The sequence below is a fragment of the Nelumbo lutea genome, chromosome 4 (genome assembly GCF_056320005.1).
Source record: "Nelumbo lutea isolate HS-2025 chromosome 4, American lotus-T2T, whole genome shotgun sequence".
In the NCBI taxonomy this organism is placed as follows: Eukaryota; Viridiplantae; Streptophyta; class Magnoliopsida; order Proteales; family Nelumbonaceae; genus Nelumbo; species Nelumbo lutea.
In genome coordinates this window covers 96,809,207-96,881,295 of record NC_142687.1, presented here as the reverse complement: position 1 = coordinate 96,881,295, position 72,089 = coordinate 96,809,207, and the positions used below count along the sequence as shown (strand labels likewise).

At 40.0% G+C, this 72,089-nt stretch overlaps 1 protein-coding gene, 2 long non-coding RNA genes and 1 pseudogene across 11 annotated transcripts; 2 read left to right on the top strand and 2 right to left on the bottom strand.

Moving 5' to 3' along the window:
• The first annotated feature begins 20,619 nt into the window (after nt 1–20,619).
• LOC148862044 (uncharacterized) lies at nt 20,620–30,133 on the top strand. Of its 8 annotated transcripts, none has more exons than XR_016095030.1 (6): nt 20,620–20,753; nt 22,492–22,713; nt 23,162–23,221; nt 28,855–28,924; nt 29,012–29,044; nt 29,121–30,133. XR_016095030.1 is itself a non-coding variant. In XM_088941731.1 (6 exons), the coding sequence occupies exons 1-5, from the start codon at nt 22,278–22,280 to the stop codon at nt 29,013–29,015; spliced, it is 408 nt and encodes a 135-aa protein (XP_088797857.1). In that variant the 5' UTR covers nt 22,196–22,277; the 3' UTR covers nt 29,016–29,044; nt 29,121–30,133. The 8 variants fall into 8 exon arrangements, 5 of the variants coding, with proteins under 5 accessions (XP_088797857.1, XP_088797852.1, XP_088797855.1 ...); XM_088941731.1 differs by lacking the exon at nt 20,620–20,753 and adding an exon at nt 22,196–22,329; XR_016095029.1 differs by lacking the exon at nt 20,620–20,753 and adding an exon at nt 22,217–22,325.
• A 3,951-nt stretch (nt 30,134–34,084) lies between these two features.
• LOC148862043 (lycopene epsilon cyclase, chloroplastic-like) lies at nt 34,085–58,675 on the bottom strand (annotated as a pseudogene). Its single transcript, XR_016095028.1, has 8 exons — nt 58,407–58,675; nt 58,269–58,310; nt 53,686–53,829; nt 53,481–53,588; nt 38,454–38,550; nt 38,233–38,364; nt 36,931–37,064; nt 34,085–34,387 (listed from the first exon to the last, which is right to left on the bottom strand). The product of XR_016095028.1 is annotated as a lycopene epsilon cyclase, chloroplastic-like (transcript).
• Nucleotides 58,676–59,246: 571 nt separating this feature from the next.
• On the top strand, nt 59,247–66,804 carry LOC148862042 (uncharacterized). Its single transcript, XR_016112326.1, has 4 exons — nt 59,247–59,705; nt 65,521–65,593; nt 65,727–65,972; nt 66,269–66,804. It is a non-coding gene; the product is annotated as an uncharacterized LOC148862042 (long non-coding RNA).
• A 3,485-nt stretch (nt 66,805–70,289) lies between these two features.
• On the bottom strand, nt 70,290–70,876 carry LOC148862041 (uncharacterized). Its single transcript, XR_016112327.1, has 3 exons — nt 70,755–70,876; nt 70,588–70,667; nt 70,290–70,424 (listed from the first exon to the last, which is right to left on the bottom strand). It is a non-coding gene; the product is annotated as an uncharacterized LOC148862041 (long non-coding RNA).
• Nucleotides 70,877–72,089: the final 1,213 nt, after the last annotated feature.

Genomic DNA, 72,089 nt, shown 5'->3' with positions numbered 1-72,089 from the left:
CTATCTATCTTTCTATATATATACTAAAGTGATGTGGTTTATTGGATCGGGTATGGTTTGGCTTTCATTTATCTATTATAATTAGTAAATTCATTTTAATTTATTATAACTCATACCAAATTTAATTAATTATTTTCAAGGCTAACTAAAAAATACCAAAATTCACTTAAAATGTACTATTCATACCATGATTAATTAAAAATTACCAAAATATATTACTGTTTTTAGTGAAATATTAGTGATATATTAATAATTCATGATCAATTAATTAGTGATATATTACCAACAAATTAATTAATTAACAACAATACAAAATTATTTTATTAACATTAAAATTTAAAATTTAATAATGATCTTGATTAAGAATTAAATTCATTATTTTATTACTATTGTAGTATCATGATTAATTAAAACTTCCAAAACTCAATTAAAAATCTATTATTTATATATTCATTATTAAAGAAAAATTACCAAAATATATTATTTTTTTAGTAATTAATACTAGTAATACATAACCAACAAACTAATTAATTAATTTATTAATATTAAAATAAAAATAATAATAATAATTTTCATGAATATTTAAATTAATTATTTTATTACTATTTTTAATAATTAATAATATTAGTTTTATTAATTAATAATATTACTGTTAATAACAGTAGTATTTTTTTGAAATAAGAATTACAAAATTTAACAGTTATATTCATGGGTCCTCGCCTCCTCGGGTAGTTCAAGCTTCACTACTAAAGCATCATCACACGAGTACTGCCTGCGCGCATCGTCCTCCATGAAGTAGATCGGTTCTTCGATCCGAGGTTACTTTGGTGGGTTTCTGCCTTCGTTCTCCAATTCACGGACCAAGGTCCTCCCAGTTGCTGATGTGCATCCGGCAATGATGGACCCTCCGATGATCATATTGATCACTCTGCGAACTGACCTTTCCTCTATCAGCTGTCGAAATGGCTGCTCATTCTACCTACTGGTCTCGGGGGCATTCCTCCTCTGGTCCCCCTGTCGGTCTGCTTGCCCCCTCTCTTCTTGCAAGATGTAATTCTTTAGGTACCCACGACGGATAAGTTCCTCAATCTCATCACGGAGATTCCTGCAATTTTTTGTATTGTGTCCATGAATTCGGTGGAAATGGCAGTAAACATTTAGGTTTCTCGTTGTCGGGTCTCTCTTTAGCTTGGTGGCCATTTGACGAAGGAGGACTTCTTAATAGCCATCAAGATCTCTCCTCGCTTAGCATTCAAAGGTGTATAATTTATTCTCTCCACGGGCAGGGTCCTGGAATGCCAACCCGACTTGTGCCCGCACAAAGGAGACCAGCTTCTTCACTTGCTTCTTCCCTTGTTCGATGACTTGCTTTTCTTTCTTTTCTACCCACCGTTACTCATCCCTTCATTCTCTCTCTTCCTCTTTTCCACCGGTAGATTGTCAATCTTTTGGTTGATCTCCTCCTTGGTACCAATGAACTGGTCTACCAACTTAAGGAACTCAGCTATATCTTTTTGTTTATTGGCTACCACGTGCCACTTGAACTTTTTATGGGTGATTCCTTTCTTTACCGCAGTGACTCGCATTGCTGGATCGAGATCTGGTATTTGTAGGCAAGTATCGCTGAAGTGCTTTATGTAGCTTCTGATTAATTCTCCTTCCCTCTGAACCATGTTCAGTAGGCTTTCTTGTGACCTTGGATATTTCTTGCTAGTAATGAAATGCGCAGTGAACAGATCGGCAAACTGTGCCCAGCTTTTGATGGAGCCCGATGTGAGGTTCCGATACCAGGTTCGGACAACCCTCTGAATGTGGTGGAGAAGGCCACACATATGTAGGATTCGTCAGCCCCAGCTAGGTGCATCTGAGACTAGAAAGAATCCACATGATCATTGGGGTCAAATGACCTGTCATACTTATCTAACGGGGGTACCTTGAAGTCTTTCAGCACTGGGATTGCTAGGAGCTCGGGGGACAGAGGAGATGACCGACAAAGCAAGGGAGACACGGTCTTCGTTGCCACCGAGCTCACTTCTTCCTTTTCTTTAGCTCACTCTGCTTGTTGGCTTGGCTTCACTGGCGGACAATTTCTAGCCGAGGAGTGACGTGTCTTGTGGCATCGTCATTGTTGCTTCTTTTCCAACTCAGTGTTGGTGTTGCTGACCTCGGTCTGATCCGGTATCTCGGCATCATTAGAACATTGTCGTGAGGTGGATCCTAGATCCTTCTTGCCAAGTTCTCCTAATTGTGGAGCTCGCATCGGCTATCACGAGGCACCAAGGGGTCCTGCCTCAAGTTCACACCTCAAACTCCAGGCCGGTTGTTATCTCCTCACGATCCGTTGTTTTCCTGCTGGGAGTGCTACACCGGGTTGGTCCTATTGAGTTGACTATCCTCAAGCCTATTTCCAAAATTTCCTTGTGAGACTGGGGGAGTGTGTTGACCGTCTCTCCTCCCACGGGGTGAAACCTGACCCCTGGGAGGAATAGACACCTATGAGGTCCCCTCACCCTGATGGGGGGATCGGTGGACGTTCTGGCTAGTTCTAGGTATTCTAGTTCTGGCCCTAGCGCAACCCTGGGTGTCGGGGTGGAATTGGCTACTATTCCAGCTGTAGTGGTGGGAATTGTTGTTGATACTGTTGGAACTGTTGGACCTACTGCATCTGGATCTGTATCATTTAGACGCATTGAACGAGGTTAAGGAATTGGGAGTGCTCGATTCCAAGGGGGACCACAGATGGCTCAGAGAAAGTTATGCCCACTGAGTGAAGCAAGACGCTCACTTGCATAGTGCCATGTGGTACAGACAGTGATGGGAACCCTGAAGCTGTAAGAGGAATAATAAACTGGTCGATGCATACCGTGAGACCTTGGGGGAAGGTTGAGTGGTGATCTTACCCCCCGATGACGTTCATCTCGATGCTTTTCCCAGTGTTGCTGGAATAATCCATTAAGAAAAATCGAAAGATAGAATTGCAACTGAAATTGGGATGACCTTTTGATCGGTTCCCACAGATGGCGCCAATTGATGGTGCGCGATCTGGATACTCCTAGCTGGAAGATGACCTGAACACCAGTTGCGTGGTGAGCCAGACCAAGCTGCAAGATAATAGATCAGAGAACCCGAGGTGGCTAACCCGGCGGGGTCGCTCTGATGCTTAAGTCAATACTATATTATGGATGCAAGCTGAATGCTTGAATGCTAGAATGATAGCGAGCAAATAATCGCAAATACCTTTGCCTTGAGGATTGACGCCCTTATATAGTTGAGTATTCGTGAATCCTACAAAAAGGCTCCAAGATGTCCGGGCTGTGTGGATAAGATCCGTTCCATTCCCGAAGGAAAGCAATGCACTAGTTGATAAGGTTTGTTAGTTCCCTCCAATTCGGGCAAAGTGAGGATGAGCCTTGTTAATGAATGCCGTGAACCCAGGGAATTCGGAGTCCGTTGGAGAAGCTTCTAAAGTCGATTACGTGGTACTTCGGTTCTTTGGCCCCGATCTTGCACCTCAGTCCTTTGGCTCCAAATTGGATTTGGTACCGAGGTGCCTTTATGGCGAGGTGCTCAAGGTCCTGAGCTGCTGGCAAGGCTCCCTTGCTGAGTCGTCATCTTGGTGGCTGATCGCATCCATGTGTACCTTTGTTGCTAGGTCGGGCCAACTTACCCCTCATTAGTACTCATGGAGAATAGATGGTATATTGGGATTCAGCCATTGTTTCCATGTAAATGAACATTTAGATTGCTTTGGGTGGTCATTGGAGATATTATTGTTGCCCTTGGTTTCCAGAGATGGGTGGTGGTGGATGAATAAACTCTCTTCTATCTTGTAATGAAAGAAAATATTAGATAAAATGGAAATAGGGGTGGCAATTTTCCCCATCTCCAGTGGGCACCCGAGCTCCTCGACCCAATGGGGTTGGGGATGGGGGGTACCTTGACAGGGTTGGGGTTGGGGATGGGTCTACCCATGAATCCTTGATCAGGGACGAGGACGACAAATGCAATCCCTGCCCCGACCCGTCCCCGATTAATATTATATATATATCATATATAACATTATATAATATATTATATAAGTATAATAATTATTAATTTATTCATAAAACAGTAAAAAACTATAACAGAATTCGAAGAAAAGTTAGAAAACCTTAACCCTCAATTAATCAAATCTTTGTTCTTCGATAGAGTCAAGACTCAAGAGAGGCGTGAGGCGACTGAACCACAGAACCAGTAAACCCTAGCTTCATCTTCATTCCCGATTCACCGACCACAGATCGTCATCTCTGATTGTCACCACTGCCCACTCGCCTGTCGAACATCAAATAGAGGAGAGGAAGAGATACTCGAGTCTCGAGTCTCGACAGAGGCTAGAGAATTGAGGAAGAGACTTTGTCTTCGTCGTCGACTTGATTCGCCGACCTCCAACCTTCATCATTGTCACCGACCGCCATCACCATTGCTGTCACCCTTTGGACTCTCTCTCATCAGTCATCATCGACATAAACTCTCCCAAGTCTCAACGGTCCTCTCTCTCTCTCTCTCTCTTAGTTTCAGTCTTTCATACTCTTAGTCTTAGTCTTTCTCTCAACTTTTATTGATTTCCAATTTTCCATTATATTCTAGACTCTAGAAAATAAATCCTAATTATCTAATATAGTTCTTAGTTTAGACTTTAGAGTTCGAATTCAAATGCAATTTTCAGCTGAACCCAAATGAAATGTTGAGAGTATGAGCCAAACCCAAATGAAATGCTCAAATGCAGTTTCAAGCTTTCAGCTGAACCCTGGCTAAAATGCAGTAGTATGAGGCTATGAGCCGAACCCAAATAAAATCAAACTCAAATGAATAATCACCCTTCAGAGTTCAATCTTTGAATCTCCCTGAAATGCAGAATGAGTCAAACTCTAAAATGTAGTATGAGGCTATGAGCTGAACCCTGAAATGCAATAAGGGTCAAACTCAAATCGCTCTTCAAATCTCCCTATCCCTGTTAGGCTGTTAGCCTATTACCAACTTACTATATGTCATTTTATCAAAAAATTAATTTTATTGTTTATTATTTTTATAATTTGAATAATCACTGAATTGTTTATGTCATCATTATAATTTTTAGTTTTATCATATTCTGGAATTTTTTAATTCACATTGGGTTTGCACTTTTGCATTTGATATTTTGATATAAGTTGGTATCGATAATTTGGTATTCATTAATTGAAGGTCACCATATTTAGATATACTTATTATTTAATTCATGTTTGGTGTTAGTTTTTTTATTTTTAGATTTATAATTGATGGTAGTTTTTGCTTTCTAATTTTTTCTCCAATTTTAAAATATGAAAATTCAAGCTAAAAGTTCTAAATCAGGGACACCTATTGGTAGCAATCAATCTCCAATTGGGGTTGAACTTGAACACTCTCAAACTCTAGCTTTATCAACTCCAATTGGTTCTCCAAGTGAGTCACCCGTTGAATCTCCTGCTCAAAATTCTAATGAAAATTTGGTTGATAATTTAGACTCACCTAGTCAAGCCCCCAATGCTACTATTGGTGTAAAAAGGAAATTAACATCTATTGTTTGGAATCATTTCAAAAAGATAAAAGTGAATGGGGTGGATAAGGCGGAGTATAATTATTGTCACTAAAACCTTGGAGGTAGTAGTAAAAATGAGACACCTCATTGCATGGCCATTATAAGACTTGTCCAAGAAGATCTTATGAAGATATAAGGCAACATGTTCTAGTAAAATAACAGAGAAAGGCTGATAGGAAAGTTTGTGTTAGTAATTATATTTTGATCAAGATGCTTCAAGGAAAGACCTAGCATCCATGATAATTTTACATGAATACCCACTTTCAATGGTTGAACATTGTGGATTTAGGAAATACACAATTGGCCTTCAACCTCTGTTTAAGGTTCCTTCTTGGAATATTATCAAAAGTGACATTTTGAAGATATATGACAGTGAGAAATAAAAAACATTGCACTTTTTGGAGAAGAATACTAGTAGGGTTGCAATAATTACTAATATGTGGATGGCTAGCAACCAAAAGAAAGGCTTTATGGCTATCATGGCGCGTTTCATTGATGATAGACAGGAAATGCAAAGCCGGATTATGAGGTATTTAGTTCATGTTACTTTAAAATTTAATTTTCTTAATACATAGTCAAAATTCTTTTTGTATTATTAGTAATTTGATTTTAAAACAAATATTTGAGACTTGTTCTTACTAGTAAATTAATATTGCATTTGTAGGTTTGTTTATGTGCCTTGTCCACACACTTCGGAAGCAGTTTCTAATGTTTTAGTCGATTGCATGATGGATTGGAATATTGATAGGAAGTTGTTGACAATAATAGTTGATAATTGCTCCACTTATGATTCTCTCGTTGAGATTATCTTGAATAAGCTTAACACTAATGCACTTATGTTATATGAAAATTTGTTTCACATTTGTTGTTGTGCTCATATTCTAAATTTGATTATCCAAGATGGTTTAGGGATCATTGGAGAAGGCATCGAAAGGGTTAGAAATAGTGTGGCTTTTTGGGTAGCATCACCCAAAAGAGAGCAAGTTTTTAGAGAAGTAGCACGTCAGTTGCAAATATCAAGCTCAAAAAAATTGGTTTTTGATTGTAAGACCCGATGGAACTCGACATATTTGATGCTTAGTGTTGCTTTAATTTATAAAGATATGTTTCATCGATTGAAACAACGAGAGCATTTGTATAAATGCATGCCAACTGATAAGGATTGGAATTTAGCTAAAGAGATTTGTGAGAGGTTGTGAGTATTTTATAATGTGATTGAAATATTTTCTAGGACTAAATATGCAACGGCAAACAAATTCTTTCCATTGATTTGTGAGATTAGACTTTCATTATCCCAATGGCTCTCATGTTCTAATGAGATTATTAGAACAATGGCATCAAGTATGTTTGCTAAATTTAATAAGTATTGGTGCATCATTCATGGAGCAATGGCCGTAGCATGTGTTTTGGATCCAAGGTTCAAGTTGAAGCTATTAGAGCATTTTTTTCCTAAACTCTATGGAAGCTTTGCTTCAAATGAAATTATGATGATTCGTCAACTTGGTTGTGATTTACTCAATGAGTATCAATAAAGATCAAACTCTAGCAAGAATACTCACCAGCAGAAGGGAATTTTTTCATCTTCATTTCATTGTCCAACAATGAATGATTCTATTGATTCCAATTTTCTCTATGTGTATGATTCATTTATTGATGATTCTGATGATACGATGATGGAATCTGAGTTGAATCACTATTTGGAGGAGAAAGTCTTGCCAAGAGATCCAGATTTTCATATATTGACTTGGTGGAAGTCCAATGGAATCAAGTATCCAACATTGCAAAAGATTTCTAGGGACATTTTAGCTATTCCCATTTCAACTGTGGCTTCCGGTGGTAGATTGATGAGTCCTCATCGCAATAGACTTCATGTTCAAACTTTGGAAGTGTTACTGTGTGCCCAAAATTGGTTATTGAAGCAAGTACAAGGTATTAGAATTAATATTATAAATTATGTTTTCTTTGATGTATATCTAATTTGATGCCTTTAATTTTATTTTATTGTCTTTTCTTTTTAGGTGTTCATTCGAAAGTTACAGATGCATATTACCGCACAATTGAATATGATTCTGATGTTGATGAGGTATTAAATATGCTTTTTAATTTTATTATTGATGTTCATGAATTTTGTGATTCTTTGTATTTGTAATCGATAATTACTTTAATTTTTGTAGGAAAGTCTCTTGACAAGTCAATGTCAATCAAATCAAACTACTTGAATGTTTTATGATGTCATAATAAACCATGAAAGGGTTGTTTTAAAGTTAAACTATTTTTTTTTAATTTAGTACATTTTACTTGGTGTTGAATGTCAGACAAATTTTAATTTCAATGTTGGTGGTGTTGAATGGTGTTGAATCTCCCTCTCTCTCTCTCTTTCTCTCTCTCCATTAACGCAACAAACACCAATTGTAGATTGGTCAGTCAGTCTTTTTTTCCTATTTTTTTCATGATTGGTGTATTCAGATTTTAGAAACCAAACTATTGTTCAACATTCTCTTCATTTCTTTTACTTTGTTTAGCATTCTCTTCGTTTCTCGTGTCAAGTAATCACCACCCTTATGTTCTATCTTTATTTCAATGTAAGAGGAAATTTTAGTGACTATTAATGGTGGTTTGGATGTAGTTTTGCAACTCAAACAGGTTGGAGTTTGTCATTGCTCAAAGCGAAGGTATTATTCCTCATATATTTACCTTCTGCTTTTGACTTGTGTGCATGTGTAAGATCGATTAATGTTGCTAAACATGTTTCTGGTAGAGGTTTTCTTCTTGAATTGCTTAATTTCGTATGCTGCCATTAGGGGTGGCAACGATCCGAACTTTTCACGAGCTGCTCGAGCTCGGATTGTGAAAAGCTTGGCTCGACTCGATTTCAGCCGAGATCAAGCTCGAGCTCAAGCCTAATTCAATGGCTTGATTATTAAATGAGTCGAACTCGAGCCTACTAGAACTTGGCTCGTGAAGCTCGCGAGCCAGCTTGAATATATATATATATATATATTATAAAATATTTTTTCTAAATATTTTTATAAAATATAAAATGAGTCGAGCTCGAGCTTATGAACTCTTGACTTGAGCCGAGCTTGAGCCTAGTACTATTCGGCTCGGCTCGGCTCAAATCCACCCCTAGCTGCCATTTAATTTCTTCATAGTGTTTTCCTAGAATTGCTTATTTTCTTCACTACTTCATCTTCTTTCATTGGTGGTAGGAAGCTGAGGATAAAGAAAGCAATCAAAGTTCTTGTTGTAATTAGCAAGCTAACAGATATACGTCAAGATGATTTCTCATGGAGAAAATACGGACAAAAGCCCATTAAAGGGTCTCCATATCCAAGGTATGTCAATATTTCTCATCAATCCTCCCTTAATTGAATTCCTCTATGACAAAAGGGATTGTTGGGAGTAGAGGGTTGAACCAAAGTGAAAACTAGAAGCCCCGCATCCCCCTTAGGCACCGGGAGTTGAGAAAGTCCTCTCAATTTAAGTTAGTTGCTACACTTGGATTGAGCAATTCCCCAAACTATACTCTTATTTCTTGTCTTTGGTTTATCTAATTCGTCCTTGTAACTTCTTATTTATCATCAAGAAACCCATTTGGATGTATTTATGTTGGTTGAACTTATCTTGTTTCGCTTGGTCATGTTTTTCATCTTTTTTTTTTTTTTATCTTGGTCAAAGTTTACTGATGAAGGAAGATTTGACCCGACCTCTTTATTATGAGACACATGGCAGAAACGACAGCTCGGCAAAAGGGGTGAAGCCTAGGCGGGAACAAGGGGACACACTTCGCCGAACTAACCCACCTTGTAACAGCTTGGGATGGACTTCGCCGAACTGCACCTTGTAACAGCTCGGGGTGGACTTCGCCAAACTGACCACCTTGTAACAGCTCGGGATAGACTTCGCCGAACTGACCACCTTGTAACAGCTTAGGATAGACTTCACTGAACTGCCACCTTGTAACAGCTCGGGACACACTTCGCCGAACTGACCCACCTTGTTACAGTTCGGGATACCTCCGAGCTCAAGACTGTCTCGCTCAGCACTTCGCATCATCTTCTAGGCACCAAAGCCAAACAAGTCGTACCATGCCTGGCACCAGGGAAGTCCGTGCCCGAGGGCGCCACGCCTGACTGACTTGGGATCTGACATTTTGGCAGCAGCACTCTAAACGGCCACCTGCCACCGCCACTGACGCCGCCATCTCCAGTTAGACGGTTAGGTAGTGACGGTTTTGTCTCAGCAGAAGGGACGACGGCCGAGTTGACAAGCGCAAGGGTAATCATACCCGATCTGACAAGGGCCTCGGGACGAGTACGCGAAGCGACTATAAGAGCCCCCTGCCCCCCGACAATGGAGGTATGCAAAAACTTTGCGCTATCTGGTATTACCTTGCTTTTGAAAGATTCTAACTTGAGCTTCGGAGCCTCTACACCGGGTTCCCCCCGGAGCTTTCCCATCTCTCCCGTTTCAGGATCCCTGCTATCTCGTTCGAAAGCAAGGCAGCGGACAGATAAGACCATCCAGATCGCGCTCCATCAATTGGCGTCGTCTGTGGGAACACGCTTCAAAAAGCCTCCCTCCAAACTTCGATACCCCCTTTCTTCTTCAAAAATCCCAACACTCATGGCCTCCTCCAGCAACATCGGACGCGGCACGGAGACAAACGCCATCGGAGAGCAACTTCAGGTCCCCGTAGTGTGCGCTGGATAGTTCACCATCCCCCTATCGGCGGATGGGATCCCCATCCTGAACATGCCACAAGCAGTGGCACCCGTAAACCCTCCTACCACAAACGTCCCCTTTCCTCTCCCCATTGAGACAACTTTCACTGAACCAACTGTTGTCCCCCTGGCAGCTAGCCAAGACCAGTTGGAGGACCTGGTGCAGTGGATGCGGGCAATGCAAGCCCAAATGCAACAGTTCCAGCAACACCAGCTTCACCAGCACCAAGTGCTGCACAACATCTCCCAGTATCACTACCAACAGCAGTTCCCCCAACTGCCACTGAACCAACCACTACTTCCACCTCGCCACCCCGCTCCGAGGCCGGTCAAGGCCTCCCCGCAGGATGGGCGCCCCCGCCAGGCGAAGGCCTCCCGGCCCCAAAACCACCCCAACAGCCAGGCCTCGTCCCCAGGCCAAAGAGAGAGAAATGTCATCCCCGCCTCGCAACTCGCGGGTGGGTCGGGAACCTCGCCCGCGAGGTCTGCACCCCGGCGCTCCAAGCCCGAGCTCCCGCTCACCGAAAATCGATTCAGCGCCCTGGCGGCGGACTACCAGCACTCCGGGCCCATCGAGGTCGGTAACACGGAGGCCAGCAGCGCCAGCACAAGGCCCGCTCAACGGCGAAGGCGCCGGCGAAGCCGCCAGACCGCCACCCGCGCCTTGTCGGAAGTCAGAGGCAAAGCCACGAGCTCGGACGAGGTAGGGGCTACCCCGGCTCTCTCCGTTCCTTCCCCCCTCGCATCGGAACTCCTGGCGGTCCCCTTACCCAGAGACTTCAAACTCCCACCTCTGGACAAGTACGACGGGTCCTTCGACCCCAACGACCACGTTGACGCCTTTCAGTCGCAAATGCACCTCGCCAGGGCTAGCGAATCGTGCATGTGCGTGGCCTTTACCACCATCCTTAGGGGGGTAGCCCGCACTTGGTACAGGAACCTGGCCCCCGGGTCAATAAAGTGCTGGGCCCAGTTCGTGCAAGTCTTCACCACGCACTTCGTCACCAGCCGACGGTGCCCCAGAACAGAGGAAAGCATCTTCGGAGTGGTCCAAAGAGAAGGAGAGTCTATTCGGGGCTACATCAAGCGGTTCAACGAGGCATGCTTGCAAATACCACGGTTGGACCCCATAGTGCAGCTCGCGGCGGCCAAAAGAGGGGTGACGCACAAAGAGTTCAAATGGCACATGGTGGCCAACCAGCTCGCGACCGTGGCCGAATTCCTCAAACTCGCGGATAAGTTCATGAGGACTGAGGAAGAGATCAACCAACGAACCGAAGGCGGGAACGAGAAAAGAAAGAGAGAAGGCGAGCTCCCCAACCCGGTGAGTAGAAAAAACCCGATCCGAGAGCCGAAGCCGAACCAGTCCTTCCGGGCCCCCTTAGCAGTTCGGACAGACTACACGCCGTTGAACACAAGGCGGGCAGAGATCTTAATGACGATCAAAGATGCTCCGTACGTTAAGTGGCCACCTCGCCTGAAGGGAAATCCGAACGATAGAAACAAGAATTTGTATTGTAGTTTCCATAGAGACCATGGTCATAGCACCGAACAGTGTAATAACCTCCGGGACGAGATAGAGGGACTCATCCGTCGCGGATACTTGAGAAATTTTGTACAACACAACAATAACAATAAAGCAGGTCGGCAAGGTGAGCAAGAAAAGGATGCACCCGAGTCTAGCAACAGACCTGCCGAACCGTTGCAGAAGCAGCCTCCGGAAGAGAGGCCAGTTCGGGGAACCATCCATGTAATAGTGGGAGGATCCGTAGTAGCGGGGTGTACCTCGGCAACAGCCCGGACTTCAGTTCGCGAAGTGGCCCTCGAAGAAAGGAACCCCCCAAAGAGGCCAAAGACCGAAGAGCCAATCTTTTTCACGGAGGACGACACGCGAGGAGTCCACTACCCCATGATGACGCGCTTGTCATTAAGCTAAGGATTAGCGATTTCGAGGTCAGGCACGTGCTCGTAGATTCGGGCAGCTCAGCGGACATCCTCTTCAAATCGGCATTTGACCAGCTACAGTTAAAGAGGAGCGAGCTGAAGCCCGCGAACACTCCCCTGGTAGGTTTCAGCGGAGAGGAAGTTAGGCCCCTCGGGAAAATAACTGTCCCTGTGGAAGTCGGCACATGGCCTTGTGCGGTTAGACTCAACCATGATTTCCTGGTAGTCGCAACCCCCTCCCCATACAATGCCATAATAGGGCGGCCGATCACGCATGTCCTACGGGCGGTGGTCTACACCTACTATTTGGCCATGAAGTTCCCTACGGACTTCGGCGTAGGGGTAGCGCGGGGCGACCAGCTCGAGTCCCGCAAGTGCTACATTGCCGCCCTAAAGGGAAAAACCAAGGCGGCTGACGACCTCGAGCTGGAGCGGCCGGCGGAGCAAGGTGAGGAGCGAGCTTTGCCCACGGAGGAAACAGTCGCAATCCAGGCTTCAGCTACGGACCTAGCTCGCACACTAAGCATCGGAGCTTCCATTGAAGATCCCCTAGGAGCCGAACTGGTAAGTTTTTTACTCCAAAATTTAGATGTTTTTGCCTGGTCCGCGGCCGACATGCCCGGCATTAGCCCTGGACTGATAACTCACAAGCTTAATATTGACCCTGTAGTTAGACCCGTTAGACAGAAGAAACGCAACTTAGCCCCAGAACGCTGGAGAGCGGTCGACGAGGAGGTTGAGAAGCTCCTCGCAGCAAACTTCATAAGGGAAGTCCACTACCCAAGCTGGGTGGCCAACCCGGTGTTGGTAAAAAAGGCAAGCGGCAAGTGGCGCATGTGCGTCGACTATACCGACCTGAACCGAGCTTGCCCAAAAGACTGCTTCCCCCTCCCCAGAATTGACCGCCTAGTGGACGCGACCTCGGGAAACGAGTTGCTAAGCTTCCTGGACACCTACTCGGGCTACAACCAAGTTAGGATGGACCCATCCGACGAGGAAAAAACCAGCTTCATTACCGAGTTCGGCCTGTATTGCTACAAAGTCATGCCCTTCGGACTAAAAAACGCTGCGGCAACTTTCCAAAGACTTGTAAATAAGCTATTTCGGCCCCTGATTGGTACGAAGATAGAGTGCTATGTAGACGACATGGTCGTCAAAACTCAGTTTTCACAAGAGTTAATACAAGACTTAGATTCTGTTTTCCAAATCCTGCGACACTTTAGCATGAAGTTGAATCCCAACAAGTGTGTCTTCGGCGTCACCTCGGGCAAGTTCCTAGGCTACATTGTCAATCGGCGCGGTATAGAGGCCAACCAGGACAAAATAAAAGCCATTCTAGATATGAAACCACCTCGGAAAGTAAAAGAGGTCCAGAGGCTAAACGGCCGCATAGCCGCTCTAAGCCGCTTCTTATCTAAGTCAGCAGACCGCTACCTACCCTTCTTCAAGGCAGTCAAAGGCAAAGGGTTCGAATGGACCCAGGACTGCCAGTTCGCGTTCGACGAACTAAAAGGTTACCTCGCCAGTATACCAACCTTAGCCCGGCCCGAGGTGGGCGAGGTCTTACAACTGTACCTCTCGGCGAGCGACGAGGCGGTCAGTTCGGTACTAATAAAGGAAACAGACCCGGTCCAACGACCCATATATTATGTTAGTAAAATTTTGCAGGGAGCAGAGGCAAGGTACCCGGAGATAGAAAAACTAGCATACGCCCTAGTAATAGCAGCTCGGAAACTCCGCCCGTACTTCCAGGCTCATACAGTCATCGTCCTAACTGACAGACCTCTCAGACAAGTTTTACTCAAACCCGAAGTCTCCGGTTGACTGACGAAATGGGCCATCGAACTCAGTGAGTACGATCTCCAGTACAAACCGAGAACCGCTATCAAGGCCCAAGCTTTGGTAGATTTTATCGCCGAATGCACTTTCAGCCACGAAGCCCCACAGGTCGAGCCCGAGGTCCCCATTTGCGGCGAACCCGGAGCTCCTGAGCCCATAGAGTTTGAACCCCGTGAAGTAGCATCCAGTGTGGCATCTCTCCTGACCAGGCGGAGAGCGAATTGGGATGAGGAGCCCGGGATCCTTCACGTGGATGGTTCCTCGAACCGGCAGGGCAGCGGAGCTAGAATAGTCTTGTGCGGCCCGAGCGGCACAAAAGTACAGTACGCGCTACGCTTTGAGTTCGCAGCATCCAACAACGAGGCAGAGTACGAAGCGCTAATCGCCGGGCTGGACCTAGCGCGAAAGTTTAAGGCAAAACACTTGGTCATCTGCAGCGATTCTCAGCTCGTGGTAAACCAAGTTACCGGCGAGTACGAAGCACGCGATCTCTCCATGATCGCATATTTGGCCAAAGTAAAAGCCCTGCTCAACTTCTGGTCACTCATCATTAGGCAAATCCCGAGGTCCGAAAACACTGAGGCCGACGCCCTGTCCCGGTTAGCCAGCACGAGTCCCAACAATATGAGAACTGTGTACATAGAGGACTTACCCCGGCCTAGTATTCTCGGGGGGACAGAGGAGGTCGCTCCCATCTTAGAATCAGAGCCGAGCTGGATCGATCCACTCGCGAGCTTCCTAATAGACGGAACCCTCCCTGTAGAACGCAATGCCGCCAAAAGGGTGCAGCGCCAGGCGGCCAAATATGTCATAATAGACGAACGGTTATACCGACGGTCGTACACGCTCCCCTATTTGCGGTGCCTGCGACCTACCGAAGCCGAGTTTGTACTCCGTGACACTCATGAAGGCCTGTGCGGCGGACACTTGGGGGGTAGAGCACTCACCCAAAAGGCACTTCGACAAGGATACTACTGGCCAACGATGAAGGCAGAAGCTGTCGAGCTCGTCAGAAAATGTGACAAGTGTCAGAAGCACGCTAACATCCACCATCAACCTGCCTCCGACCTCAAATACCTCGCCAGCCCGTGGCCCTTTGCACAATGGGGCATCGACCTCCTTGGGCCATTCCCACCAGCAACAGGCGGGAGAAAATTCTTAGTTGTTGCGGTAGATTATTTTACGAAGTGGATAGAAGACGAACCTCTGGCAGCTGTTACGGCCCGAAACATACAGAACTAGTTTTGGAAGAACATAGTATGTCGGTTCGGATTACCTCGGGTTCTAATTTCCGACAACGGCAAACAGTTCGAGGATATCAAGTTCCAAGAGTGGTGCCAGGACATGGGGATTCAGCAAAATTTCACGTCAGTCGCGCACCCACAGGCAAAATTTCACGTCAGTCACGAACAGCGGCATACCAGCAGTAGGTAGCTCGCTACTACAATAGCAGAGTAAAGCGGCGAAGCTTCCGAGTCGGCGACCTGGTCCGGAAAATTATGGTGCCCGAACCCGGCGTCGGCAAGCTTGGACCTAATTGGGAAGGGCCCTTTAAAGTAAAAACAGCGCTCGGGGGCGCATATGAACTCGAAACCTTGGAAGGCAAACGAGTACCCCGAATGTGGAACATCGTGAACTTGAGGCGATACTACCTATAAACCACCTAGTGAAGTGGACGAAATCAAGCCATGTGCCACAAGGCAAGCCGAGGAACTTCAGCACATTATCAGCTCGGCAAAAAATCAGTTCGCGGCATAAAAGACCACGGAAATTTAAAAACCCGGCAAAGAAACAGCTCGAGGAAGATGAGCAAGGGGAAAAAGACACTCCATTGCAAGAAAATGTACTGGCAAAAAAAAAAAATTACATGCCCGGAGCCACTTCTTCACCATCGGAAGGCACTTCAACAATACCCGAAGGCCCTACCTCTCCTTCAGAGTCCGGCTCGCCATCGGCAGCATTGGCCATCTCCTGAGTTATGCGCGAAGTGGTTATGGCACTTACATCGAGGTTGGGATATGTATTCCGGATCATCCACTGGCTCAACTTGAACCCCCTCCTGTAAGAGTCCACCATCAGATCGTCAAAACGCGGGGAGGCAATGTAGTCTTCAACTACCTTCTTCATGGCGTCTTCAATGCCTTGGGAAAAAATCTGTGTTCTCTCCCTGATGTCCTCCTGAAGATACTCGACTTGATGCTGCAAATCCAACTTCAAGTTTGCCATATGCTTGACAACTACCCCCATGGCCTCGGCGTCACGCTGAGACCTCGCCTGTCTGGCCATCGCGACGCGAGCAGCCTCTTCAGCAGCATAAGCAGCCGCCTCAACAGCCCGGGTATTTGCCTCTGCAGCTCAGAAGGCTTCTTCAGCAGCATGAGCGGCAGCCTCAGCAGCTCGTGCCTGTCGCGAGCTCCTCTCCACTTGGGCCGCCAAGGCATGAATCGAAGAATTCACCTACCAAAAGAAACAAGTGAGCAAAAAGACAATAGAAGCAACGGAAATAAAAAAAAAAATCACTTACCACCATGGCATGTGTTACGGCGCGGCAAGCGACCTGATTCAAGGGAAGATCGGTCCACGCCGCAACCTCCTCGGGGAAAGTAGCATCCCTACGCTTTTGAAGAGCGTAGTTCAGCATCAACACACTCCTAAACTCCCCTTGAGCTCCCGAGCCTGAGGGCCCAGCCCGCGTATGAGCAGACCCGGAGTGAGGAGCACTCGAGTACGCAGGAGCGCCCATATGAGTGGTTTCAGCGAAAGGCGCCCCGGCAGTCTCGTGCACCGGTGGAGTCACTTCGGGCTCCCTGGGCAGATCCTCTGTCGTATGGTCTAGGGCTTGGGGCTCCTCATCCAGGGGCAGCTCGTTACGAGTTCGCTTGGCGACCCACTTCCTCCTCTTCATGCCTTGGAACAAACGCCCGCCGCGAGTTCTCTCCGCATCCATCACACCTGCAGAACGAGTTTGACATCAGAAAAAATGAAGGAACAGAGCAAGCAAGAAATCGCATAGCCATAAACCTACCCGAACTCAGGCCGGCTGCAAAAAGCTTAGCCTCCGTTAAGTAGTGGTGGCACTTTAAGCCTTGCCGTGCCCACTAGCGGAGACCCTTCACCGTCTCTTTATCAAGAGTTACGCCCGAGTCGGGAGCGGCCTCACCCCACCCGGTCTGAAAGGGCCATCCTTGTGCACTTCGCACGCCGAAGTAGTCCCGCTTCCATGCCGGGACCTTGTTAGGGAGATCGTGCAGAAGCTTAAAACCCTGGCGAGGAGTAAGGTAATACGCCCGTCTCCCCCCAGGAAGAGGACCCGCCTGTCTCTTGAGCATCAAGATAGAGGAGAATATCTCTAAGTCCAAGGGGAAGTTCTGCTTGCAAAAAAGGGATATCGTCCCCACCAGGTTCCGAATAGAGTTCGGATGAAGCTGGCCAATGGTGACACCAAAGTGGTTTATGACTTCGACGAGAAGGGGATGGAAAGGAAGTCGCAACCCTGCGGTGAGCTGCTCTCGAAAAATCACGATCTCGTCGGGACTGTGTTCCCAAGGAAAGCTAGCCGAAGGAATGAAATATGTGTACCCCCCAGGAAGATTGTAGGACAGAAGTATGAATTGAAGCCCCTCAGGCGTCATGGTCGAAGGACCAAACCTGTCTAGCATCCGACCTCGGCAGGAGGTAGACGCCAAACTGCCTGAAGCAACTCGGCCCACTAGTTCATAGTCTTCAAGCTCCACCTCATGATCACTGAGGCAGTCTGGGGACACGGCTCGGTTGGTGGAACCTACGTCGGCCCTACTCGAAGAATCGTCTGAGCTATCAAATCTAGACATTGGGGAAAAGATAGATTCAAGAAAGTACTCACCGGAAAGTTTGAAGAACAAGCTAAAGAACCGTGAAGACTGTATAACCAGCTTTGACGCGAGCTGGAAGAGACTCAGACGCGAGTTGAAAGGTTGGACGCGAACTCGATAGACAACCGCAGAAGTGAAAAACCAATCGGGGTCCCCCTCTATTTATAGCTATAGTAACCAAGAATCGACCGTGCAGACTAAAGATGATCCGATGGCCCACGTTCTTACCAACCGCGCAACCCTTAAAGTCGAGACGTGATTGGCGCACGTCTTTCTGAAAAAAGCGAAACGTCAGCACGTCTTTTTGAAACCGACGTCGCTTTGACACTCGTCTTTTCGAATCTAACGCGCCGCATGTCTCCCTGACAGTCGACGGCGTACGTACAGCAGTGGTGTGCCTTTTTGAAATGACCCGCTGTCACGTCCCAGCGGCGCGAGTTGGTTTGAAATTTAAAACGCACGGTCACAACCACCAGAGTTCTTGAGTAAGTCACGTTTCCAGCCTTCTCGAAAACCGAAAAACCCTAGCAAAAGCGTCTCATACAGTGAAGGTTTGAAAGACGGGACAAATCTACAACCACCTCGTGAAAACTCCCCGCACCATAGCAAGGCCCTCGGCGCAAGGAGTGGGGGGCAATTGATGAAGGAAGATTTGGCCCGACCTCTTTATTATGAGACACGTGGCAGAAATGACAGCTCGGAAAAAGGGGTCAAGCCAAGGCGGGAACAAGGGGACACACTTCGCCGAACTAACCCACCTTGTAACAGCTCGGGATGGACTTTGCCGAACTGCTCCTTGTCACAGCTCGGGGTGGACTTCGCCGAACTGACCACCTTGTAACAGCTCGGGATAGATTTCGCCGAACTGACCACCTTGTAACAGCTCGGGATAGACTTTGCCGAACTGCCACCTTGTAACAGCTCGGGACACACTTCACCGAACTGACCCACCTTGTTACAGTTCGGGATACCTCCGAGCTCAAGACCGCCTCGCTCAGCACTTTACATCATCTTCTAGGCACCAAAGCCAAACAAGTCGTACCATGCCTGGCACCAGGGAAGTCCGTGCCCGAGGGCGCCACGCCTGACTGACTTGGGATCTGACGTTTTGACAGCAGCACTCTAAACGGCCACCTGCCACCGCCACTGACGCCGCCATCTCCAGTTAGACGGTTAGGCAGTGACGGTTCTGTCTCAGCAGAAGGGACGACGGCCGAGTTGACAAGCGCAAGGGTAATCATACCCGATCTTACAAGAGCCTCGGGACGAGTACGCGAAGCGACTATAAGAGCCCCCTGCCCCCCGACAACGGAGGTATGCAAAAACTTTGCGCTATCTGGTATTACCTTGCTTTTGAAAGATTCTAACTTGAGCTTCGGAGCCTCTACACCGGGTTCCCCCTGGAGCTTTCCCATCTCTCCCGTTTCAGGATCCCTGCTACCTCGTTCGAAAGCAAGGCAGCGAACAGCTAAGACCAGCCGGATCACGCTCCATCATTTACTATTGATTAAAAATAAAAAAATAAAAAGTTCAAAATCTTTGATTTTAAAAATAATTCCATGTTTTGATAGACAATATCTTAAACATTTAGATTTGAATACTTTCTTTGTTAACAAGTATTTCCATGTGATGTGGCTATTTTGAAAACTTTCTTTGAGTACTTTCTTTGTTAACAAGTATTTCCATGTAATGTAGCTATTTTGAAAACTTTCTATGAATGCTTTCTTTGTTAACAAGTATTTTCATCTCTAGCAAAAACCTGGGAAGCAAACTGATCCATTCTTTCCCCTATGCAATTTCATCTATAGTGATGCAAAGACATGGAAGTGCAAATGATTTTAGTGCAGACTCTGCTTCACTTTTGTTTTAGATTTTGCCTTATTTTGCATGTTTGCATTGTAGAAATAAAGTCTGTAGCAAAAGTGGACCAAATTTTGCATTTTTTCATGAATTTACATTAGAGCAAATGAAATTTCATTCAAACAAACGGAGCCGATTAAATCTATCAAATTGCACCTTAAGACTGCTAATTTATGATGCAATTACAAACAAACAGAGCCGAAATATTATATTCATTTTATCCCTTAAAACTGTTGTTTCATAACCCCTTCCCCTTGTAAAACCGATTTAAGCTGTCAAATTGCACCTTGTTTGCTTTCCATCAAAAGTTCAAATAATATTTGATTCTATTCTATTTAACTCACCCTTAATGCTTCAGTGAAGTGAAAACTTACTCATGCAATAAAATATATTATGTGTTTTTGTACATAAACATGTTCATTTTTCCAGGAAGGAAAAAGCAATGCTAATCATAAACTTCAGAGAGGCACCTTGCATGTTGGACATACTTGTGGATCTAGTGATATAGTTGTGTTCATGATGATAGCACCAATTCCATTTTTAATTTAAATGGTATCAAATAGTGCCAACATCTTCCCCACGTGTCATGATTCATGTCAACATTAAAGGTGGAGTTTATGCGACTTGAGTATGCTTCTTACATGAAATCATGGACCAAAAAGGGCATCCTCTTGGCTTGCTCTAATCCTGGGATCTCAAATTGGTTAAAACTGTGGCTAACACTCTTTCATATGTATATGATACTCACCTATTGAAAAATGTTTTTTTATTGATCAAACTAATCCAATTGTAGCCTCATGCTTCTATGTAGTATTTGATTTCTAATAGTTTTCCTGTCTAATGAAATTTTTTTCCTATAGGGATGTGAAGACTCTTATTATGGAGATGCTTCAAGCTGCTAAGGCATCAAATTAATTGATCCCAAATCTGTACCATGAAGAGGTATGCATCAATTAATGTTTTATCCAAGTTGCTGGCATTTTGCTTCCTTCTACTCATTCTTTTCACTATTACAGTAATGTCTTGCTTCTTCAATGATCTTAATTGTACATTGATCATTGCTGCATTTATCCTGTTATCATTCCTAGATCTAGATGCCCATTAAAATATGTGTCCCAACCAAACTGTATGATGATATTGTAGATTAAGGAAATTTGTTTTTGTTAATGGCAGCAAGTGTTGGTATAAAGCTGTCAATACCAATAGGAGAGGAACTTGAATTGAAATTACAGTTCAACCAGTAATAAGAATAATAATATTTAAAAGAACAGAACTCCTTTACCTATACATATATACATATATTAATGGTTGTTAATTAAGCTTTCAGAATTAAAATTTTCCCAACCAAACATTCTGAGAGACAAATTGGTTTCAATTGTTCTAGAACCACCCTCATCAGTCAATTGAGCCATCCATGGAGATAGAGTTTCCATGGTTTTAAATATGATTTAATCCTTGTGGCTCCCAAACAAAACATGACCACACCCCACACGTTCAAACCAAAAGCACACACATTCACTAACTTAAAAAATTGGACTTCATACTAAGAAAAGTTCTTTATTTGAATAAATTTAAAATTAATGTGGTGATGAGAAAATGAAAAGAGAGAAGATGGGGAATTCGGGGATTCAGGTCTCTAATGGGAAATTTATCCCTGTCAGAGTCGGGGATGGAGGGGGGATTCCTTTCCTCATCAGGGATTAAGGACGAGGATGGGGTGATTTGGGGGTGGGGGTCGGGATAGGGAATATAATCCCTGCCCAAACATGCCCTGTTGCCATTCCTAAATGAAACCCTAAACAAAAACAAGCAAAAAAGGAATGAGAGTTGGAGAAATAATACTTCGCGACGGTGAGATGGCTGGATCGATGCTAGAGAAGACGATGGATCCGTAATACAAGGGTCAGAGGGTTAGCCCTGCATGCGAGAAGAACTCAACCATGCGGCTGAACAAATGGTGCGCCCCCGTTGTATGGAACGTTTGTGGGACAGAAGCCCGTGAGCACAGATTTGAATTTTTATTTTTTTATGGTTATGAATTCAGATCTGTACCCCCACAATGTCCTACAACACATCCTCGCCGTGTATTAGAAACATCTTCTGATGATGAAAACCTTCCCGCTGTGGACGTTGTGGAGCGCCAGGGCGCAGATGTCAACTCGACAGCCCATCATTTGAGAATATCAACCGTTGGATTCGAAGAAAGGAATGATTCCTTGTATCTTAAAAATTTGATAAAATGGATACATAAGACCATCTAGGCCGGTGAACTGGGAGCCCACGGGCTGTTACCATCCAGACCTAAATGGATACATAAGACCATCTAGGCCGGTGAACTGGGGCCCACGGGCTGTTACCATCCAGACCTGAAACCAGTGTGGGGAGTGCGTTACGCACTCATCGTAGTTTAGAGGTTAGAAGGTGGAAGTAGGGAAGAAAGCATATATATTTACATTTTACAGAGCAATGTTATCCGATTTTGAATCGTCTTTTGGTGACCGTTGTGGTGGTTTCGTGGGTCGTCTTTTTTATTCTCTCTTCTTGCTTTCTTTCTCACTCACACTCTTTTCTCCTCTTTCTGAGCTTTCAGTGATATAGAAAGACACAGACCTCCATCTTCGCCTCTGAATTGTATGGGTTTATAATTTAAGAACCGTTTGTTTTATTGTGTTGTTGTCAGGAGAAGCACATCAAAAGGAAATGACGGCGTTTCGTCATGCCGGATTTGGCTTTGGCCACCGTCTTCTTGCCGGCGGTGGTGTTTTGTGGATTTCTAAAGAGCCTGAAGCTCGAAAGAGCCTTCGAGTGGACCAGAAAGTTAAGCTGAGTGAGCTTAGAGCTCGCGACAGGTTAAGGCACCGCCGAATCTTGCAGGATGGGATCATCGATTTTCCCATTGAGGGTACCTACAATCCTTACACCACCTTGCCTTTAATTCTTTTTTGGTCCGTGGTAGATTTAAATCTCTGGATTTAATTGAGGATGGCGTTTGGCTTCCGTGTCTTGTTCTTGAATTCGTTTTATTTTGCTCCTTAATTTTCTCTTCTTGATGTAATTTATATTAATGGGTTTTTTGATATTCTTTGATTCTTTACTTTATTCCTTTTCTTTGTTTAATGGGTTCTGGATTTGATGGTTCTTCATGTTGTGAGGTTCTTTAGTTTTTAAATTGACCGCTATGTGGGTATATATTGTTCTTTCTCTTTTTGATGTTCACATATGGGTTTGCGAAGATGTTGATTCTTCTTCTCTATTTATTTATTTTCTTCGATTTTTGATCTCTTTAAAGCTCCACTGGGTGGGGACCAAGGAATGACCATTTTCTTCGGCTTTTGATGTTTACGATGTAGTTCATAGATGGTGCATTGGATTCCAAAGAGTTCAGGACCAAGGGATGACCATTTTAGGAGGTTTGAATCCCGACTTAGATGTTTCTCCATTGTATGCTCTAGTTCAAAATGCAGTGAACGAGTACTACTTAGATGCAAGCCTTTGTATTTATGTTATGTGTGCATATACTTGGGTTTTATAGGTAATTATGATGTATACATGAAAGCATTATTCTACTTAAAGTTATCACCCATTAAATTACTATTCTTAATGGCATGTAAAACTAAGAACTTAAACATATTTAACAAATTAAGAAAGTTCTTATATATGTTAAAATCGACACTGCTCTCATTTTTTGAAGAGTAAAATAGAAATTTTATTAAATAGAAAAAATCAGTTACATGCGATAGGTGACAAGGTGGCACCTAGCTTACAAAACAGAGCATACTGAACTAGGGCACTAACTAAGACTGATACAATTTACATCAACTGAATCTCAAGCATGCTCTAAAAATTTTCCCCAAATCTGATCTGCTCACTTGATAAAAATCTGGTAACACCCATACCCAATCTGCAATTAACTTCCCCACTAGAGCCACCAGAACATCTGTGTTCTTGAATTTGTCTCCAAAGATCCTCTTGCTCCTTTTGTTTCACAATATCCAACACACAAAAAAGGGGATACAGCTCGAGATTATCCTTGCTTTCCTACTTCCCCAAATCTTGGCCAGGCAGAGAAAATTTCTGCTGCTGAACTTGGCTGAATGGCTCTTTTCCCGAATAAATAAGTGTAATAACTCCACATGATTCTTGCAGTCTTGCAGGTGGAAAGTAAATGTAGAACAGATTCTTCATCTGAACTTCACATGACACAAATGCTTAACATATAAAATCCTCTACTCTTCAAATGATCAGTTGTTAGGATGTTGTCCATGGCAACCCTCCTATCACTTTCCCTAAGGCCCCTCACGTTCCAACTCAGTACCGTCATCCTTCCTTCCCTCTTCCACACTCCTTAGAGCATCTCTTTCTCAATTCTCACATACCCTCTTCTAGCATTTCTTGTTTGCCCCCTTCCTCATCCCACTTTTTGTTAAACCCACTTAGCTCCTTTCTTTTACCCTTCTCCCTCTTGTCCTTTTCAAATTGTGTGAAGGCCCTTCTTGCAAATTCCTCTCCCCCCTACAAAAATAATCTTAGGGACTTACCTATCGATACCTCCATTTCTACGAGTTTGTCAATCTCCAATACATCTTTTTTAGCACTCTCCAATCCACCTGGCTTCTTGCCCCTTCTCCCTGCTCCTCCCTCTCCCTTCTTCGGTCCTCTTTCTCCTCTTTCGTATCCTTTTCCCCTAATTCCTTTCCTTCTTTGATACCTAGATTGCCTCCTTCCGATCTTCTCTTTCAATTGTACATTTTTTTCCCCCGACTCCTCCTTCCCTTCCCCTCGTCTTCTTCTCCTCTCACAATTGATGCTCACCCACCGGCTTCGAGACTGAAGGAATTAAAGATTTAAGGAATTTGTATCTCTTCCTCTTGGGTTTCCTAGAACGAAGTTTAGCCTTCCAACTCTTGAGATTCCTCTGTTTGGTTGTTGCTGCACTGGACTCACCTTCCGAGCTCACCTTTTCTAAGACTAGCAGCCCTTTAGTCACTGGATTTGGACGATTGTCATGCTTTTGTGTCATAGTCACTTATTGGTTCTGTATCTCATAAGACCGAGATAGCATAGTGTTCTACGATCTATAGCGTCCTAATTAAGCCAACCTCTTCTTCAACCTCATGCACTCTGGTTCTGATGCCTTCAATTATGCTTGTAGAGTGTCCTTGGAAACTCACTGTTTTTTCTCCTCCGAAACGAGAAACCACTAAAATCCATTCGTCTTCCTGAGTTCCTAAGTTCTTGCTCTCCAGTCTATTCCAGCTCAGCCTTTTGGTTGTCCATTTCTGGATTGAGCCCTTCCGCTCCTAATTTCCCAAACCACTTGTTTGGAGGCTCGATTTTGCTTTATCCAGTTCAACTTCCTTAAAGTGGACCCCATTTGAATTCGGGCCTCCCCTACTTTGCCTGTCTCTTGACTAAGTCCTCTTTCTTTTACCATAGGGCCTATGACAGTGCTATCATGGACTATGATATTGTAAGGACCAATTATTGTGATTTGCACAATTGCATCTCAAACTACTTAAAATAGACAATAGTTGGGATTTCCCTGTAAACATTGTAGAGTGTGCACATATCTGAAAAAGGCCATTATCCAATTCTGGTCCCTACTATCTGGGATCTTATGAGGGGTAAATTGGATGGTCTTAACTCCTAACCTTTGGCATATTCTTTTGCCCAAAGTGGTTGCTCTCACTCTCACAATATGAGGGTGCACATATTTCTCATATCCATAAATAGTATACAGGGAACTTTTCAAGCAATTTACTTTTATCCAACCCATGCCTAACACTTCATTGTGAAAACTTTATTAAATATGGTTGTTGAATATCTTATGCCCAATTTCTGAATGTTTTGGCAACTAAGCTTCTATGCAGTGGATAAATAGTGGAGATACATTTAAATGTTTTTCACATTAAAAACACATTTATGAAATTCTTCTTTGTTATTTCTCTTTATTGGATATGATGTCATGACTTGATATATTGCAATGTATTTATGAGTTTGTATACATACTACATAGATTACATTTGAAAATGAATTTAATAATGACATTTCATGTTGCCAAGAAAGTGGAGAATTACCTACAAAACTACAAATCATGTATTATAAAATTAGGAAAAATAATAAGTCATTTATACTTCACATTTACATAGCCTCCAAGACCTAAAATTCAAGAGATCAATGGGTGACACAAGAAGAGCTAAGGGGTAGAGCAAAAGGGACATGGGTAGAAGTAGTAAGAAGTGATTTAGGCACTAATAATTTAACAATGGATATAGCTTTAAATTGAATGGATTAGCGGATCAAGATTCATGTAGCCAACCCCATATAGTTAGGATAAGGCATGGATGATAATGATGATGACATATTAGGAATGTTTGTTTATGAAGTAGCTTGGCTTGCTTGGCCTACAAATTTTTGGGCCGAGGTAGCCACGTTTCTCTAAGGCCTGGCCTAACCTAGACCTACAATAATCTTGCAAAAAATGTAAATATGTGATGCTTGGCTATATCAAGTTGATATTAGTTGTAACCTCATAATGGACTTTCAGCTTGCATCCGTTAATTGTAACCTTAGAATGGACTTTCAGTCAAATTTTTATCCTGATATAATTGATGTGATTACAGATGTGTAGATTTAAAATTGTCTTAAGAAATCCTACTTGTCTGTGATGTTTGACACACATTAGACTTCAATATCTTAGTATTTATTATTATTATTTTATGAATATATAATTATTATTACTCTTGTTATTATTATTTTATTAGTTTTTAATTATTAACATTTTAGTATTTCTCATTAATTTATGAATATTTTATTAAAAAATTATTATATTATTATATTTTATTCTTATTTTCTTATTAGTTTATTAATATGCTATTATTTTTTGCTTATAATTTTAAAATTAATTCATTATTATTTAATAAATTATATGTTAGTATTTTATTATTTAATAAATTAATATGTTTGTTTTTTATTATTAACTTATTAATGTTTTATTATGGTTTTATTTTTTAAGGAATATTTTACTAATGTTTTATTAAAAAATTATTATATTATTATATTTTATTCTTATTTTCTTATTAGTTTATTAATATGCTATTATTTTTTGTTTATAATTTTAAAATTAAATTATTATTATTTAATAAATTAATATGTTTGCTTTTTATTATTAACTTATTAATGTTTTATTATGGTATTATTTTTTAAGGAATTTTTTACTAATGTTTTATTATTATTTTAATTATTAATATACTCTTATTTTATTATTGTTATCTTATTATTTTATGATTATTTAATTATATTGCATTAATATTTTATTATAATATTTAATAAATAATTTATTGATATTTTGTTATAGTACTATTATTTTATTATTATTTTACTAGTATTGTTAATACTGTAATAATATTTTAGTATTAATATATTATTCTTTTTATTATTATTATTATCTTATTATTTTAATAATATTTACTAAGATATTGAAGTCTAATATGTGTCCAAACAACATAGACAAGTTGCAAGATTTCTTAAGACATTTCTAAATCTACAGATCTGCAATCACATCAATTATATCAGGATAAAAATTTGATTGAACGTCCATTCATTCTAAGGTTACAATTAATGATTGCAAGCTGAAAGTTCATTCTGAGGTTACAACTAATATCAATTTGATATAGCTAAGCATCATAGATCTGCATTTTTCACAGGCTTACTGTGGATCTAGGCTGGGCCAGGCCTGGGAGAAATGTGGCTACCTCGGCCCTAAACTTTGCAGGCCAAGCAAGCTAAGAAACTTCATAAACAAGCATCCCTAGTATGTCATCATCATTATCAGCCATGCCTTATCCTAACTATACAGGGATGGCTACATGAATCCTGATTCGCTAATCCATTCAATTTAAAGCCATATCCATTGTTAAATTATTAGTGCCTAAATCATTTCTTACTACTTCTACCCATGTCCCTTTTGGTCTACCCCCTAGCCCTTCTTGTGTTACCGATTGATTTCTTGAATTTTAGGTCCTGGAGGCTGTGCAAATGTAAAGTATAAATGACTCTTTATTTTTTCTAATTTTGTATTACATGATTTGTGGTTTTGTAGGTAATTCTCCACCTTGGCTAAATGAAATGTCATTATTAAACTCTTTTTCAAATGTAATCTATGTAGTATGTACAGAAACTCATAAATACATTGCAATATATCAAATCATTACACCATGTCGAATAAAGACAAGTAACAAAGAAAATTTTCATAAATGTGTTTTTAACGTGAAAAACATTTAAATGTATCTCCACTATTTATCCATTGCATAGAAGCTTAGTTGCCAAAACATTCAAAAATTGGGCATAAGTTATTCAACATCCATATCTAATAAACAACTTTTTTCACAATGAAGTGTTAGGCATGGGTTGGATAAAAGTGAACTGCTTGAAAAGTTCCCTGAATACTATTTATGGATATGAGAAATATGTGCACCCTCATATTGTGAAAGTGAGAGCAACTACTTTGGGCAAAAGAAAATGCCAAAGGTTAGGACTTAAGACTATCCAATTTACCCCTCCCAAGACCCCAGGTAGTGAGTGTAGGGGCCACAATTGGATAATAGCCTTTTTAGATATGTGCACACTCTACATTGTTTACAGGGATTGTGCAAGTCACAATGATTGGTCCTTACAACCGATAGCGCAGGGGCCACCATTGGATAGTGTCGACTGTTAACATATATAAGAACTTCCTTATTTATCTAGGGATAAAAGATAATCTGCAAAAACTAATCAAGTTATATCAGAATAAAAATTTGACCGAAAGTCCATTCTAAGGTTTAGTTAGTTCTGCCAACTCTTGACTTCTCCAGTAATCTTTTTTTTCATAAGTAATTGTTTTATCATTAAACTTCCTATATTTTTTTCAATCATCAGTAGACTTTCTACATTGTTTCAGTTTCTCTAAAACCTTTCTACTTTAAGACATTGGAAATGCTTCCTTTCATTTTAATGAAATGTCAAACTGTTGCATTGAAACAAAAAATTTTGAATGATGTAGATGCATTGTCAATACCAATAATCTTGCGTGTATATTGGCCTCAATTGGTATACGAGTTATTAAAGCTTTGGTAAGCCTGACTAAATAGAAGAAAACTAATATCTTTTTTATCTCTGCAGACGTTGTTCTAAGACAAATTTTTTTGTCTATGATCTAGCTAATCAATGCATTGGATGGGCTAATTATGACTGTAAGTTAAACGGACAATGCATGTCCTTCAAGTTTTCTATGAAGAATGTTGATTAAGTTGTACATTTACTTTGCAGGTTCATCAGAGATTGTTCCATGCAGATTGATATCAAGCAATACAGTGGCTATGGTGTTTCAATTGCAGGTGCATCTTTTTAGGCGAAGGATTTGTGTAACGTTGGTCACAAGACTGTTGTGTGTGAATGCGCGATTATCTATAGCAGTAAATTTATAGGTGATCACAACATTGATCTAAAAATCCCCAAAGTTCACAACGTAGGTATCTGGAGCTATCTTCTCATTTCCAGCCATTCTCGTGGGTCAAACAATCCTGATACACGTATTGGAACAATCCTGAAGTAAGTACTGAATGAAAGCCATGATACAAGAGAAACTCTTGAAAATACACGTATTGGAACAAAGCCAGCACCCAAAGTTGCTTTTTACAGCTCCAGAGGTTCATCTGCAATTTTCCCCCATGTTCTAAAGCCTGACCTCATAACCCCCGGTTCCTTACATCTTGACCTCCAATAGGTCCTATGGTGAACGAAGGATCAACAAAATTGTTTAGCAACTTCAACATCATGTACGGAACCTCCATTGCTTGTCCTCATGTGGTGGGAATGGCAGCACTTCTGAAAGCAGTCCATCCTGAATGGAGTCCAACGGCCATTCGATCTGCCATGATGACCACAGAAGATTCACTCAATACCACTCTCAAACCCATCACAGAACTCTTAGATGGCGAGCAACCCACCAGTCCTCTAGCCACGGGAGCGGGTCACTTCAATCCTAACAAGGCGCTTGACCCTGGACTTGCATATGATTCAAATACAGAGAACTAAGAGAGGCTTCTCTGCGCTTTGAATTACACTAAGAAGGAATCTAGAAGATAACAAGGTCGTCCTCGGACTAGTTAGCCCATGAAGTGCAAATGTTTGGTGATGCCTCTTCAAGCTACAACCCAAGAGCTCTTCCTTATGATCTTAGTGTAATTGTGTCTAGTGATTTGTGGGGACGTGCTACCCCCCGTCTTGTGTAGCCCCTTCCAATATTTTATCAAAAAGAAAGTTTGTTTCATTGGAGGTCACAAGCAAGGTTCAGAGTATTGATACACCTCCCTGTTTTTGTTGTTGATATACTTACAGGAAAAAGAATCAGTCTTGGTACAAGTACTTTAAGATGGATGATAAGTACTTTAACATCCACTTTGAATAAGTTATTGTAGCTATAACCATGGGTGCAAATGTACAATTTGAGTAGGCTAGGGTTGAGATTTTTTTCAAAATTCGAATGGGCCTTGCCTGAAGGCCCAAGGCCAAAGCAGTGTATAAAATGCTAATTTTTGCATCCCTACCTAATTTAATGGGATCCAAAATTTTTTCTACATGCAACACATTAGTCATGATTTCTGTCATTTTTTTTATCAGATGCCCTTAATGGACTTTTTTTTTTCAAAAGAACAAAACTGCATTACCTTCTCTACATGCTGAGATACTCATTTTGGATAACTATATTATATTTACCGGCATTTGTATTAAGAGTTCTACAAACATACTTGATATATATAATATTAAAAAAAGTCAAAAGGTTAGTGGCTGCTTCCTTGTGGTGTATCACTTGCCAGTCGGTGCATTCTACTTTTCCATTGATACTATTTACAATACTTTGGGTATCAGACAAAAGAGTTGCAGATTTGATTTTCATTGAGATGCTTTTTGGAGTCAATGGATTATTACCCACCCTTCAGCTTGAAGACTTGCAGCAGCTCTGTTGAAATCATAGATCGATAATTATTTAGTAAGACAATACCTGTCCCTGCTGTTGCCCTTGCTGGGTCGTAGCCATCCACATAAATATAGACATCTGTGTTCTGTTGAGAGTCTCCCCAAGCATTGTCTGCTGCTTGTTCAGAGTTTGTCAATGGGTTCTAGGTTCTATGTATGAATTAGCTTTCTCTATCAAATGTATGAGATCAACTATGTCTTGTTGATGGATCTTTGCATTATACATGTCCCATATGAGTCTGAAAATGATGAAAATTTTGGCAATATACCTCTGAGGTTTGGTGGTAAGTTTTTTAACTCTGCTGTTATCCTATCAGTGACGAACTGATTCAGCTGTTTGTTATTTACTTCCTCGGGGTTCATTCCATCATGGGTTGTAAGCCAGATGGCCCTCACAGAGAAACACTGAAAGAAGAGATGCAGCCATGATTCTATAGCAGCATCGCATAAAGTGCAGTCTTTATGTTTCCTGGAAAAAAAGGAGTGTGTCTCTCGTTTTTACTCCACCCCACCATGCCTTATACATGAATATTTGAAACCTGAAGGGCACTTTTGTTTTCCAGATTCCAGTTCTCATGTGGTCCAGAGGAGGATGATAGCTGATCTATAAATAATTTGTAGCCTGTTTTGACACTGTATAATGCTTTTCTTGAACTCTTCCGTAGGAGTTTGTCTGGGTCTGTGGATGGAATTCTGTTCAGTTGTATGATGTGGCTTATTGTTTCTTCCTCAAATAGCTCTTGTAGTGGTGGTGGTGGTGGGGGTGGAGGGGGGGGGGGTGTCCAATGCCCTTCTTGGTTCCTTGGTTCACTGACCCTTTCTATTTGTAGTTGGCTTGGAGGTTAGGTTTGAGTGTTGGGGTGCCTTTTGTATGGATGGATTCCAAGGGTCAAGTGGGTGAACGGATTTTCCATCTTTTAGTTACCAAAACAGATTCCCTTTCAGCTGGTCTGATAAAACTACTACTTGCTTCCACCACCAAGAGTCCCTTGGTTTTTTGTTAGCTTGAAGATAGACTTGGATTTGATATACTTTTGCTTGATGATTTTGGCCCAGAATTCTGATTTGGCTGTGAAGAGTCTCATATCTGTTTTGAGAAGAGAGCCTTGTTGAATTCCTCAATTTTCCTGAAGCCCAGACCTCCTTGATTTTTGGTTTTACAGATATGTGCCATGGGATTGTGCGTAAGCTTTGTCCGACCCATTGACATCCTTTGGACTTTATTTAAATTCAAATAAGTCATTGAATTAACTCATAATTACTGCAATTAACTCTCAATTTATAATTAATGCATTGACTTCTCAACTCATGCGCGACCCTTGTTAGCTCGAAACCCATCCTGTCTTCAACATCTAATCCAGTTCGGACCGATCCAACCAACCAATATATAGATTCAACTAGTCCAGACTCCAGTCCGATTAGTTTTCGGACCACTAGCAAATCTGATTAGTTGGTTCAACCATAATTCGGTCCGGTAGGGTTTCAGACCATTAACAGGTCTAATTGGCTGGTTCAACTATGGTTAAATTCCCATTGTCCTTCCGCTTAAATACAAAAGCATTAACCACAACCATCAGCTTTCATTAGGCTCAATTTGGGAAGTGTGTAAATAGAAATATGCACTTCAAAACCTTGTATACGGTATTTCTAAACTTTGTATTTGCACACATACAAACTGGGCTTTAAATATTAATCCAAATGATTAATTCCACTTAAATTCTCTACGTAAAAACTATGTGCAAGTGATGTGATTTGAACAAAGAACACTTGTGTAAAAGACAAGTATTCTTATTATTAAGCCATATCTAACCGGGTTAAAAAATGACTTGGCTTTTACCTTTAAGCCATCTTCATAAAACTAGAGTTGTCACAAGGTTAATGGGTTGGACGGGTTGGGTTGAGTCAAGACAGGTTTGAATTGAACCCAATCAATTTAATTTTATTAAATGAATCATTAATGGGTCTTCGGTTTAGAAACCCAATTCACCCAATTGCCACCCCTAGCACCAAAGCTGTCATTTGGTTATTTCTGATGCCTTGTGGTTTTGTACTCAACCACTCACAGTTACTCCATTTGACAACAAAATGGTATTGGTATTAACAACACCCAAAATGATCCATCAAGTGCATCGTCACTCATTCCTGAGATGGTAGGAAAAATATCTCTTCCATAATCCAGCCTGCTCTAGTTATTGGCTGGGATCACATAAGAGAGCATCAACAGACAAGAAAGCTGTAGCAAGGGAAGTGAACAAAATGAGAGAAATTATCCAATGGGATAACAAAGAGGTATACAAGCCTACATACCAAGTGATGAATTTCCAGAATGAAGCAGGTGACAACAATTTAGAATCGATGGTGGTGACCATTTGGATTATATTGGTACACCAAGAACTGTAAGCTAGATGGAAATTTTGGATGAAAAAATACCTATCAATTATTATGAAATGAAAATATAAGATTTCAGAATATACAAAGAAATGTATTATATACACAACCTTCAAATGATTCATACTTCTACGTTAGAGTAATACAGTAGGATAGAACAAAATGTGTTTAAACTTGACACACTTGATGGATCGATTTTTGGTGGAGTGTGAATTTTTTATGCTAAGTACATCGTCATTTGGTTTGCTTCCAAGTGGCCGATGACTCGGGCCGAAGTGAAGAACTTTGGCTGCCGAGCTGAGTCGAGCTGGGCAGGCTAGGTGGCGAGCTGACTATAGTGCCAAGCTACCTATGAGGTGTCAAGCTGCCTGGGAGGTGCTGAGCTACCTGTGAGGTGCTGAACTGTCTGTGAGGTGTTGAGCTGCCTGGTGACGAGTTGGATTGATGAGCTTCGTTGCTCTTTAGAGACTTGCAAGGAACCAAATGTCAGAGGACCTGGGGTGGCTAACCCGGCAAGGTCGCTCCGATGCTTAAGTTAGTACTCTCATAGTAGACCGCGAGCTAAAAATCACAAAGTATGACAGCTAGAATTTGCTTACTTGCTTACTTGCCCCCCTGTCATTAGAGTTGGAGCCTTTTATATAGGCCTTGCTCACGTACCGCCCCCGAGATCTCAGGGAGGTCATGTCTAACTGGTCCGAGATCCTCGGAGGTAACTGTCATGCACGTTGACCATCTTTCGGAATGAGGGCCAACCTCCAAGGGCCGTAGGCTATGCATGCCGAATTTGTTGGCGAGCACGTCTCGTAGGTCACTAGGTTGGTGCCTGGGCCAGGCCGTGCCAGGCTAGGCCACCAGGTCACGCTGGGCCAGGCCGCCAGGTTGGACACCATCAACTTGGGAAGTTGTTGCCTGAGTGGTCCCGGGTATCACCTAGTTGTTCTGAGGTGCCATGTGTCACAATGTCATTGGAGGGCCAAATCCACCCTCATCAGCACTCAAATTATAAAGTCATAAAAGTTCTCACCATAGTTGATTCAGTAGGATCAGAAAGAAGATGTCTAATTAGGCACATTCTCATGCTATTCGGTGCCATAACAAACATATAAAAAGCAAACACTATGAGGTCTGATGATGACAGGGTAGAACCAAGAAAACCCTGCCACATCCTGCAAGAAAGACACCTCCATTTATCATTCTACCATAAGTAGAAAGGCAAACCGACAAGGACTTGCTCATTTGCAGATAGCTTGTAGCATTTGTTAAGAAAGCAGTTAATATTCATAAGCTATTATTGTTCCCCGTTTCACTTTGCAGACCTTTGTATTAGCAGCTTCGTTTTGTTACTATGGGTTCTTGCTCAGACTACATGTCTCTTCCATGATTCTTAATTGTCAAATATATGATTCAAATTAGGTGTATTATGCAGTCAAAACAACAAAAAAAAGGAAGAAAGAAAGAAAAAGTTTCCAAGGGAACACAGCAGTAGCTGTTTTCCCAAATTGGCTAAGCATAGAAATCCCAAACTCCAAGTGCCAACTGAACTGGTATCTTCTCCATACATTCACCCCCATTGTATGGGATCTTGTGCCATTTGCTTTGTTATTCTTGAATTACATGTTTTTTAAGAATTTCTAGATAATTTTAGAGTAATTTTATATGCCTAGAAAAAGAGTTGTGTCTTAGTTAAGAGCCATGGGCTTCCATGAGTACCGCATTTGTATGAGATTTGAGCCACCACGAGTACCATCTAATTAATTGAAAACTTGTCTTGCCATGGGAGGAGCCGAAAGTATCACCCTGAGTACAATCAAGCTTATTGGATCCCTACAGGTGTGGTGTAAGAGCTAGTGCCAGCATGTTGAAATCCTCAAATTGACTTATTCAAGAAAATCTCTAGGGTATTGTTAGCTGGTACCAGCTTGACTGGAGTTTCTATGAGGAAGGGTTATTTTAGGAATAAAAATATATAGCCAAGGAAGAGAGGTATCAACCTCACTGGGGGAATTACTTGTAATTCTGGATAATTTTAACATTATACAAAGAATCTCTCTAATTAGAGAGAGAGAGAGAGAGTTTGTACTCTTCTCTTTTTTCTTCTATTTTCTTCTTCTCTCACCTTATTCATAAAAAAGAATTAGTCTATACCTGTATTACAATTAACACAACAGAAGGTTACATGTCATGTTTCGTCATATGCATGTATTAGCTACACAGCACTACATGAGTAGTTTTTAATCACATTTGCAGGCATAATCTTGATAAAAACCATTAATTCATCAGGGGCACTAAACCAGCAGGATTAGATTTAAATCCCTTCTATAGTAAGTTTAGAAATCTTCCTTTTATACTAAAATGTAACTACTATCTACTATGACTCTAGAATGCATCCAAAATAAATTCCAAATTCTCTTGCTAATCTCCTGCTATTTATATTTGGTATCTCAGGCCCATTTCTTTTTCTGTCTTTCAGGTGAACAGCCCCTAGGGACATTGACAGTTAATTAAGGCCATCATTTTCCTATTCCAAAAGAAATTGAGGTGCACCAGAACAGCAGTCTTTTGGACAGTTTGGAATGAAAATGCAAGGCTTTTTTTCCTAGCAAGGAGCAAACAAAGAGACATAAATAGAATGATCAATGGTGCCTGTCTGTTCAGAACTGGTGGGGGTTCAAATCAAAGCATTCTCTACAGATGAAATAATCAGAAGATGGCAGCATATATCTTCTTCTTCAGCAAGACAATCCAGTACCCCTCAAGCCCTGGTCCTTTTGAAAATGCCATTTAGCTGAATTTCAAATGGTTGCAGCAAAGGAATTCAGGAAGTTCAGGAATTGGTGAAGCCTTTAAAGAGTCAAGGTGAAATTTCAATGGGCTAATGACTGATAAGAGCTGAATCCCTATCATTATTTCAAGGGCTGATATTGGGCACCCTCTAGGGTAGAGCAATTTTCAGGAGAAGAAAAAATCTCAGCTGGCAATTATATGGATGCAAGGAGACAGTCTGGACCACGGCAGTAGAGAGTACAGATACACTATTAGGGAGGCTAGATACTTGGAATCATCATGAATTCTATTTTTAGATGTGTTCAGAGGACAAATGGTGAGCAAATTCCTTGACAGATAAGCCAGTGAGGGTGTTTAGCAGAAAAGAGATGTACTAGGGGGTCAAACCACTTGTGCTAAAGGTCTGTAAGGATATGTATTGGGTAACCCATCAGTTTGGAGAGGAGAAGCCATGGGGTTAGACGAAGGATTATATGAGGAGTGCTTGTGCACTAACTTCTTCTGTATATTTTCTTTTTCATCTGATTAATTGAGTTGCTTGATCAGCATCTCAAAACAAGTTTTATAGTTCATGAGGGGGTTAAAACTGAAGTACTTTAACACTTCAAGTTGTAAAAGAAAAATTATCCTCCCTTATTATATCCTCAACAACTACCAAGTCCCATTATTTTGTTTTGCAGATGGAATAGATCAGGATTTAAATGTCATTTAGTCTGCCAGAAGAAAAAAAGTCATTTGTTTCTTACAGAGAAACATGAACTTCCATGCTAGAGTTCATCCTCGTGTCTTTGCACAAATGTAGACTCACACATAAAACTATACTGTGCATGCATCCAAACTTATATAGAAGATTACACATGCTGCATGCAATCATGTACACATGTCGTATGATTGTAAGAGTAAAAAGTTGGAGATTTGATCATACCAATTAGGTAAACGGAAGAAAGTGTGAAAGAATGTTCTGATGCCTTCAATATCCAATTGCAAAATTAATGCCAGTCCAAAGAGAAAAAAATGATCTCTGACGTTTCCTTTCTTGTGGCCAAAGAGAACTCCAAGCTGATAATGAAAATGTAGTTAGAAGATTTTTACATCATGCATCCAGTAGTAGAACAATTTATGTCAGTTATACTGCACCAAATGGTGAAGACTACCCAGGGAAAGCAACATTGTTCTTGAGAGAGAAATATATACTTATGATGATTGTGTTGAACACCTACCACCTGGTTGTATTACTTTGGTTGATTGCTCATTTGCCCACTTATTTGACACTTAAAATAGTGCCTTTAATTAATATTCAATTTGATGTTCCAATGCTAGGTAAGTATATCCAACTTAAAAATTTCTCAAAAAAATAGAACAAAACCAAGGATCAAAATTCCGCTATGTATCAGGCATATCATATCATTCCAATTACACCCCAACACGCTAACTACTCAAGGTTTTGGATTTTTTATATTTTTAGGGGGTAGTCAGGCCTAAGACCGAATTATAAAAAAAAAAAAAAGAGCTGCATGCCTTTGTTTTACCCAGGATGCAAGTTTCAAACATATATATATATATATATATATATATATATTTAGAAAGTGTAGTGTTTTTTTCTTTTGCTTTTATTTAATGAGCTCCAGGCATTTCTGTTGTCATAATTCTGAAATGCAGGTCATATTGTATGGGTATTTATGTATCCCCTCCCTCCTTTTCTGATTAATAAAATAAATAGTGGCAACCCTCCGCCAGGAGTAAATTTTGGGGTTTGAAAAAATGTTTTATTGTTTTTAAAAGGTCCAGAAGATGAAAAAAGAACCTTGCATTTAGATACACACTTGTACATATACTTATAATAATATATCTAAATAAATTCCACCTTACCTCATAAAAATTTAAAATTAATCTAATGTTTGTTTCGTCATATTTGCCGGTTTATATCAACTATAAATGGTTTTTTCTGTCAGAAGCAACATATACATTAGACATAGGTATGCCCAAATAAGACCATGCATCTTCAACCTTTTTAATTGCTTCATTATTACACTTTTACCAATAAGGAATTATATTTGCAATTATTTAATTACTGGTAAAAATTTATCAGTAAAAGACCCTGGATATTGAAAACCAGCATTGGTTAATGGCCCTTCATGATGACGAATGGAGTACCAGTTATTCCTAACAGAATAAACAATGACTTTTTATCAGTATGACCAAGGGTTGATATTAACCACATAAGTACCTTGCATTGAAATATTTCCAATGTTCTTATCAGGAGTCATTACATGCTTGGAATCCATTCCTTGCATCAACATATTTGCAATTACAGAAGCATATTTTGGAGCCTCTGATAAAGATCTCACAACTGAATAGCCTGTTTGGAAAAAGTAAAACAGAGGGGCACCAATTTAATACAAATAATTAGGAAAATAAGCGGATATTGATAATGTCATTGTTTTCTACCTGTAGCTGGATGCACCATGCTAGCTGCAGCACCAAATGCTAAATTCTTTTGCTCTGTATGTGGTAATGATCCACCAACAGGTATATAGGACCACTCCTACACAAAAGACTCAATGGTTACATCTACATTCCAGGTAGTGCCCAGAAAAAATAATGATGTTCAAGCCTTTTTGTCCATATACATAGCGAACATGTCTGCTAGTCAGGTCAAATGACCCTGGAGTCTTCAATATGGGAATGTATTTGGGAGCTCAAAAGGGCTACTACATGTTCCTGTTGTTACTAGCAGCTGTTGGAAACTTGCTAGGGTTGCAGAGTGTTGGTGGTCAGGAAGGATGAGAGAAGACTAGGGTTCAGGTAACCCTAGAAGGCAGCGAACTATTTTTCCTTGTAAGTTGTTACTTTTTTAACAAAAGTTCTTTCAGAGAAGATAGGTTGGACCTATCTGGAGGGGAAGGTCGAACCATTCTAGCTCTTTCTCTCTTCGATTTCCTAGGGTTTTACAGCAAACCCTGAACCAAACTGTGTTCTCTCTACTCTAGGGTTTGAAAGTGATATGCGGCAAGCCCTAGTGGTTGACTGAACCCTGTGATCTACCTAGAGCTACTCTTAAGTTGATTGGTAGGTCCAATCAGATTCTAGGGTTTCTTATTACTGCAAGCTCATCTATTCAGTTTGGACTGTGCGACTGAATTGCTTCCTTTCAGGACTGATTAAAACCCTAACTTTCCCTAGCATATCAGTTTTGTTTTAAAGCTGTTCTCAGAGTTCTAAGAGGGTTAGAGATCTACGGACAGCTACTGCTGTGTTGGCTAGTTGGTTTCAGATCAGAATTACTTCGGTTTTGTGCACTGACAATACAGATCAGGCCTATACTGTTTTGATTGTGATTGGTGACTCAAGTACTGTTTTTGAGACTTGACAGAAATGGAGTCTAAGATTCAAGCAGAAAGCAATCTTGGGAACAACAGTTATGGTGGTGTTTCTGAGATGGGTGGTCAGATTACGACCGTAAAGTTTGATGGATCAAACTATTTGGAATGGGCCCAATTAGCCATGATGGCTATTGGTGGAAGAGGTAAATTATGGTACCTCCTGGGAGATATGAAAACCTTCCAAGGGAGACCCGACATATACCAAGTGGATGCAAGAAAACTACTTGGTTATGACATGGCTGTGTAATTCTATGCAGCCTCATATTAGCCGGAACTATTTGTGGGCAAAGACAGCCAAGGAGATATGGAATGTTATGAAAGAAACTTACTCCCAACCCCTTAATGTTGCCAGAGCATATGAATTGAAATGTGAAGTGAACACCCTTAAACAAGGAGAGAAACCGGTATCAGTCTACTTCTCTACCTTGAAGCCCCTGTGGCATGAGATTGATCACTTAGAGACTCTTGAGTGGGAGAGTCCCAAAGATGCTCAGACCCATAGAAAGCACATTGAGACAAACAGAGTGTTTGAGTTCCTGGCGGGACTGAACCCAGAATATGATATTGTGAGGCAGCAGATTTTGACTAGACACAGTGCGACTCTCTCTCAGGCCTACTCATTTGTACACAGTGAAGAAACCAGAAGGAAGGTTATGATGCAACCCGTATCAGCCTTTGTAGCGGCTACACCCAAATCAGGGGGTGATTCAGAGAAGGACAGGAGGAAGGAAGACAAGAAGGATGTAGTATGTGAACATTGTATGAAACCCAAACATACAAAAGAGACATGTTGGAAACTGCATCATCACTTGGTTCCTGCGAAGTTAAGAAATAAGAAGGGCACTGCTCATGTAGCCATGAACACTGATTCAACATCCTCATCTGGCACAAAAGGAACATTTTTGGAGACCTTAGCTGCAGTTCGGGCTGCCCTAATACAGCTAGAAAAGGAGGTAGGAAATTCAACTCAGCCACCACAGCCTCCATCAGCCCCTGTCACATCTGCCTTCGCCCATTCAGGTACTCGAGCTTCAGCCTATCATGCCTCAGCTCCAGGTACTACTGAGCCTTGTTGGGTAATAGACTCAGGTGCATCTGATCACATGATTAGCTTGCCTTCACTATTTACTACTTACCATTTGTCTTCTGGTAGAGATAAGGTATCTATTGCTGATGGCTCCCTGGTTCCTATTTCTGGGAAGGGTGACATCAAGCTTTCAGATACTATGTCCCTATCATCTGTTTTGCATGTGCCTAAGCTTGATACTAACCTTCTTTCAGTCAGTAGTATTACCAAGCATATGAACTGCTCAGTAACCTTCTTCCCTGACCGATGTGTTTTTCAGGACTTGGAGACGCAGAAGGTGATTGGGACTGGCCGTGAGACGAATGGGATCTATCTACTCGGGGAGCGGTTCCGTCAGGGAGAGTCAGTAGAGAAGTTATCTTTTGTTTCTCAGAGTGTGAGTCCGGTTATGCTTTGGCATAACCGATTAGGTCATTTGTCTTTTCGATCTTTGCAGAGTCTGTTTCCTACTTTATTTGAGTCTATTGAGTTGTCTCAACTACAGTGTGAAAGTTGTGAGTTTGCTAAGCATTGTAGAAAGCCTTATTTATTGAGTAATAAAAAGAGTGATAATTCTTTTGATATTGTTCATACTGACGTTTGGGGGCCTTATCATATCCCTTCCATGGGTGGTTACAGATATTTTTTATTATTTGTTGATGACCATACCCGGTTTTCTTGGGTTTATCTCATGCGTTCACGAGATGAGGTACCTTCCCTGACCCAAAATTTTCACCAAATGATTCTAACCCAGTTTGATGCCAAGATCAAAGTTCTTCGATCTGATAACGCAAAGGAATACTTTGCCAAATCATTGACATCTTATCTTCTTCATCATGGGGTTATCCACCAGAGCTCTTGCCCTCATACACCTCAGTAGAATGGAGTTGCCGAGAGGAAGAATAGGCACATTTTGGAAGTGGCTAGAAGCCTCAAGTTTACTTCCAATGTCCCTATTCGCTTCTGGGGGGATGCTATCCTCACGACAGTATACCTTATTAATCGGGTCCCTTCCAAGGTCCTTGATATGCGATCTCCTTTTTCGCTTCTACACCCACGTAAGGACTTGTTTTCTATTCCCCTTAAGACATTTGGTTGCACTTGCTTTGTTCAGCTTCTCGGACCCCATCCCTCCAAGTTCAAACCCAAAGCCTCCAAATGCATCTTCCTTGGTTATGCACAAACTCAAAAGGGTTATTGCTGTTACGATCCTGTCTCCGGGAGGAAGTTTGTCGCTATGGATGTCACTTTCTTTGAGGGGACACCCTATTATCCTCGGGTTGCCCCTCAGGGGGAGAGTAGTGAGAGTGGGGGTTTGAGTTCTTGTCTTCAGGGAGAGAGCAGTGACAGTGGGGCAGTTCCTTTACCTATTCCTTTGGGCGATGAGAACCGCAATGGTGAGGGTGGTCAGAGGGATCAGGAGTTGAGGGATCAGGAGTTGAGGGAAAGCTGCAATGGTGAGGGTGGTCAGCGGGATCAGGAGTTGAGGGTTTATCACAGGCGGTGCAGGCAGGTTGATCCTAATCATCAGCAATCCAGACCAGCTCCAATCTCATCTGTAGCTCCAGGTCCAGATACTTCAGTCCCAGAGCCTACAGAGACTTCCCCTATAGATGATCTTGACCTTCCAATTGCAGTCTGTAAAGGGAAACGACATTGTACCACATCCACAGCCCTCTGTATTTCCCACTTTTTATCCTATGATCGTCTATCTCCTACCTACAGTCCTACCTTAGCTCCATTTCCAATGTCTCTATTCCAAGAATAGTGCAAGAAGCCCTATCCGTCCCTGAATGGAAAGATGCAATGCAAGTTGAGATGGATGCTCTGTTGAAGAACAACACCTGGGAGGTAGTTGATTTGCCAAAAGGAAAGAAACCAATTGGATGCAGATGGGTATTTACGGTGAAGCATAATGCAGATGGATCTATTGAGAGGTACAAAGCTCGGTTAGTTGCAAGAGGGTTTACACAGACTTATGGCATAGATTACTTGGAGACATTTGCACCGGTAGCCAAGATGACTACTATTCGAGTTCTCTTGTCTCTTGCAGCAAGTCACACCTGGCCTTTATACCAAATGGACGTGAAAAATGCCTTTCTGAATGGAGATCTGCAGGAAGAAGTTTACATGCGTTTGCCTCCTGAATTCTATGATGCAGAAGTAGGTAAGAAGGTCTGCCAGCTCAACAAGGCTTTGTATGATTTGAAACAGTCACCTAGGGCTTGGTTCGATAGATTCAGACTAGCACTTGTGAAGTTTGGATATGTACAGGCCCAGTCAGATCATACCCTATTCATAAAGAGGGTGGAGTCCTCTTTGACACTATTGGCAGTATATGTTGATGATATTGTAGTCACAGGGAATGATAGCCATGAGATTGAGTCTCTTAAACAGCTTCTTCACCAAGAATTTGAGGTGAAGGACCTTGGTGTACTTCGGTATTTTTTGGGTATTGAGGTTGCTAGATCCAAACAGGGGATCTTTATATCTCAGAGGAAATATGTCCTAGACCTGTTGACAGAAACTGGAAATTTAGGTGTTAAGCCTGCAGATACACCAATTGAACAGAATCACAAGATTAGTGCCGAGAGTGGGGAGCTTCTGGAAGACAAAGTTATGTTCCAGCAACTGGTAGGAAAGCTCCTATATCTCTGCCTCACTCGGCCAGATATTACCTATGCTGTTAGTGTTGTCAGCCAATACATGCATTCTCCTAGAACCACACATCTTCTTGCGGCAGAAAGAATCTTAGCTTACTTGAAGAGATGCCCAGGTAAGGGCATACTTTTCAAGAACAACAACCACATGAACTTGGAGGTTTATACTGATGCAGATTGGGCTGGGAGTGTTGATGACAGAAGGTCTACCTCGGGATATTGTGCCTTTGTGGGAGGAAACCTTGTCTCCTAGAGAAGTAAGAAACAAAGTGTTGTCTCCCGGTCAAGTGTTGAAGTAGGATACAAGTCTATGGCCAATGGAGTGAATGAAATCCTATGGCTAAGATCTCTACTTGAGGAGTTGGGTATTGAGTATGAGAAGCCCCTGATGATGTACTATGATAATCAAGCTGCCATTAATATAGCACATAATCCAGTACAGTATGACAAAACCAAACACATTGAAGTTGACCGTCATTTTGTGCGAGAGAGGGTCTCATCTCAAGAAGTATGCCTCCCTTACATCACATCCAGTATGCAACTAGCAGACATTCTTACTAAAGTCGTATCAAGAAAGAAGCTAGAGGCGGATCCATCCAAGTTGGGAATGATGAACAGTACTCCCAACTTGAGGGGGAGTGTAGAGAACAGTGATATGGGCCCCACAACTGTGGTCCCACTCTGTCCGTAGGGTAGAATGTAGCTAGTCACAGCTGTGGTTATTTTTCTGTTCTGTTATCTCTAGTTTCAGTTTTATATTGTTTGTTATTTGTTAGCAGTTATGATGTAAACACCAAGGGCAGATATGTCCTTTCATGTAACTAGCATAACCTATATATACTAACTTAAAGTGGCGGCGGCAGAATATTGACATTCTGTTCTTCTCCTAAAATTCTGTGTTCTATTGCTCTTCCACCACTCTTTCATCTACATCTTCTTCACATTCTCTTCTCATCGAACCTGAACTCTCTTAGTGATCAAGACTGAATAGCAGTCTTGACAATCTACAAACTTTATGGAGAACACTAATACAATGGAAATAGGGCTGATATGGACTAGGGGAGTGATAAATGGCTGAACTAGATGTTTCCCTATCGAATGGATAAATCCTATCAACCACATGGCAGAAATAGGTAGTAGGGTCATTCAGAAAAATACCCTAGCTGACCTGCTTTTGGAAAATGTGTTTAACCATCAAGAGTATAGCTGCCCATTAGTACCTATTAGTTATGTTTTAATGTTTTTAAATTTTTTAATTGCATGATCAGTTAAAAATATAATCCTAGTTTCAAAACGTCAATAAATTAGAATTTGAAAACTATAAGTACAATAAAGAAAATTGTCAAATTTCTAGTCTTTCAAATCTTTGATATTCTAACACAATTTGCAATTGACTATCTTAAGATTTCCTATAAAATCTCTAACTGTAACAGAGACAAAAGGGCCATTAGCCAATGTTGGTGCCGGCTATCTAGGGTCTTGGGAGGGATAGACTGGACAAGGACCTATCATTTGGCAATTTTTGCACTAAGTGGCCATTCTTATGCATAAAAGAGGCCGCCGGTTTGGTAAAATATTAAATGAAAAAAGTAGATAGTAAAAAAGTAGATAGTAATAAAAAACCATACAATCCAGAGAGAAGTGTAGGACAAAGGACAAGCAGCCCAATGCTGACAAGCAAATTATATGTCTTTAAATATGATTTTGGTACTACAAGTCCATAACTGGACCAGGCATAACCCAATTCACAACATATATAATGATTTTAATATAAGGTCATTGACATGTATAAAAGATAAAAACTATAAATGAATAAAATGCCACTGTAAATAAGCAAGTCACTGAAATCAACACAACAACATCACATGATGAAAATGTTGTGTCAAGCATAATAGCTTCTATACTAAGCTTGGGAAAAATAAAGACTTCACCACTATGATGTAAAAATGTTGATAATAGGAGTGAGCAATATAGCAATTTTTAGAGTTAAACACAAAACACATAGAGATAGAGAAGACACAAATAGAGATCAGTGGACCATATTGGGTTTCTTAAAATATAGGGTTTCTTTCTTCATGTTTTCTTTATCTTTACCTTTTAAACATTTTCTTGAGAGATATAATATTTAGAATCAGAGTCACCGAAAATAAAAATTTATTTTTAATAAATATAATAATAAATAAATAAATAAGCAGGATTATATGCCTCCTTGAAACTTTAGAAGAAAACTGAGAATAAAGAGGTTGGATCATGTGCTTTCCTTAAATTAAGGGCTGCAATTACCTTCTTTTTAGGTACTAAACCATAATTATCTTGTCATGTTAAAGTTGACCATATTTATAACTTTTTTGAAGAGTAAATAATAAAAAAAGAAGTTAGAAATATAGTCAACTTACTAACTTCATGATAATCTAATACTTGTGGAGGGAGTGAACAAAGGATGATTGGGCAATTTTGAAAAGAACTGCATTGCAGGGATTAATTTGGAGGATAGAGAATTAGAGGCTATTGTGGAAAGGCTTGAGTGTTCCATCTCTAGTTGGCCTTTGACCTATCTGGGGCTTCCTTTAGGTGCAAATCCCAAGGAGAGTAGATTTTGTTCTCCAATATTAGAAAAGTGTGCAAAAAGGCTAGCAGTGTGGAAGAAGAATTACATATCCTTGGGTGGGAGGATTACTCTAATTAGATCAACCCTGGCAAACCTACGCTTATATTTTTTGTCAGTGTTAGTAAACCCTAGCAGATTCTAGGTTGAAGTAGAGAAGAAGAAAGAAAAGAGAAAGAAGAAGGAGAAGAAGAAGAAGAAAGAAAAGGTTCGGCCAGACTAGAAGAGAGTCAAAATCACTCTTCCCTAGCTGACCCACTTGTATTTATTCAAAAACATAGAGTTACAGGAAAGACCATTTTGTCCCTCATAGAAGATGGGACACATAACTTAAACACAGATACAATAGACCTTTCACTCTCAAGAAGATAATCCAGAATGACCAAAATACCCCTGACCCGAGCATTCTAAAACTCCCCCTCAAACTGGAGAGTATATCATATAGTCTCAGCTTGTTACAAATGTAATCTATTCTTCCCCGAGACAATCCCTTTGTGAGAAGATTTGCCCACTGATTTCCTGAGCTCACATGAGATGTGGTTATCACCCCACTTATCACTTTATCTCTTACAAAGTGACAATCAACCTCAATATGCTTAGTTCTCATGAAAGACGGGATTGGAAGAGATGTGAACAGCGGCTTGGTTATCACAATATAGTTTCATGGGTTTGTCAATTGAGAATCCCATCTCTTGAAGCAAGTTCTTCACCCATACTAGCTCACATGTGGTATGGGCCATAGCCCTGTACTTTGCTTCTGCACTACTTCTTGCCGCCACTGTTTGTTTCTTTCTCTTCCAAGTTACAAGATTGCCACCGAGGAAGGTACAATACCCTGTAGTTGATCTCCTATCTGATATAGAACCAGCCTAGTCAGCATCTGTGTACCCTACTATCTCAAGAGTTCCTCCACTTTGGTATAACAAACCATGACCTGGAGCACCTTTTAGGTACCTAACAATTCTCAGAACAGCTTCCCAGTGAGGAACCCGAGGATGTTGCATAAACTGGCTCACCACACTCACAGCAAATGATATATCTGGTCGGGTAATGGTCAAGTAGTTCAATTTGCCCACCAACCTTCTGTATCTTCCAGGATCATCAAACTCTTCACCCGCATCAACACTCAGCTTGGCATTGAGTTCCATAGGAGTCTCTACTGGTTTAGCACCTAACAACAATCTTTCTTCAAGTAGATCAAGAACATATTTTCTCTGACATAGGTTGATCCCATGTTTTGACCTCGCAACCTCTATTCCTAGGAAATATTTCAGCTTCCCCAAAACTTTCGTATTGAAGTGATCCTGTAAGAATTTCTTCAACCTGTTGATTCCATTGCTATCACTCCCAGTTATGACAATATCATCCACGTACACAACTAGCAAGATTTTCCCATCCTTTGAGTTATAGTTGAATACAGAATGATCAACCTGACATTGTTTCATCCCAAAGGTTTTCATCACTTCACTAAACCTGCCAAACCAAGCACGTGGAGATTGTTTCAGTCCATAAATTGCCTTTTTGAGCCTACACACTTTGCCAGACTCCCCCTGAGCAACAAACCCTGGTGGTTGCTCCATATACACCTCCTCAACTAGATCACCATGTAGGAAGGCATTTTTTATGTCAAGTTGTACAAGAGGCCAATCATACATAGCAGCTAATGAAATCAGCACCCGAACTAAACTAATCTTAGCCACAGGAGAAAATGTCTCCATATAGTCCACACCATACATCTGAGAATAACCCTTGGCCACCAACCTCGCTTTCAATCGCTCCACACTGCCATTAGGAAGAAACTTCACTGTGTAAACCCATTTACACCCAACTGTGTGCTTACCAGAAGGAAGAGCGGTGAGTTCCTATGTGTGATTATGTTGTAGAGCAGAGAGTTCTTCCATGGCTTGCCGCCACCCTGGGGAGGCAAGAGCTTCCTGGACAGTCTTGGGAATGGGAACAGATGAGAGTAATGATATAAATTTGCAATGAGAAGTAGAAAGATGAGTAATAGAAACATAGTGTGAAATGGGGTGAGAAGTACAAGTACGTTTACCTTTTCACAGAGCAATAGGAAGATCAGGATTTGAAGGAGAAGGAGCAGTAGCAGGATCTGTCGACAGGGGCTGAAGTGGAGGAGGGCCCGATGCACTTCTACAGGTATACACTTGAGTGATTGGCGGCTTCTCAGTAGTAACAGGCATAGGATGTGCATCTGCAGTAGAAACATGAGCTACTAGAAGGATGTCCACAACAGGTACAGGAAGGGGAACCACAGAGGAAGAGGAAAAGACCCCAACACCTGAGAAGAACGGAACTGACTCAAAGAAGGTGACATCAGAGCACACAAACGATTTATAGGATTTTGGGTTGTAACACCTATACCCTTTCTGAGTCCTTGAGTAGCCAAGAAAGATACACTTAGTAGCTCGAGCATCTAGCTTGTCTAACCCAGGACCCAAGTGTTGAACAAAACAAACACAACCAAAGATTCTTGGGGTAAGAGAAAATGGAGATAAAGTGGAAAACAACACGGAGAAAGGGGATTGACTTCCAAGGATTGACATGGGCATCCGATTGATCAGAAAACAGGATGTGTGAACAGCATCACTCCAAAAATGTTTTGGGACATTCATATTAATCATCAAGGATCGAGCAGTTTCAAGATATCGATTTTTTCGTTCAGCTACACCGTTCTGTTGTAGGGTGTAGGCACAAGAAGTTTGATGAATGATCCCATGATGTTCTAGGTATTGCTGAAATGGTGAAGAGTTGTATTCTTTGGCATTATCGGAGCGAAGAATTTTAATATGAACACCAAATTGAGTGCGTATTTCAGCATAAAATTTTTGAAAAATGGGGAACAACTCACTACGATCTTTCATAAGATAAATCCATGTCATCCTTGAAAAGTCATCAACAAAGATTACAAAATACTTATACCCATTGTATGACACCACTTTAATTGGACCCCATACATCGGAATGAACTAAAGAGAAATGACTTGAGACACGGCTATCAACTCTTGGACTAAATGAGACTCTATGATGTTTACCCAATTGACATGACTCACAATCTAATGATGAAAGATGACTCAAGGAAGGAACCAGTAACTTCAAGGCCTTGAGAGAAGGGTGACCAAGTCTGCAGTGCCATTGAAGAGGAGTAAGAGATGACTGAAAGGCTACTGGAGGACCGCCACCATCAAGGTAATATAATCCACCTGCTTCATGCCCTCCACCAATCTTCCTCCCCGTCTTGAGATCCTGAAACACACAAGAAGAAGGGTAGAAGGTTACAGAACAATTAAGAGACTTGGTTAATCTACTGACAGACATAAGGTTAAAAGGAAACTTAGGAACATATAAAACAGATGATAAAGGCAAGGATGAGAGATTAACATCACCAACACCATAGATAGGAGATGTAGAACCATTAGCAAGTGTAACTGTTTGAGGTGTGGAGGAGTGGGAAAGGGAAGAAAATACATCATGAGTCCCAGACATATGGTCCGAGGCCCCGGAGTCAATGATCCAGTGTGAGTCTTTGGAAGCTAAGCAAGCCATACCTGAATGGGCAAGTGTAGCGGTGTTCTGCTGAGATGCTTGAATGAACCGCTCATATACTTCACGTGGTATACTCACCATTTCCTTCTCAGAAGCACAAGTAGATGTGGAGAGGATTGGGGCAGTAATTGTGTCACTACCCTTAGTCCTAGCATGGTTAGCCCAAGTGTTGGGTGCACCACGCAAATCATAGCAGAAATTAACTGTGTGCCCCTCTAAACCACAATGTGTATTCTTTCTCTGAGTATTACTCCTTCCTCTTCCCGGGCCTCCCCCTGAGTCTCGGCCTCCAGTCCGGCCCCTAGCCCTGCTAAACATGTGACCACCACGGTTGCTTGGGAGTCCACTCCTGACACCACCACTTCTATTTCCACGACCACCCCCTTTAGTCACTACCAAACCAAATCTGTCGGAGAGAGAAGAATGTTCTCCCGACTCAATAGATGTCCTCTTAAGACGAGCAAAGACTTCTTCAAGTGAGGGAAGAGCAGATCCTCCCAATATTTGTGCTCTAACAAGCTCATACTCAGCCTTCAACCCCACAAGAAACCTTGTCACATCAAGCTACTCACGTTGTTGTTGTTGGATCTTAACATCTGATGTTAGAGGATGATACACATTAAGCTCATTACGAATGTTCCTCAAACTTGCATAGTACTCTTCTAAGCTTTGACTCCCTTGCTTCAAATTGAAATACTCTTAGTACAACTGATACACCCTAGTTGTATTGTCTTGTCCAGAGTATAACTTCTTAGCATGATCCCAGATTTCCTTAGCTGTATCTAGGAACATGAAGTTCACACTAATCTTTGGTTCCATGCTGTTCCAGAGCCATGTCATTATCTGTGCATCTACTTGTTCCCAGTCACTGAACCTAGGGGAATCAGAGGGAGGTTTCTCCTCTCTTACATGTTTTACCTTCCTCTTGGCCTTCAAGAACATCTCCATAGATTTTGCCCATGGTACATAATTCTCACCATTCAACTTGACGGATGTCATTTGAACACTTAAATAGTCTGGAGAAAGCATGACACCTGTTTTGTTATCATCCCCATTTTCAAATGAAACCATCTTAATTATTTCTCCTTCAAATATACAACACAACCTCACACTCTTTCACAAGACTTATCCCACTTATAACACCAATTCCAGCTTCTTTAAGTACACATTACACACCACACACTAAGGCTGAAATCTCTCAGTCTTCACATCAAACACTTGGGCTGCACACTGCAGAACTGATTACACACAAGGTATAGGAGATCACTTTTAAATATTTTGAAACATAGATACACCAATCACCACGACACAACCACCACCAATCTACTGCTGTGGTGAACTTCAGCAGTCGACAATTCTTCTTTCAACATACATACGAAGAGAAATGCAGAGGAACACGACTGAGATCCATATCAGTCAGACTGAGCACCACCACAACCAACTTTTGAAACAAAAGGAAACATTCGCAGTTCCTTACTTGGACAAACAACAGTAGTGTTCATACCTGTTCACATTCACTCATCTTCGATACTGAATAGAGGGTTTAGTATACCACTCCAACGACCACCACAGCAACGACCGGAGGCATACTCACCTCCAGGCCCACAAAACGACAGCTCCTTTTCAACCCCTTATCGAACCTCCACTCAGGTCAGTCAAAAAGGACGAAGATGACTGTGACAGTTGGCGGCGAACCCAGAAAGTGAACAGCAGCAAGAAAGAAATGAGGATACGACCTTACAGCTCTGATACCATGTTAGTAAACCCTAGCAGATTCTAGGTTGAAGTAGAGAAGAAGAAAGAAAAGAGAAAGAAGAAGGAGAAGAAGAAGAAGAAAGAAAAGGTTCGGCCAGACTAGAAGAGAGTCAAAATCACTCTTCCCTAGCTAACCCACTTGTATTTATTCAAAAACATAGAGTTACAGGAAAGACCATTTTGTCCCTCATAGAAGATGGGACACATAACTTAAACACAGATACAATAGACCTTTCACTCTCAAGAAGATAATCCAGAATGACCAAAATACCCCTGACCCGAGCATTCTAACAGTCAGCATTCAGGATTCCACAGAAGGAGGCTAGGAAGATTGAGAAGGTAATGAGGGACTTCCTATAGGAACCAGAGGACGAGAAAAAAGATCACTTGCTGAGATGGGAAATAGTGGTTAAAGATCCAAAATAGGGAACTTGATTTGGAGGTGGCCATTGGAGATGGACAGATTTTGGCATGAGGTGATAGCTAGCATTCATGGCAGGATGAACTCTGTATGGGATGCAGGAGTGTCTCAACGGGCTACTCTTACTTCACCATGGAAAGCAATTCACAGGATTCTTCACCAATTTCTCAATTTCGTCAATTTTTTTCTTTTCTTTTTTTTTTTTTTGGGGGGGGAGGGGGGGGGGGGGGAGGGGGGGCGCGGTAAAGTTTTTGACCTTTGGGTTGGTTCTTCAACTCTTAAAAGATTTGTTCCCTTCCCCTTACTCAATTTCACTGTACAAAAACAAGTGTGCTTCGGACTTTATCGCTCATCCTATCCTTCTTTTAAATCATAATTGTGATTTTGGTTTCTGAAGAGGGTTGAGGAATGCTGAAGTGGTAGAGTTGAATGGGTTACTACAACTTCTTGATTATGTTTGCTTGGATCCTACCAAACCAGATAGACATATCTAGGTTCCTCATCCAAAAGATCCTTTTTCTTGTGCTTCTCTTGTTAAGTCACTTTGTTTGTCTTCTCCTCCTCAGCCTTTTCTTATTAAGGAAGTGTGGTGTTGGCCTATTCCTACCAAAATCTGGAGCCTTTTGTTGGAAGGTCCTACAGGAAGATCAACACCATGGACATGATACAAAAAAGAAGACCCTTCTTGTGCTTATCCCCAAACTGATTCACTCTATGTAAATCCAATGAAAAAAATTGTTACCACTTACTAATATCTTGTCCTGTTTGTTGTAGATATTTGGGAGTGGCTTTTCTCTTTGCTTTGGTTGCAAGTGGTCCTTGCCAACAGGGGTAGATAAGCTTTTCTACCCTTCTACCTTTGTCTGGACTAAAAGGAGGGGAAGAATTATGTGGAGAAGTGTAGAGCAGCAATAGTACGTACTCTGTGGGAAGAAATAAATAATAGGATCTTTTCAAGAAAGGATAGAACCATAGAAGCAGTAAAAGATTGTGTTTTGGTGAGGGTGATACATTGTCTTAGGACCCCAAATTCTTTTTCATCTTGGTCCTTTGATGATATAGAGAGAAATTGGGAGTTAGTGGCCAGAGGCTCTTCCAAAAAGGAAAAGAAAAGATTCCTTGGGAACACCCAGCTGAAGACCACGTTAAACTAAACTTTGATGGGAGTAGTCAAGGAAATCTGGGCCCTTCAGGCATAAGAGGGGTGCTGAGAAACAAAGAAGGAAGTATCATTGCACTATTTTCTGGTCTTGTGGGAGTGGGAGATTCCAGCAGGGCAGAATTACTTGCGGCTATGAGAGGGGTACAAATAGCAAGTGAGATGGGTCTAATAAATGTGGAGATCGAAGGGGACTCAAAATTGATGATAGGGTGGTTGAAGATCCAGAGTCCATAATCTGGTGTTTTAGAGATGAGATGAAAAAGTTTAATTGGCTAACCAGAAATATGAACTTGAAAATCTGTTGGGTTAAGAGAACTGCTAATGTTATGGCAGATGGGCAAGCTAAACAAGGGTAATAGGGAGAGTTTGTATTGGGCTCAATTGCAATTGATTTTTGTTTCTATCCTATTAAAGTTTCTGTGTGAAAGGCAACACCTTGTGCCTCTCCGTGGGATGCTTGTAATGCCTATTCTCATTGAGATTCAATAAATACTTTGTTTACTTATTAAAAAAACAGCATTACAATCATAATTATAACTTCAACAATAAGGTCATAATAAAATCAATACTGGGTATTTACTTTGAAAAACTTTATGATTGCTATATCATAATTTTCTTAAAAGTTAAAATTTTGAAGGGTCCTATGGTAGAACATGAGTACCTATCAACTTCATAGGTCCCCTCCCCCCCAACACACACACACACACAGGCTCTGCCCCTGAATATGATCAGGCTCACCTATGAGATTTCTCATCTGAGACACTGCAAGTTGATTGTCCAATACTCTAATGTAGTGATAGAAATGTCAAGCTTCATTGTAGCCAGTCAAAGAGATATTGTAATCCCATCTAAAGTATTACCTCTTCATAAGTTTTTATTATTCGAACACCCATGTTATCCAACCTTGACATCAATTTTTTCTTCAACAGATCAAAGGGCATGGCATCTCTTGAGGCCAAACAAGTCTCCTGCAATTAAAATTTTCTAAGCATCTTAAAATGTTATTGAACTAACATAAAAATAAAATATATTTTGAAACCCAAAACTATATTAAATCCAATAAACCTCAAAGAAAACTCTTGTTGGTGACATGGGCATGACATAAAGACATGTTGGATATTCTGCTTCCAAGCATTGAACTGCCGGTTTTGTGTAATCTCTATAGTCCATGAAAACCATTAAACTAGGATCATATGGATTGTTTTCCACCTGGGAGAATGCAGAAAGACAAAGCAAATTACAGGTTATGATAAAGTTGAATCTTCAAAGTGAACTTTTCACAAATTACCCATAAAATACTATCAAGAACAATAATTAATCAGTGAGAAAATAAATGGAAAAAAAATCTTATAAAGTATCAGACTTTGTCTATAGAATTTTTTTTACATGCATAAAAAGAAAAAAAAATCATGTTATGTTTTTTAGAAAACTCAATCATTCACACAACAAACAGCATAGAAGTTCTATGTTAATAAATTTACCATTTGGTTATATTTATCACTTCCATTTCCACTCTCTCTCCCTTGCACAAAAAAAAAATTAAAATAAAAGACCTATTCAGACTGACAACGTGAAATTAATAGTCAGCATTTTCAACAAAAGACATACAATTGTCACAGGATGAGAATCATAAGAGTATACACTTAAAGATCAGATGTTATGCACAAAAAGGATAACCCTACAAGATTTTCTTCTCCATTTCTTTTAAAAACGAATGATAATTTAGCCTTATAAATTCCTTTAACTTGATCCCCATCTATATAGCATCCTTCCTATTTGCCAATCATCTGAACCACCACCTAGGATCTAGCATCTTCCTTCCCTCGGCTAGAGAAGAAACTATAATATTTTACCTCTTCTAGTGAAATCTCTGACTGGCCACTCCTGTAATAGCATAGAAATATCTTTAGGAATCACTCAAAGATATCCAAATAGAGGCAACCTCCTAAAATGTTGCACTTCTAAAGGGAGAATTACATAACGTCGCACCTTGCATCCCTATTTGGATGATTGTCTTGTAAAACTTTGATGTAATTCCTTCTCTTTCTTAATAAAACTTCATCATTTATCAAAAGAAAAAAGATGTAATAGCTGTTCTTTTACAGAAGAAATGCTCTTAGAAAATGGAGGAAGAAGATTTGTATTGTTGACACCCTAATATCCCTTGCTTAGACACATTATAAAAGTAAAATAGGAAAAGTCTGAGCTGGTTCTTATACATACTAGTAAACGTGTGCGTGCATTCACACATGGCAATTTCTCTAAGACAAAACTATTTATAATTCATGGGCAGTTTCTAAACAGTTATAACTTATAAATGGGTAGTTTCTGAACAGTTATGAGTGGGCAGTTTCTGAAGTGAGAGTAAAGGACATATATGCCCTCTTTATGCCCACTGTGTGCTTAGACAAGAGGAGTAGAAAACATCCAATGAAAATTCCAGAAAAAAAGGGGAATTTGCTCTTTTATAGGTAGTATAGATTTCAATAAAGTCCTGTACTCCTGTTTGGGCAGAAACATGGAACAGTCATCTTACATATTTTAGTAAATATCTTACCTCGACTTCTACCCCATAAGCTGTTTGCACAGAAACAGCCCCCCCCCCCTTCACTGCCTTGCATTCTGGTAATCAGGTCCTACAGGCCAAGGAAAAGCAAGGGCATAATAAACTACTGTACTACACAGTTTGAGGCTGGCAAGGTCTCTCAACTATAAAAAATTGGCAGTGGAAGGTGATTCAAAAGTGATGGTGAACTGGCTTAAAAATGACGGTCTGGTCCCATGGTTGTACAGAAACATCATGAGGGTGATAAAATCAGATTATCAGAGTGATGGATAGGGATACAGTTATCAATCCACAGATAAGCCAATGATATAATATAGTTTACTATGATGGTTCAATATTGAAAGGGGAATATGACTGCATGTGTGATCGTTGGTTGTTAGATGAAGTTTTTGGAGGTTGGGTGAATCCTGTTATTGTTGATCGATGTAGTAGTAGTTGTGGTGTATGCAGTGTATAAAACTCTTCAAATGTGCAGAAGTTTATAGACAAACACATTCTAATGACTAGAAAAAATCATATTGTTATTAGGTTCATACGGAAAAGTTGGAATATTCATATTCGTGAACCAATTGTCCTTTTTGTTGATTCTAAATCTCTTATTACTCAGTTTAGCGTTTCATCATTTTTATGCAACTACTGCTTCATCATAATAATCATAATAATCATAATTAGACCTGTTCATGGGTTTGGTCATAATTTTAGGTCCGCGGGCTCGGGCCTGGGCTTTCTCAAAAGGGCCCAGTTCAAGCCCGAGCCCAACTTGATATTATATATTAAATAATAAAAATATATTTTATTTAATAATATATATATACAATATTTTTTCTTTGTTATTCTTCTCATTTTTCCAAGTAATAGTGAAACGTTTATTATTTTTGAGTTTCGAAGGTTTTTAATATAAATAAAACACTTTTTATTGAATAAAAAAGAAATATTTTTCTGTTTTCAAATTTCTGGCTGGGTTGGGCTTAGGTTTCGAGCTTTATATGAGGGCCAGGTTCGGTGTCAAAACTTAAGCCCAATGGTCGGGCCGAGCTCAGGCTCAAGCCTGAGTGTATTCTGTTGATACATATACAAAGCCCGGCCCATGAACAAGTCCAGTTATGATACAATCAACTAGTAGTGAGTAAAGGTTTTGTCTTGAATTTAGTTCCTCTTGATGTAATTTCCTTCATATTTTAATATTTAATTTTATCATTCTACAAAAAAAAAAAATAGTGGTAATTCTTTATTTGCTTGTTTGGGCGAATTTTTAAATTTAAAGAATAATGAAGGATAAAAGAGTCTTTTTATTGTTTCTATTAAATTTATTGGAATCTTGTTCTGACAAGGGAGGTTGAAATCCTATTAGAAATTATTAGAAATTAGAAGGGAGGTATTAGTATTTATTTTAAAACTAAGGGGAGGTTTAAGTCTTTTACCCAAAAAAAACTAAGACACGTCTCTCTCTCTATCCGATCCATTTAACTAAAGTGATGTGGTTTATTGGATAGGGTATGGTTTGGTTTTCATTTATCTAGCCCGGTTACCACCCGTTTACATTGAATGGTACATTCCCTATTGTTTATAATTAATAATTTCATTTTAATTTATTATAACTCATACTAAATTTAATTAATTATTTTCAAGGTTAACTAAAAAATACCAAAATATATTATTCATATCCATGATTAATTAAAAACTACCAAAATATATTATTTTTTTAGTGATTAATATTAGTGATATATTAATAATTCATAATGAATTAATTAGTGATATATTACCAACAAATTAATTAATTATCAGTAATACACAATTATTTAATTAATGTTAAAATTTGAAATATAATAATTATTTTTATTAAGAATTAAATTAAGTATTTTAATTACTATTTTAATATCAGGATTAATTAAAAACTCCCAAAACTTAATTAAAAATTTATTATTTATATATTCATCATTAAAGAAAAATTACCAAAATACATTACTGTTTTTAGTAATTAATATTAGAGATACATAACCAACAAATTAATCAATTACCAATAATAATTGATTATTTTATTAATATTAAAATTTAAAAATTAATAATCATTTTCACGAGTATTTAAATTAATTATTTTATTACTATTTTTAATAATTAATAATATTAGTTTTATTAATTAATAATATTACTGTTAATAACAATAGTATTTTTTAAATTAAGAATTATAAAATTTAACAGTTATACTCATGGGTACTCAAGTAGTTCAAGCTTGGCGTGACCAAATTTGAGCCCGTGACAATAATTTGTAATATACATATGTTGTACTTGAAAATTGGGTTATAAAGCTCAATACGCCCAAGTCCAAGTCTGACCCAAGATTAATAAAGATTAACAAATTCTAAACAACTCTATTTAAATCTTAAACAGCGGTTAATGAGAGGTGGAGAGTCTCCTTGGTGTGTGTTGGATTGCATTTTGAATCGTATAGGAACACATCATACTTTAGATGGGCACTTGGCTCACATGTGGGGAAATTAAATGGCTTGTTATGTCTTTATAATAAATTTTTTAAATTAAAAAGAAAGAAAAAGTGAAAATTTTGAATTTGGGAGTTATGAGCCAAACCCTAGAACTGGGTGAATGCCATTAATGAATAACGATTGCATGCCTCTCTTTCATCTTCAAGCTTTGGAAAGGGGTGGAAATTCTATTTTAAATTAAATTGCCAAGTAATCCCGGGAAGCCTCACTACTCCTTTTGTATAAGAGAAGGGCTGAAATAAAACCAAGCTCTAATCGAATAGCTTGGCGGTTCTACACTTCTACTATCCAGCGACGGGAAGATCTCGCATTCGCATGCTGTAATCCTCGGGGAAGCGCTTGCTCCGGAGGAAAAATGATCCGGTGTTCCCTAGTGAGAGTTCTCTCGCCGGGCTCTGGTTCCATTGCCAATGTAGGTGGGCGTCAAAGAACAAAATTTGAGGCGTTCATTGAATATGGATGTTCTTAATTTTGAATGTTGGTGTTTTTACATAGAATTCACTTTTTCTATTTTTATTAGAAAATCCAAGTTTTAATGCAATAAAAATAAATAAATGAGAGTGAATAGGGAAAAACTGAACCTGTATAATGGTCGGGTGGTCGTCGGTGATCTCCCTTCCCTTCTGTGTTTTGTATTGAAAAAAAAAAGGATAAAAAATAACTTAGAAAAACATGTAAAGGATGTTAGAGAGGGATGAGATGAGAGGGACGGGGAGTACATCTGGTGTATTTGTCGGAGTGGTCATCTTTGACGGAGTTCTCGCCATTAGTTCGGATGGAGGGATGCAAGGATTAAGAGATGAGGCTAGATCAAGAGTTGAGAGTAGCGGGAATTTGGAGCTAACGTCCGTCCTGTTAGCTTCACACGTGCTGATGGGGAAATCTTGTGGAAGGACACTTGGCATCTTCCGATTCAAACAATCATATCTTGCATTGGTAATATCTTCCCATAAAATAAAATATAGAAGTACCCGATGAAAGGCTGTACAAGTTCTTCAAACAGTGTTCAAACGGGCCATACACTGATCGAAGCCGATCTCAAGGGCCAGAGGGCTCTAAGTCGAAGTTGGGGGTCATTTCGGGATAACGGGACGAGCTAGCCTACACGCGGGAAGAACTCAACCATCCGGCTGAACAAATGGCGCACTCCCATTGTGTGGGACGTTGGTAGGGTGGAAGCATATGGGGCGAAGATTTGAATTCGTATTTTTTTTACGGTTACGAGTTCAGATCTGCGCCCCACAACGTCTCGCACATCTCCGCGTACACGGAGGGGATGTGCTGTAGGACGTTGTGGGGCGTCCCCTTGTGGGTGCGCAGATGTGAACTCGATGGCCCATCATTGTGAATATCAACCGTTGGATTCGAAGAAAGGAACGATTTCGTGTTTCTTAAAAATTGGATAAAATGGATACATTCGGCCATCTAGGCCGGTGAACTGGGGCCCACGGGCTGTTACCATCCAGACCCGAAACCAGTGTGGGGAGTGCGTTGTACGCACTCATCGTAGTTTGGAGGTTAGAGGTTAGAGGTTAGAATGTGGAAGTAACGAAGAAAACATATATATTTACATTTTACAGAGCAACCTAATCTGATTTTGAATCCTCTGTTGGTGAACGTTGTGGTGGTTTCGTGGAACGTCTTTTTTATTCTCTCTTCTTGCTTTCTTTCTCACGCACACTCTTTTCTTCTCTTTCTGAACTTTCAGTGGTATAGAAAGACACAGACCTCCAACTTCGCCTCTGAATTGTATGGGTTTACAATTTAAGAACCGTTTGTTTTATTGCTGTTGTCGGGAGAAGCAAATCAAAAGGAAATGCTGGCGTTTCGTCATGCTGGAATTGGTTTTGGGCACCATCTTCTTGCCGGCGGTGGTGTTTTGTGGATTTCAAAGAGCCTGAAGCTCGAAAAGCGCCTTCGTGTGGACCAGAGAGTTGAGCTGAGTGAGCTTAGAGCTCGTGACAGGGTAAGGCACCGCCGAATCTTGCAGTATGGGATCGTCGATTTTCCCATCCAGGGTACCTATAATCCTTACAGCATCTTGCCTTTAATTCTTTTTTGGTCCGTGGTTGATTTTAAGCTATGGATTTAATTGATGATGGTGTTTGGCTTCCGCGTCTTGTTCTTGAATTCGTTTTATTTTGCTCCTTAATTTTCTCTTCTTGATGTAATTTATATTGATGTGCTTTTTGATATTCTTTGCTTCTTTACTGTTTTCCTTTTCTTTATTTAATGGGTTCTGGATTTGGTGGTTCTTGATGTTCTGAGGTTCTTTAGTTTTTAAATTGACAGCTATGTGGGTCTATACTGTTCTTTCTATTTTGATGCTTCTGATGTAGTTCATAGATGGGTTTCCGAAGATGTTTATTCTTCTTTTCTATTTGTTTATTTTCTTCGGTTTTTGATCTCTTTAGCGCTCTACTGGGTGGGGACCATGGGGTGACCATTTTCTTCGGCTTTTGATGCTTTTGATGTAGTTCATAGATATAGTTCAGGACCAAGGGATGACCATTTTAGGAGGTTTGAATCCAGACTTAGATGTTTCTCCATTGTATGCTCTAGTTCAAAACGCAGTGAATGAGTATTAGTTGGATGCAAGCCTTTGTATTTATGTTATGTGTGCATATACTCGTGGTTTCTAACATATATTGTTCACTGTAAAAAGGTTTTATAGATAATTATGATGTATACATGAAAGCATTATTCTACTTAAAATAATCGCCCATTAAATTATTATTCTTGATGGCATGTAAAACTAAGAACCTAAGCATATTTAACAAATTAAGAAAGTTCTTATATATGTTAACAATTGACACTGCTCTCATTTTTTGAATGGTAAAATAGAAATTTTATTAAATAGAAAAAAATCAGTTATATGCAATAGGTGACAAGGTGGCACCTAGCTTACAAAACATAGCATACTGAACTAAGGCACAATCCAAACTAAGACTGATACAATTTACATCAACTGAATCTCAAGCATGCTCTAAAAATTTTCCCCCAAATCTGATCTGCTCACTTGATCAAAAATCTGGTAACACCCATACCCAATCTGCGATTAACTTCCCCACCAGAGCCACCAGAACTTCTGTGTTCTTGAATTTGTCTCCAAAGGTCCTCTTGTTCCTTTCATTCCACAATATCCAACACACAACAAAGGGGATACTATCCTTGCTTTCCTACTTCCCCCAAATCTTGGCCAGGCAAAGAAAATTTCTGCTACTGAACTTGGCTGAATGGCTCTTTTCCCGAATAAAGAAGTGTAAGAACTCCACATGATTCTTGCAGTCTTGCAGGTGGAAAATAAATGTAGAACAGATTCTTCGTCTGAATTTCACATGACACAAATGCTTGCCATATAAAATCCTCTACCCTTCAAATGGCCAGTTGTTAGGATGCTGTCCATGGCAACCCTCCTATCACTTTCCCCAAGGCCCCTCACGTTCCAGCTCAGTACCTCATCCTTCCTTCCCTCTTCCACGCTCCTTAGAGCAGCTCTTTCTCAATTCTCACATATCCTCTTCTAGCATTTCTTGTTCGCCCCCTTCCTCATCCCACTCTTTGTTAAACCCACTTAGTTCCTTTCTCTTACCCTTCTCCCTCTTGTCCTTTTCAAATTGTCTGAAGGCTCTTCTTGCAAATTCCTCTCCCCCCCCCCCAGAAAAACAATCCTAGGGACTTACCTATTGAGACTTCCCTTTCCGCAAGTTTGTCAATCACCACTACATCTTTTTGAGCACTCTCCAATCCACCTGGCTTCTCACCCCTTCTCCACTACTCCTCCCTCTCCCTTCTTCGATCCTCTTGCTCCTCTTCCGTATCTTTTTCCCCTGACTCCTCTCCTTCTTTGATGCCTAGCTTGCCTCCTTCCAATCTTCTCTTTCAAGTGTACACTTTTTCCACCCGACTCCTCCTTCCCTTCCCCTCGTCTTCTTCTCCTCCTCCCTCAATCGATGCTCTCCCACTGACTTGGAGACTAAAGGAATTTAAGATTTCAGAAATTCATATCTCTTCCTCTTGGGTTGCATAGAATGAAGTTTAGCATTCCAACTCTCAAGATTTCTCTGTTTGGTTGTTGCTGCACTAGACTCACCTTCCAGGCTCACCTTTCCTAAGACCAACAACCCTTTAGTCACTGGATTTGGACAATTGTCATGCTTCTGTGTCATAGTCACTTCCCGGTTCTGTATCTCATAAGACTAGTGTTTTACGATCAATAGTTTCCCAATTAAGCCAAACCCATTCATCTTCCTAAGCTCCTAAGTTCTTGCTCTTCAGTCTATTCCAGCTCAACCTTTTGGTTGTCCGTTTCTGGATTGAGCCCTTTTCCCTCCTAATTTCCCAAACCTCTTGTTTGGAGGCTCGATTTTGCTCTACCTAAGATAGACAGTAGTTGGGATTTCCTTGTAAACATTGTAGAGTGTGAATATTTGAAAAGGGCATTATCCAATTTTGGCCCATGCTATCTGGGATCTTGGGAGGGGTAAATTGGATAGTCCTAATTCTTAACCTTCAGCATTTTCTTTTGCCCAAAGTGGTTGCTCTCACTCTCACAATATGGGGGTGCACATATTTCTCATATCCATGAATAGTATTCAGGGAATTTTTCAAGCAGTTTACTTTTATCCAACCCATGCCTAACACTTCATTGTGAAAAGTTGTTTGTTAAATATGGTTGTTAAATAACTTATGCTCACATTTTGAATGTTTTGGCAACTAAGCTTTTATGTAGTGGCTAAATAGTGGGGATAATTTTAAATGTTTTCCACATTGCAAATGCATTTATGAAATTCTTCTTTGTTATTTCTCTTCATTGGATATGGTGTCATGACTTAATATATTGCAATGTATTTATGAGTTTGTGTACACACTACGTAGATTACATTTGAAAATGAGTTTAATAATGACATTTCATGTTGCCAAGAAAGTGGAGAATTGCCTACAAAACCACAAATCATGTAATACAAAATTAGGAAAAACAAGTCATTTATACTTCACATTTACACAGCCTCCAAGACCTAAAATTCAAGAGGTCAATGGGTGACACAAATAGAGCTAGTGGGTAGACCAAAAGGGACATAGGTAGAAATAGTAAGAAATGATTTAGGCACTAATAATTTGACAACGGATATGTCTTTAAATGGAATGGATTAGCGAATCAGGATTCATGTAGCCAAGGATAAGGAATGGATGATAATGATGATGACATATTAGGGATGCCTGTTTACGAAGTAGCCTAGCTTGCTTGGCCTGCAAATTTTTGGGCCTAGGTAGCCATATTTTTCCAAGGCCTAGGCTAGCCTAGACCCACAGTAAGCCTGCAAAAAATGCAAATTTGTGATGCTTAGCTATATCAAGTTGATATTAGTTGTAACCTCAAAATGGACTTTCAGCTTGCATCCGTTAATTGTAGCCTTAGAATGGACTTTCAGTCAAATTTTTATCCTGATATAATTGATGTAATTGCAGATCTGTAGATTTAGAATTGTCTTAAGAAATCCTACAACTTGTCTGTGATGTTTGGGCACACATTAGACTTCAATATCTTAATACTTAAAATTATTATGTTAAGCATATATAATTATTATTTTATTATTACATAGTTATTATTATTTTATTAGTTTTTAATAATTAATATCTTAGTATTTATCATTAATTTATGAATATTTCATTAAAAACTTATTATTTTATTATTAGTTTATTAATATGCTGTTATCTTTTGTTTATAATTTTCAAATTAATTTATTATTATTTAATAAATTATATGTTAGTATTTTATTATTTAATAAATTAATATCTTTGTTTTTTACTATTAACTTATTATTGTTTTATTATGGTATTATATTTTATGGAATATTTTACCAATGTTTTTAATCATTAATATACTCTTATTTTATTATTATTATCTTATTACTAAATTTATAATATTTTATTATTCAATTATTATTGTTTTATTATTATTTTATGATTATTTAATTATATTGCATTAACATTTTATTATTATATTTAATAACTAATTTATTGATATTTTGTTATAGTATTATTATTTTACTAGTATTTTGTTAATAGTGTAATAATGTATTATTATTATCTTATTATTATTTTAATAATATTTACTAAGATATTGAAGTCTAATGTGTGCCCAAACAACATAGACAAGTTGTAGGATTTCTTAAGACAATTCTAAATCTACAGATCTATAATCACATCAATCATATCAAGATAAAAATTTGACTGAAAGTCCATTCATTCTAAGGTTACAATTAACCGATGCAAAGTGAAAGTCCATTCTAAGGTTACAACCAATATCAACTTGTTATAGCTATGCATCACAGACCTGCATTTTTTGCAGGCTTACTATGGATCTAGGTTGGGCTAGGCCTGGGAGAAATGTGGCTACCCGGGCCCAAAAATTTGCAGGCCAAGCAAGCCAGGCTACTTCATCAACAAGCATCCCTAGCATGCCATCATCATTGTCATCCATGCCTTATCCTAGCTATATAGGGTTGGCTACATGAATCTTGATTTGCTAAACCATTAAATTTAAAGCCATATCATTGTTAAATTATTAGTGCCTAAATCAGTTCTGACTACTTCTAACCATGTCCCTTTTGGTCTACCCCCTAACTCTTCTTGTGTCACCCATTGATATCTTCAATTTTAGGCCTTGGAGGCTCTGTAAATGTGAAGTATAACTGGCTTTTTGTTTTTTATGATTTGTGGTTTTGTTGGTAATTCTTCACCTTCGTGGCTAAATGAAATGTCATTATTAAACTCGTTTTCAAATGTTATCTATGTAGTTTGTACACAAACTCAAACTCCTAAATACATTGCAATATATCAAGTCATGGCACCATATCCAATAAAGAGAAATAACAAAGAAGAATTTCATAAATACATTTGCAATTTGGAAAACATTTAAAGGTATGTCCACTATTTATCCATTGAATAGAAGCTTAGTTGCGAAAAAGTTCAGAATTTGGGCATAAGTTATGCAACAACCATATCTAATAAACAACTTTTCACAATTAAGTGTTAGGCATGGGTTGGATAAAAGCTAATTGCTTGAAGTGTTCCCTAAATACTATTTCTAGGTGCTCTATGTGCACTCTCAAATCGTGGGAATGAGAGCAGCCGCATTGTGCAAAAGAAAATGACAAAGGTTAGTAGTTAGGACTATCCAATCTATCCCTCCCAAGACCCCATGTAGCAGGGGCCACCATTGGATAATGGCCTTTTTAGATATGTGCACTCTCTACATTGTTTACAGGGAAATCCCAACTATTGTCTATTTTAAGTAATTTGAGATGCAATTACTTAACATATATCATGGAATATAGTGTCAACTGTTAACATATATAAGAACTTCCTTATTTATCTAGAGATAAAAGATAATCTGCAACAACTAATCGATTTATATCAGGATAAAAATTTGGCTGAAAGTCCATTCTGAGGTTTAGTTAGTTCTGCCAACTCTCGACTTCTCCAACAATCTTTTTTTCATCAGCAATTGTTTTGTCATTAAACTTCCTATATTTTTTCAATCATCAGTAAACTTTCTACATTGTTTCAGATTCTCTAAAACCTTTCTACTTTAAGACATTGGAAATGCTTCCTTTCATTTTAATGAAATGTCAAACTGTTGCATAGCAGTTCTGCTGTCTGAAACAAAAACATGATATAGGTGACCACATTTTGAATGATGTAGATGCAATGTAAATATCAATAATCATGCATGTACATTGGCCTCAATTTTTATATGAGTTATTAAGGCTGTGATTTGGTAAGCCTGACTAAATAGAAGAAAACTAATATCTTTTTTTATCACTGCAGACATTGTTCTAAGACAAAAATATTTTTGTCTATGATGTAGCTAATCAATGCATTGGTTGGGCTAATTATGACTGTAAGTTAAACGGACAATGCATGTCCTTCAAGTTTTCCAGGAAGAGTGTTGATTAAGTTGTACATTTACTTTTCGGGTTCATTGTTTGTAAATGTCTCCACAATTTCTCATAAGAATGAATTTATCAACACAGGACAGCTAAGTGTGAGTGGTTCATCAGAGATTGCACCATGCAGATTGATATCAAGCAATACAGTGGCTATGGTGTTTCAATTGCAATTGCATCTTTGTAGGCGAAGGATTTGCGTAATATTGGTCACAAGATAGTTGTGTGCGAATGCACGATTATCTATAACAGTAAATTTATAGATCACAATATTGAGCTACAAATCCCCAATGTTCACAACGCAGGTAGCTGGAGCTATCTTCTTATACACAGGTAATTACATAGAACTTTACCTCCCCTTCTCATTTCCAGCCATTCTTGTGGGTCAAACAACCCTGATACACATATTGGAATAATCCTGAAGTAAGTACCTGAATGAAAGCCATGATCCAAGAGCAACTCTTGAATTTCCTACTACACATATTGGAACAAAGCCACCCAAAGTTGCTTTTTACAGCTCCAGAGGATCATCTGCAATTTGCAACCATGTTCTAAAGCCTGACCTCATAGCCCCCGGCTCCTTTGTTCTTTTACATCTTGCCCTCTAATAAGTCCTATTGTGAATGAAGGATCAACAAAATTGTTTAGCAACTTCAACATCATGTACGGAACCTCCATGGCTTGTCCTCATGTGGTGGGAATGGCAGCACTTCTAAAAGCAGTCCATCCTGAACGGAGTCCAACGGCCATTCAATCTGTCATGATGAACATAGAAGATTCACACAATACCACTCTCAAACCCATTACAGAACTCCTAGACAGCGAGCAACCCACCAGACCTCTAGCCATGGGAGCAGGTCACCTCAATCCTAACAAGGCGCTCGACTTTGGACTTGTATACGATGCAAATATAGTGGACTAATAGAGGCTTCTCTGCGCTCTGAATTACACTAAGAAGGAATCAAGAAGATAACAAGGTCGTCCTCGAACTAGTTAGCCCATGAAGCACAAACGTTTGGTGATTCCTCTTCAAACTTCAACCCAAGAACTCTTCCTTATGATCTTGGTGTAATTCTGTCTAGTGATTTGTGGGGACGTGCTACCCCCCCTCTTGTGTAGCCCCTTCCAATATTATCAAAAAAATAGTGTGTTTCGTTGGAGGTCACAAGCAAGGTTCAAAGTATTGATACACCTCCCTGTATTGTTGTTGATATACTTACAGGAGAAAAGCTCAGTCCTGGTACAAGTACTTTAAGATGGATGATAAGGACGTAGGCCACACCTCCTTGTTTTGGTGAAAATTTTTTAATAATGAATGATGTGGCTTTAACATCCACTTTGAATAAGTTATTGTAGCTATAACTACGGGTGTAAATGTACAATTTGAGCAGGCTAGGGTTGAGATTTTTTTCAAATTTCTTATGGGCCTTGCCTGAAGGCCCAAGGCCAATGCAGTGTATAAAATGCTAATTTTGGCACCCCCACCTAATTTAATGGGATCCAAAATTCTGTCTACATGCAACACATTAGTCATGATTTCTTTATTTATTTTTTTTTTTGTCAAATGCTCTTAATGGACATTTTTTTCAAAAGAACGAAACTGCATTACCTTCTCTATATGCTGAGATACTACTGCCCTGATTTTGGATAACCATATTATATTTACCAGCATTATATGCTAGCTCATGGGCAATTGTATTAAGAGTTCTACAAACATACTTGATATATATAGTATTAAAAAAGTCAAAAGGTTAGTGGCAGCTTCCTCGAGGTGTATCTCTTGCCAGTCTGTGCATTCTTCTTTTCCATTGATACTATTTACAATACTTTGGGTAATCAGACAAGAGTTGCAGATTTGATTTTCATTGAGATGCTTTTTCCAGTCCATGGATTATTGCCCACCCTTTAGCTTGAAGACTTGAAAGCAGCTCTGTTGAAATCATAGATCAATAATCATTTAGTAAGACAATACCTGTCCCTGCTGTTGCCCTTGCTGGGTCGTATTAGCCATCCATATAATTATAGACATCTGTGTTCTGTTGAGAGTCTCCCCAGGCATTGTCTGCTGCTCGTTCAGAGTTGTCAATGGGTTCTAGGTTCTATGTATGAATCAGCTTTCTCTAGCAAATGTATGGGATCAAGTATGTGCTGTTGATGGATCTTTGCATTATACATGTCCCATATGAGTCTGAAAATGATGAAAATTTTGGCAAAATACCTCTGTTTGAGGTTTGATGGCAAGATTTTTAACCTTGCTGTTATCCTATCAGTGACAAACTGACTCAGCTATTTGTTATTTACTTCCTCGGGGTTCATTCCAATTTGGGCTGTAAGCCAGATAGCCCTCACAGAGAAACACTGAAAGAAGAGATGCAGCCATGATTCTGTAGCAGCATCATATAAAGTTCAGAGTCCTATTTCCAGGGAAAAAAGGAGTATGTCTCTGGTTTTCACTCCACCCCACCATGACTTCTACATGAATATTTGAAACCTGAAGGGCACTTTTGTTTTCCAGATGAGATTCCAGTTCTCATGTGGTCCAGAGGTGGATGATAGCTGATCTATAAAGAATTTGTAGCCTATTTTGACACTGTATAATGCTTTTCTTGAACTCTTCCATAAGAGTTTGTCTGGGTCTGTGGATGAAATTCTGTAAGTTGTATGATATGGTTTATTGTTTCTTCCTCAAATAGCTCCTGTAGTCGGGGGTGGTTCCAATGCCCTTCTTGGTTCCTTGGTTCACTGACCCTTTCTATATGTAGTTGGCCTTGGAGGTTAGCTTTGAGTGTTGGGGTGCCTTTTGTATGGATGGATTCCAAGGGTCAAGTGGGTGAATGGATTTTCAATCTTTTAGTTGCCAAAACAGATTCCCTTTCAGCTGGTCTGAGAAAACTACTACTTGTATCCACCACCAAGAGTCCCTTGGTTTTTTTGTTAGCTTGAAGATAGACTTGGATTTGATATACTTTTGTTTGATGATTTTGGCCCAGAGTTCTGATTTGGCTGTGAAGAGTCTCCATATCTGTTTTTGAGAAGAGAGCCTTGTTGAATTCCTCAATTTTCTTGATTTTCGGTTTTACAGATATGGTGCCACGGGATTGAGTGTAAGCTTTGTTTGTGTTGTTTCCTTCCCATCAGAACCTCTTCTGGATTCTTTCAATTTCTTTAATTGTTCTTTTCTGTAATAATGAGTGGGACATTAAGTAGGTGGGTAAGGCTTGTAACACTATTTTCACTAGTGTAGTTCTCCCTGCTTGTGACAACAATTTTGCCTTCCAAGTAGCCAGTCTAGTGTTAATTTAATCCACAATTTCCCAATGGTCATTTTGTTCACCTTGGAAACATAACTTGGCTCCCAGATATTTTTCTTGGATCTACATGTGTTTCATTCTGAGAATTTTGAGGAGTATTTTTTTTCCTTTCTTCTATGTATTCATCTACTGAACTGAGCCCCTGCTTTTTTCCATGTTAATTTTTTTCTCCCGACCAGCTTCCCCAAGCGTTGCCAGTATTTCTTTGACCTTCCTTAACTGATCTGGTTCAGCCTTATAGATTATAAGACAGTCATCTGCAAATAACAGATGTGATAGTGGAGGACCATTTCTACATAATCTTATACCTTGCAGCTCGTTATTGTCTTCAGCTTTCTATAAGAGGCCAGACAGTGCTTGCATTCCTATAATGAATAGGTAAGGTGAAAGTGGACCACCTTGTCTTATCCATTCCTAACCAGAAAAAAAAAATCTTTTAGGGTTCCATTTATTTTAATTGAGAACCTTGGTGTTTGAATACAAAAATTCACCATTTTGCACCATATTTCTAAGAATCCCGTCTTCTCCATCATTTTTACTAAAAATCCCTTTGAATTCTATCATATCCCTTTGACATGTCTATCTTCAGCATGGCCCTTCCTTTTCCTCTGCACTGTTTCTTCATTTTGTTTGCTATCTCTTGTGCTAAGATGATATTATCAACACCTTGCCTGCCCTTAATGAATGCAGCCTAGTTTGGAGCTATTAGTTTTTCTAGTTTTTAATGCATCCTTGACACATATTTTACAAAGTTTCAAACTTAAACTAAAGACCAGAAGCAAGCAGCCTACAGTTTCAACCTCGCAGAGAACTTCACCAGGAGAAACCTTATCACCTTCTTTCATCAGCTATCGTGCAATGCTACCCAGTCTTAAGAAAATCACTTAGTAATGACAATAAAGGATCCTTTTTCAGTGTCAATATCTACATCATAACAAAATTGAACCTGTGTGTACCTCTGCATTGTAGGAGAGAGAGAGAGAGAGAGAGAGAGAGAGAAGGCATTCCAATCACTTGGTGTGGAGGAAGCTCTGCAACCACATTCCATACAAAAATTAGTAGTATGGGTTACAAACTCAGTGCACTATGGGAAAAACATCAAAATGCTAAAAATCAACATTATAAGGAAAGGTAAAGATGCATATTGGCAAATCAGTTTTAAGAAGCATATGATGGATGCATACAGATGCTCCAGAAAATCTAAACCATGGATATACTCAGAATTTAATAGATATAGAGATGAGATCTGCTGAGTGCGCCAATCAGCAATAGACAGCTATTTCTTCTGGACTCCAGAGCTCCACTTGACCCCTGTGCACAGGCCAAAACCATAACGCGTAGGATAGACAGCTGGCCGTCACTAATTAGTGTGCACAGAACAGATCCAAACGTATGCAGAAGGTTGGAATATTTATATCTAACAGACAAATAGCCATCAATTGTTTCTTCTTGTTCTGCACTTTCAGATGGATCCCTAGGGAGTTGAATCGGATTTTCGATAGTTTAGCTCAGATTCTAATATAAAATATATATCTAGACAAACATGAGAAGAAACCTCTCTAGGATGTTTTCACTTAATACAATAGATAAATATACTGAACTTTCAAAGCCAAAAAGGGTTAAAGAATTCAAATCACCTGAGTATAGATAATGTGAACCATGCTAGGACAGCTCACCTGGACCTGCTAAAAAACCTCTTTGCTGGCATGCTTGTGGACTGAAAAGGGATAAAGTAACCAAGCATTTATACATCTGAACATCAAGAGAAATATGAATAAAATGCAAGAACTTGGCCATAACAAACCCTGAAAAGCCTTGGTTGAAAATTGATCCTGCCACAGGAATGCCCATTCTCACTGTTCTTGAAATTGGTCCTTTAAATTCTCCTACAGCACATGACTAAGCAAGAACACATATGGATAAAAAACATTTCACACTTGGGAGAATATAAAATATATTTTAGTTGAGAAAAATCAACAATGAATGATGAAGTAGAGTTCAACAGAATGCAATCACTATTGAGAAGTCAGGACACTCTGTTACACAACTGTAGTTTAACCTGTTGATTGTACTTGGAGTGCCTCCAATGAAAGAGTAGAAAGTCCCATCCTTCTTTCCAGGAAAAGAACCATGTCGACAACTCCTCATAATAATATCTGAAAAGATAGAGAAAAACTACTTAAAACAGACCAAACAATAGAAACAAGAACAACCAACACCCCAAGTCCAGATAATGACAGACACCAAAAAGCCTATCCACTTGGAAAGCTAAGCTGTGGAGCATAAGCAAATTACTTCTCTAATCATAACAAACACAACAGTAAGTACAAATTCATATTTATTAACCTTTTATTAGTTGATAACTTTAGTTATGCAATTTGTTTTTCAAACAAATCTAATATACTAGAAGTCCTCAAAATGCAGCCATTTCTCTCCTTCTAAATGGACCATCAAAGGGGAAATCCGAGTAATTCCTAAAATTACCAATTTATCATACCTATATTCCCACCGGACAAGCAATGAGCAAATGCTTGTTCTTTTAGACAATGTTTTTGAAATTGGTAAAACATAAAACATGCACAAAAAAAATCGTATGATGGATATAGCTATGTGAATACCAATTTTTATCAAATTACTTTTTTGGAAGTCAAAGCTTAAATTTTGAAAACATTGGGAAATGGGACAATACGAATATTTAAATAGAAAATTTGAAATTAACGCTGTCAAACTAAGAAAGTTGGATTCCTTGTAAACTACAATAATTATACCAACTTTTACTGCTAAATACTAATGCAAAGCCTTGCAATTCAAGGTTTTCAAAGCTATTATACTTAATTTGAGAATGAAACTAGAAGAAACCAATGCAATACATGGGCTGATGTTAAAAGATGCCACGGAGTGAATGTAAATAGCCTCACCGAGAGTAGGGGTGCAAATCGGGTAGGTTGGCCGGGTTTATGGTCAACCCAGGTCCGACCCTAAAATTTGAGTTTAAGTACAAAACCCTAGGTAAAGCCTGATTTTTCCAACCCGGGCCCAGCCCACACTGTAATTTGATGCATTTGGATTGGGCTCAGGCCTAGGCCAAGTTCGGGTTGATCAATGAACACATTCAAAAATTATATATGTATATATGCAT

Coding starts and splice junctions, on each gene's coding strand:
- LOC148862044 (XM_088941726.1), top strand. CDS start 22,278: ATGTTATCCGATTTTGAATCGTCTTTTGGTGACCGTTGTGGTGGTTTC. Junction 23,222..29,011: donor AGGGATGACCATTTTAGGAG/GTTTGAATCCCG, acceptor TCTATGATCTAG/CTAATCAATGCATTGGATGG. Junction 29,045..29,120: donor TGGATGGGCTAATTATGACT/GTAAGTTAAACG, acceptor TTTACTTTGCAG/GTTCATCAGAGATTGTTCCA.